Source organism: Fringilla coelebs (genome assembly GCF_963513975.1).
Source record: "Fringilla coelebs genome assembly, chromosome: 1".
Taxonomy (NCBI): Eukaryota; Metazoa; Chordata; class Aves; order Passeriformes; family Fringillidae; genus Fringilla; species Fringilla coelebs.
In genome coordinates this window covers 56,801,075-56,873,163 of record NC_140028.1, presented here as the reverse complement: position 1 = coordinate 56,873,163, position 72,089 = coordinate 56,801,075, and the positions used below count along the sequence as shown (strand labels likewise).

Genomic DNA, 72,089 nt, shown 5'->3' with positions numbered 1-72,089 from the left:
AAATTTTAAAGTTTAATTTTCTTCATTAAATAGATTTTCTCATTTAACAGCTATGAAAAACTGCAATTTTTTCCCGGTGATTAATCAGTTAATGAGCCACCCGCATTTTTCCTCTTTGCATGATGCAGGCCAAAATTATTAATCTTTACTATTTTTTTTCCTTTTTTGGAGCCACAAAATCTCGGAACCAAACTGCAATCAAGATCAAAATCTGAAAATTATGAGTCTTGACTCTGCCTAATATGAGTTTCATTGTCTCATTTACAATTGGAAGCTTCAAGGCTTCACCTTGAATGACTTCCCAGAAAAAAACCTGTAGTGCAAAAACCACCAAAAAAATTCCTGAATGAAAGAAGACCTATGAATAAATATTTTTCATGCAATCCACTTATTTTTTCAATTTTTTTTTAATATGAAGATCACTTCACTTGTATGTGCATATGCATTGTGTACCAGTTCAGATCCTAGTATTCACAAAATTAACCCAATAGGTTCAACAGGTTCTCCCTGCTGGCCAAGCAGGCGTTCCTCTCTTAGAGCCCATGCTGACTCCACCCACATCTTGTCCTTGCCTGGAAGCAATTTGCTCTGTCACATTTCCAGGGGTCAAGATGAGGCTGACTGGCCTGTAATTCGGTGTGTCCTCTTTCTCACCCTTCCTGAGGATAGGAGATAGTCCAGTCTTCCAGCATCTTTCTCAACCACTACTGCTTTTCAAAGATAATTTATTGGCCTTGGCAATGACAACAACCAGCTCCCTCAGCACTTGTGAGTGCATCCCATCAGAGCCCAGAGGCTCATGCATGTCCAGTTTTCTCATATATGCCCAGTTTTCTTATGCATGCCCAGTTTTCTTCCATATGTCCAGCTTCCTTATGGATTCCCTGATCTGATCTGCTTCCAGCAAGTGTACATTTTTGTTGGGCCAGACTTTTGCCCAACAAAATCAGCCCTAAAAGCTGATTTTGCTGGTAAAGTCTGAGGTGAAGTCACCATTCAAGACCATTGCCTCTTCCATATCCTGTGCCACTGGGGCCCCACCCCATTTGAATTCTACTTAGTTTTTGTTTTGTCTGCTATGTACTTATAGAAGCCCTTCTTGCTGCTCTTGTCATCCCTGGCCTGATTAAATTACACTTGGTTCTTGGCTTTCCTGGCTGTATCACCTCATGCTGAGGTAATGTCTCTGTATCCCTCCCAAATTACCTGTCTGTAGTCCCACCCTCTGTAGAATTCCTTTTTGCGCTTGAGTGTTACCAGGAGCTCCTTGTTCACCCATGCAGGCCTCCTAGGATTTTTACCCAATTTCCTGCTCAGTAGGGTGAACCACTCTAGAGGTCAGAGAGAATCACTGAATATTAATTAACCATCAGATTTTGGGGTGATTGAAATTGCTATAAGGACCAGGATCTCTGAATGGGAGACTGCTTCTAATGTATGCAGAAGTTATTGTCCACTTGCCCACCTAGTATCCCTAGAGCAAGATCTTTGCCAATCTCCTTTTCCATCCATGGATTTAATGCTTCTGTTCTGTTGCTTCTTAGTTCATAGAGTACTCCTTTCTTCTCTATTCCCTGCCATTTCAACCCTTTTCAAGTGTAAAGAGTCTCATTTTTTCACTGGGATTAAATACAGTAATGATAATTAAGCATATTTCCAGTACTTGAAAGACTTTAATCATTTCAACTACTTCCATGAAGCACAAATCTCATTGCATCTGTAAATGCAGATTACTGTCAGAAAGTACAGGAGATGGGCTTAACATCACTCAACATTTTCATTCTTAAATTTTTTTTGTGTTTGGTTGGGTTTTTTTTGGTTAAAGTGAACACACAACTTGGTAACACGAGGAGTTTTGGAAAACTAAATACAGTTCTAAAGTGACTATGTGAGTAAAATACACCAATTATTTAGTCATTCAGAAAACAGACTACAAGAGACCTCATGAAGTAGAGCCTAAATTAAAATTCCTACTCACAAAAAATAAGTTAATGGACCAGTATCCCATAATACCCTAACAGAGTTAAAAAATATAAATATTTATGATTTTATTTATTGAGAGAAAAAATTATGCATCAAAATTCTCTTTGCTTCTAGCCATGTTACAATCAACATTATGTTGTTTTGGGCAGAAAACATGCTCTTTGTTTATAAATAACTGGTATTGCTTGCACCTTATTCATCATGCATGCTCCAGTTGTATGTGTTTTCATATAGCAAAAATTTTTGGATGTAAATCTCTAAAGGAGTATCTTTTTATTGTCTCTCGTGAGAAAAATTTCATTTTCCTAACTCACCACAAAGAATTGTCTAAAACCACATGATAGGATTTAAACATTTACAGCCATAGGAAAAAAGAAAACACACTCCATTGTACAGGAATATACTATAATAAAGAGCTATTACCTCATTGGAAACAAGGTAATATTGCTGTTTGCAGCAATATCTACAGCTGTACATAAATGTAATTTCACATACAGGACTTGAGTGCTACGTATTTTTAACGTGCATTGTAAAAGTTATTTGACTTGAGAATAACAAATCTAAAGAAAAAATGAACCTCTTCATCCTTGAAATGGTAGACTTTACTATAAACTCACCTCCAATAGTGTTTGGAATCACACTTACTTGCCCTGATCACTTTAATGATGCGTGTCCTAAACAGTGCACAAAATAATGAGAAAATCTGAAAGCACATCACATTGTTGCATTAATCTACATAAATCAGATTGAATATTAACTGCATGTCAAATATTCCTTCAAAACTTGCTAGGTTATGGTATGGCTATATAAATGCAGTCCAAAGAGGAGCAGTGAAAATTAACATGTATCATGCAGTAAAAGGAAAAGTAGCAGAGTCAGAAAAACTAAGAACTTTTCATTTTCCTATGAGTCTCAGAATGCAAATAATGAAATTGTACATTTCATCTGAATACACAAGATAATTTCCTGACAATGAAACAGAGAAAACAACAGAGAAAACAGAAAACAACCACTTTTGTGGTGTGTTAAAGACATACTGCCTGTACCATTAAGTACAATTCTCCCCTGCAATGTATATTAACTGCAAATATGTTGTGGTTAAGGGCTGTCTAAAGAAAATTACATTAGCATTAGTCTTATCCCTTTATTCCTGCCGCTCAGATTTAGAGGGAAAACAGGATCTTCATGCTTTTTGCTAAATCACTGGTAAATGGCTGTGTTGGGGAAAGGAATGTAAATAAATGTGATACTTTATAACTACATGTTCTCTCTCCTTTTATACAGGTTTTTTTAAAGCAATATAGGAAAATATATTCTTCAAGTACTGTAGGCATTTTTCCTGAATTTTACTTTTTACTCCAGAAAGATCAGAGAGGATGTTTTTGCTGAGGATCAGGGAATTCAATAGGTAAACTATAATATAAACTTGAAGCCTGTATTTTCACACCTTAAGAAAGGTTCCAAATGAGTGGCAGTTTTATTTAAAAATACACTTACAGTACGACAAGATGTATATTTTAGAAAAGGAAGTTAAAATTTTTTGTAGTTATTCCTTATATAAACCCTTTCCTGACACTTCTAGCAAATGTGTCCATTAATTTCAGAATCAAAAAGTCATAGAAGTGCTGAGGTTGGAAGGTACCTCTGCAGAAGGTCTAGTACAGAGGTCTCCAAACACTTTTGATCAGGTACCCTTATCACTAAAATATGCTTGAGCACACATGCCAAATATATGTGCATTCATTCATAAAAGTTCTATGTGCTTTATTGATGCTGTGCAGCCACTATAATAAAGAATTAATAAAAAGTATAAAGTCAGGGTTCCTAATGCATTCTGCAATTGGAACGATTGCAGAAAAATCCCTGGAAAAGATATCCCTGGAAAGATATCCGTGACTGCAGTGATCCTTCCTCTGCTACTCAGAGTTTTAAGGACTTGGAACCTGTGACAGCTAAAGCCATGAGCAGTTGCATCTGTGCACCTAAACTGCAAGCAGCCTGTTGGCTCACCTGTTGAAGCAGTGGTGAGGTTCACATTAAGGCTCAGGAAGATCATGAAAAACCAAGCAATGAGGCAATTTTAGTTCTTCCAGCTTAAGTGAGACAATTGAAGGTTTTACACAGGAATATATAGAGCAAAGAGTTGATCTTAAAACAGACAAAAAGCCAAACTAAAACAAAAAAAACACCCAAATCCAAAATACTCAAAATGAACCTAAAAATCCTTTCACTGCCCACCATCTCATATTTTCTTATTATTCCTACCATCTCCTATCTTTTCTTTGAAATCTCTTTGCTTGGGTCTGGTGTTTGTGTGGATTTGACTGTTAGAAATTCAGACAGGAAATGAAAAACCTAACAAAAGCTAAAGGAAAAATGACACATTCTTCAGGATATGGGAAGAACAACTTTATTTTACTTCACCTCTGCCTGAGTTTTTTATGCTTTGTGGTTTTTTACAAGGGTCATATTGTTTGATAAGAAAATGTTTATTCCTACACACTTCTACACAAGAAAGAAAAACTCAAGGTTAACAGTAGGGAGAGGTCTTCTCTACACTGTATCATGACTATGATTACACAAAGGACTAATACAGGTTTCAAAATAATGCTTGCAATTCACCTCTCCCTGTCCCTTTCCAGGAATTCAGGGGAGAGCAAACACAGAATTTGAACTCACTTATAGATGAAGAGTGATCCTTGAAATGAAGTGCGGTAATGAAAGTCCAGCCATTTTGCAGAGAATGCAAGGCAGCTACTTTCATAGTCTTGCTAAGGACCCTTAATCACAGCGACAGCAACAAGAAACTTTTACTCTGAGACTGGTGCAAGAGCATTTATTAAGCCAGATTATTTTCAGAAAGAGGACAGATGCAGAAGAATGAATGCCTCACACATACAGATTTAAAGGTAAAGATTGATTTCTTTCATAATTTTTCATTTGAGGGAAGTATAAAATGAAGTATTCATGAGGATATTATACCTGTATTAAAAAAAAACCCTGCTAAATAATTACTTACAATTAAATTTAATTTTAAAAAGTGCCTTGCTTCTGCCCAATACCATTTTCTAGATAACTAACTATGGTTTTATTCCCTTCTTGAAAACCATGCTGGTTTATAACTCCTTCAGTTCTCCTCAAAGTAAATAATCCTGAAACTTGAGGAGAAATCAGCTTTTGATTTATACAAACATGACTGCTGAAACTTAAATATATTTTTAAAACCATTAAGATTTTACCTTAAAACCATGCTGTGTTTTGCAGATTAGCCTGTCATGGTCTCAATGACTTATACAAATACAGACATTTTAAATTTTATATGTACACGCACGCAGAGGCAGAAAAGCAAATATGTGTACAGAGGAAAGATATAGAAAGAAGAGAATCAGCAATGGATTAGTCTGATCCTTGTCTAAATTCAGATATAAGTCTTGATTAATTTCCAATAAATATATAAGTTTTCCAAACCTTGCCAGCCAGGTGCTTCTGATAAAATAATATACTACTAGTAACTTCTACTTTGGTCTACCTCAGCTTTTGAATACTTAACTCCCTAAGATTTCCTGAGAATTATCAGTATTTTAGCTTCAGTTTGAAGCCATTCTATTAATTTTTTTTGCATATATATCAGTTTTCCTAGTTTTTTCTTGATTCTCTATTTTCAGCTTGGTGTAAGCATGCTGTAGGTTTTGGAGCCACTTTTAACTGAGAACAGAAAAAACCCACAACTGGAACTCCAAGATCTTATCTAGAGTTATGTCAAAGAATCTGACTACTGCTGGAAAAAAAAAAAGCATTATAATATTTCCAGTATCTAGGGACAAAGACATTGTATAATGATACATTGGTAGTTGTTGTTCTTTTTGATCTGTATTTGTCCACATTTGCTATATCTAAGGTAAGACTTTCAGAGATACATACTTTTTAAAGAATTACAAAAAGTATCCCTACTTTATTTATGCTAATAACATGAATTTGTATTTACAAGTACATTTTTTATTTGAAATGTAAGCAATGACAGAGGCTGTTTGAACAAAAAAAGAAAAAGAGATTTAAAATAACCCCACTGTGACACCATCACTATTATCTTGTGCTGTCCTACCAATCCTGTGCACAATCTGCTATTTCCTCTTGAGCACTAATGTGATATATTTACATTGAGACAATACCATCCTTCCCTAGTGATAGTTCTTGGCGTTTGGTCAGAAATAATTACTTTATTGTATATGGAAAAATGACAGTATGGTTATTTTGATGCTTTAATGCTTTTAGTTTGTAGAGGCAGATAATAGAACCAGCTTCTAAAATTAAAAAAAAACCAAAACAATGTAGCCTATAAATGTGTGAAAGTGACTTAAGAACAAGCACTGTGTTTTTAATCACATTGGTATTTGGTACCATTAGACTAAAAATATGCTGTACTATTACATTCTGGCGAGAGCAAACAGAAAAAGCAAATGTTATCTTAAACAGCATAGAACATAAATAAAATAGAACTTGACTGAAGACAAAATCTGAAGAAACCTGCCCCATCAGCTGCAAAGTTGAACAACTGTTATTGACTGTCATAGTGTTAATTTCTCATAGTACTGAAAAAAAGCCACATCAGCGATTATGTGAAAGAAATGGTCCATATTTCCCATCTCCACCATCTATTACTGTAATTTGCAGCTCCTGTGGTTCAGAATGACATTTGTAATGACTGAACTAAATAAAATTTGTTTTGAGCTTCTAAGTAGTGAACTAATAATTTCTAGACCTTGAACACTCATACCTCATCCACTATATTGATGTTGCATGTGTGACTCGTTAGATAACAGAAATTTTCAGAAAGACATCCACTTTAGGATGAAATGAACTGTATCTTAGAATAGCCCATGCTACTAAATTAAGTTAAATGATTTTCATTATTTGTATCCAAAGTTACATTTGAAGTCTGAGCTGCATTCGTGCAGGCAGGAAAGCTGGAGACTGAAGGAAAGACAAAATGGATGTTTCTATTCAATTAAAATTAACTACCATTATACTTGAAATAGAGAAATACTACCATTATAGTAAATAGATATTAAATAGTAAACGGCTTTTTAAAATACAATCTATTTTTCAGCTAATTGTTGTTAGCAGCTCACATCCAGAAGACCCAGGTTACACAACCCACTCCCTTTCAGCTATGGTAAAAATATTCACCCTCTTTTAGAGACCAGACCCCTATCTGTACTATTAATTATCTCCAAACATAAGTTAGAATTCTTCTGTAATTTAGTATTAACAGTGCTTAATTCACTCCCTTCCCTCACACAAATAAATATATAGAGACAATATTGTCTGGAGAAGTGGCATGGAATACTCTAAGAACCTTGAAATAGGTTACTCAATCTGTGACTCTCAAAGCTGACAAGATTTCCTCCAAATACTTGAAAATACTTACATCTGATTCTCTGACAGAACCAGAGCACTTTAGAGATAACAGAATCTGTAAAAAGTTATGATTCAGTAAACACAATGACTAAAAATTGATTAAACAAAAAACTAGTACATGAAGTTCCAGTCCCTGAATTCTGAATGCTAAAACACGATTTTAAAATTTGGTTTAATTCCCTTATAAATCTATATTTTACCTGCTGCAAATTTCTTCAGCTGCTATAAACACACACATTAATATGTCTGTAACTATTTATCAGTTCTGCATTCCATAGCAATTGATGCAAGAATATAATCTAGATGAGGATAGCTGTCAATTTACAGGGGAACCTAGAAATTAATGTTATATAGATGCTTTGAATGCCATGAGGCCTTCAAAGGTCGCCAGGAATCACCAAAATATCAATCCCAGAAGATCACTGATTCTCAGAAAAGCAGAAAAATGTGTGCCAGAATCAAAGAAGATTTTGCTTATTATCTGGAACACAGTGTTTCCTTTTGGAGTGACTGAATAAAATGTATTTTTCTGATGGTGGCCTCTTCCTTGTAAGTCAAGGTGGTAAGTGAAGAAATGGGCAAAGTTTATTATTGGCATGAAGTTACACCATTTATCCACACTAGAGTGTTTCAAGACCACAAACACATGGCAAACTAATCTTAAAAGTTAGAGCCACAGAGGAGGAAAGAGAAATAATTTCTCAACATGTATCTAACTTTCAATCTAAAAATTACAGTAAGACACCATCTGATCTGTTCAACGCCACAAGTTTTGCCAAGGTTTCATGCAATGCCAAGTGTACTGCACGGTCAAGGCACACCGAGTAACTGGAGAAACTCTTCTACTGCATTCTTTTGTTTCACAGGTGTGGGATTCAATTACATCAATCTAGATTGTGATAATGAGCCCTGATGATAGCCATAGATCTGTTATGTCTTAACATTTCTAAAAACCTTCTGTCACAGCAAGCTGTCTTTTTAAAACCGTGAAAAATACTAAGGATTTTATCCTTTTTTTCCTACCAGAGAAGCCAGCACAAAAGGAATCTGACAATAGATAAGTCATGAAATGCTTAGTGTCAATATGTAAAAAATCCAAAACCTTAGAGGAAACAAATATTTGCCTGAAAATAAATCTGAAAACAACAGCAACAAAACCAACAGGCCAGCAACAAAAAAATTTGGCTGCTATTTGCACTTATCTCTATCAAAACTCTTCATGGCACAGCTCAGGGTCACAAAAAACTCGGTCTGGGAATGCACGAATGCAAAGATTTGTTTGTGTGTATGAGTGTGTGTTCGCACAGTGAGCAAGAGCAGGAGCTAGGTGGGGTAAGCCAGCATGGCCTGTATTAGAGTATTCACACACCAGAATATCATAATTTCATTTTGAACTCTGCAATTCTTGTAAATACAAATCTGCTCACAGATACACTCTACTGAAATAGAAATCAATCATTAAAACATGTTAAAACTTAGGATCAATAGTTCATCTCTGATGTATTTAAACATAATATTTGAAAAGATTTCTACTACTCCTGACTTTCCCATCTTCTAAACTCTACCCCATGACAGACTTTGAGGACAGATGTGTGACTCCAAAATATAATTGTTCATGAAGTTGGCGAGAATTTCAATTTTTATGCTAGTTTGTGAGTTTTATGTATTGAGGCAAAAGTGCTAATTTCTCTCAGGCCACTTGTACTACAGATAAGGTCACTGGGCTAACAGAGCTTCACTGTAGAACATGGGCACACTTCCTAATCCTATAAAGCATCCACCATCCCTGTCACAGTTGAGATCCAGCTGTCTGTCTCTGTCTGACCTTTACAATGGTCAGAATATTCATTAAGACATTTTCTTTAAGTGACATCTGACCATGAGTGTAACAATTTTTCTTTGCCCATATTCCATAACTATTTGGAAGACCCCAAGAAGTCTGGTAATAGGAAAAATAAAAAGATAGTCCACTTCTCGAAATGGTTTGCTGGCACATTTTCATAGCACATTAGTGTGATTTTCACACATTTTTCTCAGGATCCCTGTGATATTTACCACATCTGCTGTGGTCCAGCACTGCTCTCAGCAGCATTTTAGCCACGATTGTTGAGGTCAATTGAAAGGAAGTGTGTTCTGACTTGTCACTCCCCTAAGAAATGTGCAATATCTCAACTTTGTTTCAGGAATTCCCTACTAGACCAGCCTCATGAGTGACACAATTTTTATTGCATCAATACTATCACACCATACCTTGCCTGGCTTCCAGCATGCCATCAGGGTGATGTTAATTTAAAAGCTACTGTTAAATATCTTGTGTATAGGGGATACAATCTGCCCTCATAAGCATGTCAGTTCAAATGTAGTACCTACTAGCCTTAGAATTCATACTTCTTCTGCTTAAACTAGCAGCTTTTAACTAATGCACCTCAAATGCATTAGGTAGTAAAATATTGGTCACATGTTCAGTCAGATTGCACCAGAAGAAAACATTTCTTTCATCTGTGACCATTTTATATGCAGATGAAAAAGAAATGGCTATATTCTCCATCAAATTTACTGTCTTCTTGAGTTACAGTGCTGCCAGATTTTGGTGCATTGCGACTGTAGATGAAAAGAAAAAGTGAAAAAGAAAATTATCCCTTTAGAAACAGAACAAAATTTTAAGGCCTTCTCTGTCGAGAACATAAAACTTTTTCAGTTTTTCCTGATAACCAATATCACTAGCTGGTTTCCAGAAAGTTTTCTGGAAGACATGACTTACTTTACACCCACTAACTGGTGAATTCTTTAAGAGAGTCAACAAAAGGGCTCTGAAGTGACTAGCATGGACCTTGTCCACTTCACAGTAGAGCAAATGCTTCTGAATCCTTGAGCAAGACTCCCTAGGGAAAGAATCTGCAGCAGTGTGTACTTAAGGCATCAGTGCTCTGTGGATGATCTGAAGAGCTCATATGCCCTGCTAAGTTTGCTGGGCAATGGCTCTGTCAAATAATGAGTGTGGGGCAGGGGCAGGGGTAGCTGGTGCATGGAGTGGTGGTGGTGCAAGATGGGACAACTCATTGCTAGCTTAAGATAGTGAGGCCAAGCCTAGGAGGTCCTGTGGGATTTGGAATAGAGCTCATTTTACTCTCATGGGGAATGCCATAGCAGAGAGTAGGGACTGTGGATATTGGACACATATCTCTGCCTCTGGAAGTCCCAAGCTGGCAAAGAGCCAGGTATTGCTGAATTTTCCAAGTGTCGCTGCTGCTAATGTTCCCCACGTATGGAAAGTATTACCCAGCCAAGCACTGATGGCTGAACACAAAAATCTGATGAACAGGAAGTTCCACCTGGACACAAGGAAGAACTTGACTGTTGGTCAAGCACTGGAACAGACTGTCCAGAGAGGTTGTGGAGTCCCTCTCTGGAAATATTCAAGACACATCTGGATCCAATTCTGTGCCATGTGCTCTAGGATGAGCCTGACTAGGAAGATTTGACTGGATGTTGCAACTGCGTCCCCTTCCATCCTTACCCATTCTGAGATTCTGTCATCTGTTCAAGAGAAAGTGCCCAATCAGCTTTCCTATTGGCTACTTTGGCAACCAATTAGACATTTAGAAGTTTTTAATTAGAAATTTTCCATCCTTCACATTTCACTGTTCCTTGTGGTTATAAATTCAGTACGTACAGAAACGTTAATAAAGCCAAGCAGTTCAAGCTTACTTTTTTGTCATTAGCTCCTCTAACACTTCATATCTTACAAAATAGGGATCTGACTTTTAGGGTATTTCCATGTTCATTGAGCTGTAATATTTTAAGACATGGGGTTTATTACTTTACTCCATAAATGATTGCCTAATACCCAAAGAGGCCATACAGAAAGTACCCAAGCTAATATAGTGAGAGTCTACAAACACTTCTTTTTTATTGCCTTAAAAACAGATAGTAAATGGATTTTCTTATATTAGTATCCTGAGATCATCCTCTCTGGACAAAATTAACTGTTGAAAATAATATTTCAGCTGCTCACTTTTTCACTTTTAAACTAAATGTTATTCAAGTTTCACTTTGAGTTAAATAAATGATTGATCTTTCTGAACAGTTTATTGACTGCTTTGATCTTTATGATATTTCACTCAGTGCCACAGGAATATGTATATACTCTTTACCAAATAATATTTTTTAATTCACTCTCCTACCCCCTCTTGATGTGGATACTAACACATAGCCTCAACATTGACTTTGTACAGTGGACTAATCAGGAAAAAAATCTTATACTAATAAATGCTCATCAAGTATGAAGTTTTCCTGTCCAGACTGAAATTTTCCTGAATGCAAAAGACTGAGGAGAATAGTGAAAAATTAATATACAGACTCTGGAAACTAAAATATTGATTGATAAGAGGAGAAGGAGAAGATCTTGAATATCCAAATAACTTGGTGGAGGTGAAGTAGGAAGAAGAAAAAGAACATAAAAACAGTGACTGTAGTTCTAAATATAAGATGTCACAGGAAATTTGAAAGTGGAGAAGAATAAAGCTGTGTATCATGGCACTGTGTATCTCTGGGTAGTAAACAGGGAAACAGAGTCACATGGGATAGGAAATGTGATGATCTGAAGGATCACAGATATTTTATGGGAGGCAGAACAGGAAGAAGACAGTCACTAAACTGGAGGGACAATGAAATTGCATCATGAAATCTTACTTCCATTAGAGACAATAAATTCTGCATCTATTAAATCTATTTTATCACTCTAAGGAAAGCTTGAACAGGCATATCCTTTGGAAAGCAGGAAAGGTAAGAAATGAGTAGCAGTCACACTGCTCATGTAAGATTATTTCTGGTTTTTGATACACAATAACTTCTCTCACCCTCTGATGCCTTTCACCCAATACCATGGCATGAGGTCAGGTCTTTAGGAAGACATTTGCTGATGTAGCAATTGATCACAAAAGCCTTTGTAACCATTTTGTGTACTTATGTTTAGCTAGTTACAGCACACACACCCATCAAGTTGCACAAATTAGCTTTCCTTTAGTTTTCTAAAGTACAACATAAAATATTACATAGTACATTACACATAAAAGTTTAACATAATGTTCATGGAAGTTCCAAGTGCAGAGAAATTAATGGCTTTATCAAACTAGTTAATACAGAAGATACGTTTGTTTTAGAGGAAAATAAAAGCACAGAAATATTTCCATCACTGTTATAAATTTTCATCAGTTTATTAAATCTTTTAATATACCTAGAGATTCCCCAGCAATCTGAAATGAAATGGCCTACCTCTGAGGTGCTATTAGGATAAGAATAACTTACAGAATAAGCTTTACAAGACACGTAGAATCAATCATTTTTACTATTATAACCAAGACAAATTCCCATTAGAAACTATGCTGCACTTACAAGCATCTATTTAAAATTTTTATATACTTGGTGCACCCAACATAGCAGCACTGTGTCTCAAATTACTTTTGTAAATCTAATTGATTTAATAAATTCACACTTAAATTGCTATTCAATTACTTACTCTTCTCTCCAGCAATTTTACAATCTTGAGCATATAGCAGAACGAGAACATAATTAAAGGGCTTATTCATTAAAGAAATTCTTCTGTGCTGGTAGATTACCTGGGTTTTTTCTCAAGATACTGAAGCTATAGCACTTCTCTGAAAAAAGGTTAGCATGGAAAATTGGAACATTACAAATATTTGGTGCTACACAGAAGGAGACATGCCTTATCATGTACTGAATGTAGAGACTATTTATGTACTTCAGATGACCATATAATACAGAAATATTCCTAATGTTTACTAATTATTTATCTGTTGTCAGCTAGATCTGCATACATTTTTCTGATTTTTTAAAAAGTAACTTGGAGTGTCAAAAAGGCATCAGCTTTCATAATAATTACATATATGAATGATTTATGGCTAAAATCAACTTGAAAACTTCATTTCCATGTATGCACATAGAGATGAGAGGCAAAGGGACCCACAGCCAATTATGTGACACAGGCGAATCGCTCTAAATCCAAACAAACTGGGGGACATCCTTGTCACCAACAAGTTTGATGAAAAATCCTTTCCTTAGGATTTTTCCTCCTGAGAAGCTGAGAGGCCTCAGGAACAAAATGCAAACAATGATTATCTGCTGCTGTGGAATGCAACAGGTGGATCTGCGATTGGTCTCATCTGGTTGTTTCTAATTAATGGCCAATCACAGCCCAGCTGTCTCAGACTGTTTCAGTCAGTCTGAACCTTTGTTATTCATTCCTTTTCTATTCTTAGCTAAGCCTTCTGGTGAAATCCTTTCTTCTATTCTTTTAGTATAGCTTTTAATATAATATATATAATAAAATAATTATTCAGCCTTCTGAACATGGAGCCAACTTTCTCATCTCTTCCCTCATCCTGGGACCCCTGCAATCTCTGGCACACATCCTCTTGGCCGAGGTCAAAACACAGTGAAAAATATCAGTATGAAAGTACATAGAGGTACTGAATATTAGTATTTTAAGTTTCTCTCCAGAACTATGGACCCACAATACTCTAGGGCCCTTATGAGGAATTATCTTTTGCTCATAACAAGCTAAAAAAGAAGGAAAGTATAATCTGTTTTGACTGATGAGAAATTTGAAGCAGGGTGCTACTACCTGTCTTCTTCAAGTCTGTACAAAACCGAACATACAGCACAGATCAATTAATCTTTAGGACAGTGCTTTGATCAAGACAACCACATCCTCTTTTTCTATATACATCAAGAAACTGGTTTCAGCTTGAAGCTGCAATAAATCTTGCTAAAGTGAGATGTTACTCCTCTGAGCACAGACAGATTGTCTTTTCCCCACAAGCAAACAAACAGTCTGCTTGCTCTGCATTTCCAACTTCCTACTTAGCATTGCTTAGAGTGGTTTCCCAAAAAGCTCTGCTATCTAGAGTAAAAGTGGAGAGGGAATACTGCCACTACTTGTGCCTGGGGGCAAAGCAAAGTATTCCAAAAAACAGCTTGACTCTGCTGCTAGGCAGTGGATAAGCTAATTCAGCTTTGCCCCCACCTTTGCACTTTTCAAGAAAGTCTGTGTATTATATGTTGTGCTATTATAGATGTTCCCATACAAATAAAGACAGGATACTGCTTTCTGCATTTGGCTTTCTGTATTTTCTTATGGCACATAAAGAATTCAGTTAAATTCAGAAAGACTGAACCACAACAACCCTACATGTGGAATATGAATTTTTCCTCTTAATATACAAAAGTTACACTCATAGATTTCCATATGCCCTGAACTAGAGTACTCAGCCTCTTAAATGTTATCAATAGAAAAAAAATCAACTCAAAAACAATTCTACAAATTTACAATTGTATTCTCTTCAATTTTAATAGTGAAATACAAACTAGTAAAAAATTACAGAAGTTTGTTTAGAGTTCACCACAGACATTGCAACTCTCTAAGATAGCATATATTAATTCTCTAATTAGCATAAATCCTAGCTTGTTTAAGCTAGGAAAAATAAATTTAAAGCAAATTTGACTTTTGCCTAAATAAAACTGCTTAAGAGTATTAAGACCTCTCTGGTTTTGAATCACTTCACAAACTAGACAGACACTTACAAGAAGTCTGGATTTTAGGCTAGAAACAGATTTAATGGTACAGTATCCAATCTGGGATTTTGACCAGAATTATGTGTTTGAATCATACCTGACATCTGCACAAAGCTTTTATATCATAAATCTACTTTGGAAAATGACGGGTTCAGGAGTTTGATATGTTACTATGAGGAAAAGGTTTACTTACTCTGATATTATCAGTTACTTTGACATTTTGAAGTACAACATTTTTTTTTTCACAGACCAAATAAATGAAAATTTTTTATGTTCTTATCTGACTGTTGGACAAATCTTGCAAAAGGATTACCAAAGCTATTAGCAGTGATGGCTCCATTCTACAAAATTGTATCTGGATTTTACCCAAGCATCCCCTTTATGCATCTGAAGAGCTTGCAATGAAATTTGGTCTACCTGTAGATGGGATACTGTCTATCAGAATTTTCTTTTTTTTTTTGAAGTTCTTTATTGATAACACAACAATACAATCGACATACAGCCATATATTTTTTGATAAAACTTCAGAAATGCAGGCAAAAAACCATAAATATGCTGGCACATTTGCATGAAATCTTTCTTCCAGAAAAAAAATTGAAAATATTTTGTATCACAATTTGGTGATTTTTAATTTTTTTTCACTTACCTAAGAAAAATGGGTTTACTATCTGGAATAAAACATGATGTCACCTACATTTACAAATATATTTTTGGCACCCTTTTCTCAAAACCCTTTCAAAAAAAGAAAATGAATTTTGCAAAATGTTAAGGATGAATATCTTGAAAAAAAAAACATTCTGAAAACACTAACTTCTTCATCTCTGACATATTTCATCCTCTTTTCCGACCTTCATAAACAGAAAGTTACTTAGGTATTGTGAAGATGACAAATTCCTGGTTTGAATAAGTTAAAAATGGAGGGAATTATAAAATCCTGAAAGAGCTACCCACAATTTTTCATTTTAAACCAGGGAACTGAAACTTATATATAGAATAAGAATGCAGTTCCTTATCAAAGAGAACCATTTAGCTAGGACTCAAACTGCTAAGTCATTTTAGGTCAAAGCAAAACATTTTAATCATCACTCAACAAATTGATTAGCAGTCAGGAGGGACTGAAAAACTCAGTGATCTTTTTGCCTGAAACACCGTTTAGTAATTGGACTCCCTCTTTTTTTACAAATCTCATCAATCATGAGAACCATGGTGAAATCTCATTTTCATTTCTTCTCACATAAAAAGTATTGCACCATATATTCCATTGAGCTTCTGCCAAGTAAACCTGACCATGTGCAAATATAAATGCACCAGTAGAAAAGAGCAAGATATAAACCCATAGCCAGAGCCTGAATATCCAACAAACCACACTTCAAGCCTCTTTTTAGCCCCTGCTTACCCCACTGAAAAAGGACAGATCACCAAATACAAGGAAAAATACCCACTGCTAAGTTTGAGGTTGATCAAGTGCAAAGCTCAGCCTTTCTGAAGTTAATGATTGCTGCTGCAGTTTTGTCAGCAATATCTGATATTTGATTGTTTCTATGGTAATGGTGGAAATGGTGGTGGTAGAGCAGCATGGAACCTTTTATCTTCCTTCAGGATAACCACTGTTAGCTAATCAGGAGCAGCCCTGCTGCTACTTGTCAATAATCAGAAATGTAGCTGTGACCAAGCTGCCTGAGACACCTGTTAGTGAGGCAATACTTCAAGTTTCCACAACTCTAACAATTTTGTCTTTCATTTTTCTAATCAACAGTTTGTTGTAGGAGTGCTTTGAGTGACACCTGAAAATGTCTGCACTCTCTGAACTCTATCCAAGCTGAATACCACAGGAAGATGATGTCACTACTCTCTCCACAATTCTTTTTAAATTATTGTTATATTAAAATTGATAGATTCTCCATGGTGTTTGATTTCAGCAGCTGTACTTTGGTCTGGAATATTCTAAAATATGAACAATATATTTTTAATATCCACAATAGATTAGATTATTTTCCAACTTTGGTATTTCACAGTTTATATGAAAAAATCACAAATATTCAGAATGTGGAAAAATTCAATTACTGATGTTAATTCAAAGACTCATTTGATTTTTCAGCTTCATTTCCTTTTGTTTAAATTGCAATCGTTGCCACTTTATCAAGGTTTTTATATTCTCAGCGTGATCAATATGCAGAAATGAAATGAACTGTGTATTTTTTACAATTTAAAACCTACAGGTTTGCAGCTTTATCAATACTTCAATTATTTTTATAACTCATTTGATGTAAAGAATTTTTTCAAATCAAAACAATGAAAATAAGGAGACATTTTTGCAAATAAGATTATTTTAACAATCAAGATATTAAAAATTGACTCTCTGCCTAGGAGAACTATCACTGGAAGCTAGCTAGGCAAGACCAAATATAGTAATTTCAGAACCTAGTCTATTTGGATAGTGGAGGATTTCCTGCTAATTCTTAATATAATATTATTCAGGGAGACTTTGATTTCTTAAGGAAAAAAAGTAATTGAAAAATCTAGAAACTCTATTGAAATACAGCAAGCTAAATTTAAGTTTTATTGAATATAACCAGTAGGATTAAAGTTTTAAAGTAAAAATTTTTCCTTTTTTACTTTGGTAGAACATAAATATACACATACATATGGCAGTTACACAAAAAAAACTCTGTTCTTTTATTCTATTCGTCTTTGACTTTTTACAGCAGCACTCACAAAGTAAGCATGGAGATTAAAAAATGTCTCCATCATTAAAGCAATTCTAGCAGTAGCTAAAACTATCTACACATGCAGAAGTTTAATGCTTAAAAAATCACTACCTTGCAGAGACCTGCTGATTATTGCAGTTACTGACAGTACAGTATATCAATACCAAAGCAAGCCAGAAATCTTTCTTTCACTTTTATTAATATTTCACTCATAGTCATCTCTTCTTTGTATTTTTTTTACCTTTGAATTATTTCTCAGCTACAGTTGACAGATTGTGTAAATATAAATCAATATTAACATCCCAATATTAATATCCCTAAAGCACAGAGAACTAAGTGTATTCTCAAAGCTAAGCTTTATTTGTATGGATATTGTTTTAAATCTTTATTCACATATTATATCATCGAGTTACAGTAGATGCAGGAAACAGAATGTTTAAATTATTTAGCACTACTCATCTAATATACTAATGTTAGCTATTAGTAATTACTGATTAAGATCAACTACTGAGTAACAATTAACCAAATATTTTATCTTCTATATGTTTCTCTTAGGTATATTGCATTCATATACAAATTTTGGAAGATTGAAAATTTTGACTTTGCAGTTAATTTTATCAGATAAAAATATGCAACCACCAAAATTGGAGGTAGCACAAAATACAAAGTTGTGCTGAATGAATGCTGTGCTAGAGATAGACCAAGCAGTCTGCACTGATCCTTCAGGCTATTCATGAACTTTCACAGAAATATATGTAAATAGGACCTACATGTTTTTCAGGTTTAATCCAGCACTTTTTTCCTAAATGACCAGCTCATTAACAATTGACAAGGAATGATATTCAAAAGGCAGAAGCTTCCAGGAGCACTTCCCACAATAAGATCATCACGTAGGGGAGGGAAAGGAGATGCACCATTACAGAGCTCACCTAGCAGTTCTCCTCTTTAACTTCTCATAGTTCCAGAAGTTTGGAAACATCTCTGCAATATGGTTATGTCTTTCAAAATTATACACAATATATTATGTCACATTTATGCAGACACTTGTGGCAAATATTTTTGTGACCTCCTTCCAATGCCCCCTTTTTGAGGACTATCATTGTTTTTGTGCTTGGTCAGGAGCCAAAAAGCAGTAGTGAATTTTTAGAGTACCATAATGAAAAGATCTAAAAAAGTAAAAGCACTGCACATAGTCTATTTATTGGCGTAACTTATGTGCATTCCACTCACAAAGATTGAAAATTCTCCAGGGCAGTTATAAAAGGCATAAAATACAGCGTACATCCAAACCTTCCATCCTTATTGACTGTCAGTTTACTAAATGCAGTAAATATAAATCTCTTATCATCATATAATTCACTGCTCTTAAGGCACTGAAAATTTTCTTTAAGGTATTACTAATCAATTTTAATAATTACTTCTCCTAATTCCCAGAGGTGTTTTCAACATCATTAACAGATATGTCAAAAAGACCAACAAAAACCAGGAAGCAGGAGGATTACACAGTATGATTGTCTATCCACAAAGGAGTGTAAGAAATGCATGTTACCACCCTTCTTTGCATAAAATAAAATCACTGAGCAGATCCACATACCTTTAATCTGGGTCAAAAGGCTGTTGCCTGTATTACTTTTATTTTAGCAAATACATCTACATGGGGATTGAATTCAAGCTAAGACATTCCCAGCTTTACATATGACTCTTATTAAACAAGGGCAGATCTCCACAGGTTTAAAATGCCAAATAAGAAATTCTGCTCAGCAAGCCTGAAGTATACCCTGATGATAGCCTTACAGTTCTACCACATTTACTGATGCAAACATTGTAAAATTATTAGTGCCTTTTCTTTTTAGATGTTACAGAACTGACAATTATGTTTCATTTAAGTTTTTCAGGTGTGCTGCAACAATTGTCATAGGAAGAAACAAGAAGAATTCTTATACAATCCTCTGATACACAGAAATAGAAAATAAAATTCAACAGTTAATGTAGCTTTATAAGATTGCAGTACAGAGTTTTTGGTGTACACACCTGCACATTTGAACAGGCAGAATCCATCTAGCTGTTGGTAGATGGATTCATATTCAATCCATAACCTAAGTCACAGCATCACCTTAGTTTTTTCTACCCACTGCAGCTTGATGCATCAACACCAAGATTTTCAAGATAGAAGATTTATTATCCTCTCTATTCAGAGGACATAAATAACTGTCAATTTATTGAATAAAAAAAAAATCTTGACTTTTTGGTGATTCATTTTTCCAGTGAATTGGAAAGAGAAACTGGGGAAAGGAATTGCAATTTCTACATCGGTTCTATACAGAAATAGTTGGAAAAAGCAATTCAAAGAAAAATTTTACACCTAATAGTGCATATACTCTGAAATTACATCCTTATTTTCTTATTTTTTCTCATATTTGTCTCTTAAAAACAGTAAATACTGCTGAAAGGCTTAAATCCATTCAAATCCATAGGAATAGAGCCAAAATCAGCAGATAAGTCTTAAAAATTTTTCTTTGTTTTCCACATTTTTCAATGAGCACTTTTAAACTTTCAAGACAAACTCGTCCTTGTGACTTTATTTCTCCAACCTCAGCCACAGATAATTCCTTTCCAAGCAGTATCTTTGCAATATCTTAGAAAATGAGTTATCTCTGGCCAGATGAGCCTTTGCTTGTACTCCCAAGTCAATTACTTTCTCTTATGTGTATCAGCTGAACTACTTCACAGCTTTTATCGGTCACTATGTGAGCAGGATCTGCTGGGATGTATTATAAATAGTGAAGTATGGGCTTAAACAAGCTACCTTCAAAAGAATCCATGGACCTCGGGCCATTCAATTATAGAGATTTACAGCACTGCATCAATTTTTTTTTTGTTTAAGACTCCACGTTCCTCAGGCAGTAGAATTTTGAGAAATAGGAGTGTAGGACAAGGTACATAAAAACAACCAAATGTTATCACACTGAAAAAAAGCATTTTAGACCAAAGGGAGAGATAATTTTTAAATTTGTTTTATTATTAGGTAGGAGCTGGAAAAGCAAAATGTGCGAAAGGCAAGCTGTTCCATGGAAGCTGTTTAGTTTCATAATATATCTCTGAAGACATCACTGTCCATCAGTCTCCTTGAATGAAAAGTTAAAAAAGGAAAAATGGTCATTGAGTAAGGCTGTGGAACATAAAACCTTGCACATTCTAAAGAACAGGAGCATGGATAAGCTCATAGTGTTCCTTCTGGTACTCCATATTGAGTTACATTTAACTTTCAGTTGTTCAAATATTAAATTTTTATTAGTCTTTTTCTCCTAAATACTTTAAATATATTAACAGCAAATCTGATGCCTGATGCAACTTGATTTGGAACATTTCACAGTTTCACAGAATCACTAGGTTGGAAGAGACCTTTAATATAATAGAAACCAACCCAGCTAAATACAATAAAATTATAGTGAATCTATGCTATAGCTACCTGTCAGAGGATCAACAAGTAGCTTTCCAACTAATTTCCTTTATTAGCCTTAGAAGCTGAACCACCCACCCCACAACACCACATGAAAAATCCCTCATCCAAACAAGAGACCAAATCCCAAATTTAAAAATCCACACGGTAAATATACATGGAATATATCCCAAAGTTTACACTGAGAGTGTGGTGGTGATACCAGTCCATGGAGCAATTTCACCTTACTCATGGAAGGCCACAGAATTTCTATTAACACGGCAGTGCAACATCTCATGTCTTGTCTTGACCAGAACTGAGTTTAGCAATGTGAATATGATTTATGGCAAAGGTCTGACAAATCTATAAAGCTGATAAGTAGCAAACATTACCCTGATAGGTGACTGGGGTTGGAGGAGGCTTTCACAGAATGCAAACTAATAATTGCAAACTGCCTTCACAAAGGGGCAAACAAAGTTTAGGCAGCAGCCAACAAACAGAAATCAAACAATGGAAGTGTGTTTGAAAACATGGAAAAAAAATCCCATGACAGACTCAAACCTGAGAAGAAAGAAATGGTCACCATCAATCATAAAATTCTTAATTTAAAAAAATCAGGACCAATAACTTCCTGCAATTCTCCCCCTGACTCCATCCCTCCTGAGTATGTGTACCAACTTAAAATACTAGGCTGACAGCAGAAAGATGAAAAAAGCATCAGAGAAGTGGAAAACTTGAGTCATTTACATACTACAAATTTAACCATATTTCTACTGAAAGTTTTGTTTTATTACCTAAATATTTCAGTTTGTAAATATCAGCGTCATTGTAACTGAGATAGTAACTACCTATTTGGATTACACAATTAGACTTTATTAAGACTAACCTTATAACATAATCCAAAGTGTGGGTGTGCTTCTTGAATTTGTGCCAATTTCATGTGATCCTCCTAATTTCAAGATATACTCATTATGAACTCCTTTATTTATTTTCTTTCTTTGTCTTAGTCTGATACTGCAACCCGCTCCACAACATTCATCAATCACTCAAAAAGAAAAAGCAACAAAACAGGACCAACTTCAAAGTTCACTATGCTTGAAACAATGCCAACAAACTGTGGCTTACTTAGAGTAGTGAAGCCCAAATTTTAAACAGAGTAACAGTTAATTTTCAATGAAGAACATGACTAAACAGCATTTAACTAATGATTTCCTCTCTAATGTCTATTACTAGGAGAGTAAAACAAAAACCAAGATGGATTTGGTTTGTGAAGAGATGACTTTATTTTTTATTCTGCTCTAATCCCACTTAGATGAAAAGGAAAATCAGAGAACCCAGAAAAATTCAAATGAAGCATTCCTTGCTGTGGCTCAAGAAGTAAAGAAAGTTTGAGATGTCTTCATTGGTTTTAACATAAATATCCATTTATGGTGCACAAACAAAAACCCCCAACATTTTTTCTTTCTTTACTTTTGATGGATATTCTCTTATTAAGCTAATAATTTGGCAAACTGACAGATACTGCCAACCTAACCAGGTGTTTTCTGCTTTATTCCAGTCTTCTGATTTTGAGATGTGAAAAAGAATTTTGCACACTTGCAGAAAAAGTGCATAGCATGACAAATGCATGTCCCTCAAAAAATGGGAAGAGATGGGATTTAAGGCCTTTCCAGGACTCAATTTTTAGGGAAAAATAAAAGCCCATTAAGTGTACTGAATGGTCTCGATACACAGTGAAGTAGCAACTGAAATAACAGAGCTAAACTCTACTGGTATTTTATGGAATCTGTTTATGTTGACGGTAGACAGGGAAAGAATAAAAAGATTTGAAGAACAATCTTAAACACCACAAAATGACAATAGTTGGTAGTGGTTTTTTTTTCTTCTTAATCCTGACAACAGAAGAAACAATTTTACTTCTAGATGTAAGTGCCTGACATTGCAACTAAGACAGAACTATTGCAAACAAAGAAGGAATTATGTTGAAAAAGTGAATCCTCAAATATGGCCAAGTAATTAGAGACAATTTTAAAAGGACAAATTTTATCACAGAGAAATTGCTAGATGGGAAAAGAAGCCAATTAAGAGCAAGCCAAGAAGCTTGTTTTAATTTTTATTGTAAATTTTGTCTTTGCCACTCTCAAGCTTGTTAGACATTCGAAAAACAAAATTTAGACAGAAACCAAAAATCTGTAATTTTTACTGATATGAAGGTAAAATTTCAGCCCCCCTTCCCTCCCCCACCCCCAGCATCACCCTCCTTTAATTAGTATTTTCAACTTTTATGTTGTGATATATTCTGAACGCAAAATACTGAAGTGACAATGGAGATGCCCTATATAATTATTTATTAGGAGCATGGAATTTTTGATGTGGTAGAAAAGGGTTCTTGGGTGAATCAAGAACCCCTTAATAGAATCACTCTTCAAATTAGATTAAAATAAAAATGTCAAATAAATATGCATTCTTGCTATTTAAATAATAAGGAATTAATTTACTGGTCTCTGTTTCCTTTAGCTTGTCCTTACTAAGACTGAATAAACTGGAATTATTATACTAGCCATTTTCTAATGCAATCCTGTTCAAAGCAGAAAACTTCTTGTGTTACTACAATATGATCATAATATTACCACAGACATCGTAGATACAGACCAAGAAAATATATTTTTTTACCTCTGTAACATAGTGTAATGGAATGGCAGTAACAGAATCTCACAGTATTATGCAGCCATCCTTAGCTACACAGAGAGATGGTACTTTTCCCCCTAGGTATTATTACTTTGTTATTGTCACCATATGTTATGTACAAAAAAAAAGAGCAGATGGAACGTTTATTTTTTAATAAAGATGGGTACAGGAATCCTGGTCCACCTCCAGATTATAGCTAAAAGCTGTTGTTCTAAAGGCTCTGAATCTATACCTGACAAAACTATTAAAAGCAAATGCCCAATTAGAAATGCATAATGATAGTTGCTCTGTAAACATAATTAAATAAGTACATATCATTGACATAGTTTAGTTTCACTCAGTCTTCCTGTTTATTGCCTAAATTTTATCAAAATAAACTATTGAAAGAGATTCTATTGACAGACAAATGATATCTTGTTTTAAGCAAAGTAGCACTGCATTAAATCATCCTCAAAAAAGAGATCAATGTAACCTGAAGGAATCTTTCATAGGTGTACTTATTTTGTTGGGACAGAGTTGTTTGTCTCCATAGCAGCTCCTACAAAGCTCTATTTTGAATTACTGGACAAAACAGAGTTGTGACATTACCTGCTTCAGCTATTGCTGAGCAGTACCTGCACAAAACCCCAGCCTTTTCTGCTTCTCCTGTTGCCTTGACAGCAAGGGGACTGGGGATGGGCAAGGGGCTGTGAGGGAACACAGCTGGGACAGCTGAACCCAGGTGGACAAAGAGATATCCCATACCATGCCATTCTCAGCATATGGAGGAAGAAGGGAGGGAGGGCATTCAGAGTAGGAAAACTACATAGCAAAAATCTGGTTTTTCCACTATTTACCTTTCTCGGGTAGACATACTGCCCTAGTGTTCAGCAGCACGTAACAGATGTCTTAGCAAATGAGTACAAGTCAAAATTTCCAAGTCAGCTCTATTGAGTATGATGTGCACAGATGATAGGAACACATTCAGGACAGGCAATACATTTGTCTCGTGTCAGATTTACTGTGTGTGGTCAAACCAACAATGCAGGGTACTGCAGCACAATTTCTGCTTTTACCAAAACCAGGGCACGACTGCACAAGTCTTATGAAGCCGATGTGCATAATGGACCTGCCCTGGATCCTCAGGTTTCCAGTTAGGAAATTTTGTAATCAATTCAAGATTTGTATTTTGAACAAGACCACTACCAAACATCTATGAACAAGAACTCTGAATGGCACTTGAATATAATTTCTGTGGGTGGGGGAGAGAGGAGATATGAACACCTTAACATAAAGCATTAGTATGTTTTTTGCTTGCTTTTTTTTATTGCAGCTTTGTACTACATCTTGAGATAGGTGCTATCACACTGACAAAACCATTAGTTTTGCCAGTTAGTCCTTCATATGTCATCATATATATCTAATGCATACATTAATCCAGCTCAGTTTACCCATTCCACACAGCTGCTGTATGTTTAATACATATGGAAAAGTTAAAAGCGACTTTCCCATCCAGATTATCTTATTGGTTTGTGTAAGCAATTTGATAGAGTTGTCCTAAATACACATTAGCACAACACATGAATGTATTCATACTTAATAATTTTTTTTTTTACATGTTAAAATTTTCTGTCCCGCTGATCCTTGGAGTTTTTTGTGAACAATAGATCTTTGCTGTAACCACATGGAAATGCTACATGGCAGGAAGGGTTAAAAAAACACCCCAAAATGGTATAACTTTTATATATTCCTAGAAGCAATCGAGTTAGTACAGCGTGGTGGAAAGAATGCACAATAAGCAATTTGCAGAGCACATCCAAAGCCAGGGTAATATTTCTATTTCTGATCTTGAAAAGAAAGTACGTAGCCCTATTCTTTCCTCAGATCACCCAGAAGGTAACTTTAATATCTGTGCTATGAGAACTGTAAGGCATTTTTGACAGGTCTCCTGAGCAATTTACCTGAGGACTATTCTAAAGCAGCATAATTTTCCTGTCAACATGTGTTGGTGTCATCAGGGGAGTTATCTCTGGTTTTGCAGTAGGCTGGGGCAAAAGGTAAAAGGACACAATACAGAGAAAAAGTAAAAAAAGTTTAAAGATTAAACTACTACAGCATTCCTCTTGTCTTGTGAGGACAATGCATAGAAAGATAGCACCATATCATATCATATAGCACCATATCATATTTTTTTAATTTACTATGCATGCTTGTCACCCTTTCCCATATGTTTCTCACACCAAAAATTCCTTTTTGGCCAATCTAATAAGGTCTATTTTTCCCCCTCTCAGTAGGAATTGTTGAATCAAACCTCCGAATTCTTCTCAGCCATTTCCTACCATGCTAATGACATGCCTCCTACCATATTTACAAATAGAAATCAATGAATCAGTGATGTTGAGAAGCAAAAAAAAGGGGTAGATCTGCTTAAAAATATGGGTTTTTTTTTTTTTTTTGTAAAACCATTTAAATATTAAGGACTCCAAATAAGAAATAGACTATACAACTACATAATTTCAACAACAAAAACTTTGAGTGAAAGGTTATATTTACCTTGGGATATATTAGAAAAGGCCACCATATCACGGGTGACATTTCTAAATATCAATTTAGCTGATCTTATGAAACAGCTCCTCTTTCTCTGGAGCCAAACTCAACAAATACTCCAGTGCAAGTTCCTTAGCCCAGCAGCACTGTTTAAAAATAAGAAAAATACAAATTCAAATATTTGTCCGCAGTTCAAAGGTAGATAGGAAATACTGCAGCAACATGCTGGACTCTATCAGCCTGCTTTTACTAGTCCAAATCCATAGCTCAGTAATTTATACACAGACCACTCATTTAATTTAAGATATTGAATATCTTAATATATAATAATTATTGTGTAAAAGGTGATCTCTTACCTACATCCAGTAGGTAAGAGATCACAAGTACAGGCAGACAAGAGATTGCATAGTATCTATTTTAGTGTTCATAAACAGCATCTGTAAAGGCTTCTGATTCTATTACTGTGCTGATTTACTGCTTGAAGATGTAAGAAAGTTGAGTTCACTTCAATGTGCCTGGGTTTTGGAACATGCCATGAACTGGATGGCTCACAATTTTGCTATGATTCTACACCACTACAAAATATTCTTGTTTTGCAAGAATTGTGTTTGTTTAACCCGGGAAAGAGAAGCCTTTGGTCTAACCTACTTGTAACCTTCCAGTACCTGAAGGGAGCCTACAAGAAAGATGGAGAGGGACTGTCTGTAAGGAAGTGTAGTGACAGGATAGGAGGGAATACCTTCAGGGTGAAAGAGGGCAGGTTTAGATTAGACATTATGAAGAAATTCTTTACTGTGGCAGTGATGAGGCACTGGAACAGGTTTCCCAGAGAAGTTGTGGAGGTCCCATCCCTGGAAGTGCTCAAAGCCAGGATGGGTGGAGCTCTAAACAAACAAACAGAGCACACTGGTCTATTGGAAATTGTCCCTGCACATGGCAGTGGAGTTGGAATTAAATTGTCTTTAAGGTCCTTTCCACTGTAAACCATCCTATGATTCTCTGATTCTATTATTCCATATATGCTATTGGAAGTGTGTAACATAACTATATCTTTTTAAATTGCTTTGTCATTCATATCAATATTCTAGGTTAAAAAAAATCCTAAATTTTGTTCCCTCTTTGTCTCACCTCTCCTCAGAAAACTTATTTTTACCCTCTATGCAGGAACAATTCTAACCCCAAAGCAGTTTATTTAAAATACAATTTACATTTACAACACAGCACCTAATAACTCTTTCATTTTTATAAAACAGCCTAAAGTAGAATGTGCTTTCAAACCAAAAATGTTTGCAATCATTTTTAAGACAGTGTGATTTTAAAGCATAATTCCATTTTCATCTTCTTGGTTCAAAACAAGAAGCTCCAAATAAGTAAAAAATTCTACTGTGTCTAGTTTTGTATTACCATTTATGTATTTAAACATTTAATAATTTAGAGAATGCAAAGAACAAGTGAAGTCTTGGCTTACAAGATTGAACACCAATATTTTTTAAAACTCCATGTTAAATATTACATTGTTTTAATTATAGATATTTTGGGGATTTTTTTCATCAATTGATTCTATTTTATTTTTTCAGTATGTGAACACATGTTTATAATGGACAAAACACAAATGCATAGTATAAATATACCTATTCAGAAAATTATAAAACATTATATAGAACATATTTTATTATTCCAAAGTGCTGTATGCAAGTTAGGGAATCACGTCCAGTATTTAGAGAAAAATCTTGTTTTACTTACAAAGAAAAAAAAACAGAGGGATTTTATTCCATATGAGGAATAAGAAGAATTTGAAACTATTTCTAGACATTTCTCCTCATAAACTCCAGTTTTCACAACTTCTCCTTGATTGGCGTATGACCTTCAGCATTCCAAAGTGTAAAACTTCTGCTTCATGCACATGATCCTTATTGGTTCTTATGAAATTTAATACAGGCTTATCCTGAAGCATTTGATTTAACATTTCTGTGTGAGTTGCATCCACTGTGCAGTGAAATTAACTTATCTGCATTTAGAAGCTGGTAAGCACCACCACACACTTGAAAAGGTCTTGAAAACCTCTTGTGATTTGTCATCGTGCATTTAGGTCACTAGTAACAAATTCTTTATAAAAAAATTAGAGGCTAAATTGCATTACCTGAAACATTTCAGAAAAATAAGCACTTGGAAGAAAATAATTTTTTCTTCCACTAGAACTAACTAATATACTGGAAAAATTACTACAAATTCAGAAAATATATATTTTCTAACCCTTTGTAACCTAATCACTTAGTAACAGAATAGTAAATTGTAGTCACAATGGTGTCGTTGCATATAATTTCTTTAAAAGTTCTCTATTCCTATTTCAGGGGACTCGTACATTCATCAAAAAAATCCCATAAGCATTCAAGGCTTTTTATTATCTTCACTATCCTTCATCTTTTAGCATGAACACCACAATTTTTTTTACATTATTGAAGATTTTCTTGATGGAAACAAATGGAGCAGTTTATAAGCTACAAGATTTTTGTGCAGCGTTGTGAAAACAGAAAAGAGTAGAGTCAAATCTAGCTTTGTTGGGAAATAGAAAATTTTTAAATGTCTCATTATTTTTCTCTAGGACCTTATATTCTTTCTCTTTATAGGACATTTTCCTAAAATTTTTGAATTTATGGAATCAATATTTTCTAAATCATAAAGATTATTCTTGTATATAAAATGAAATATTTTATTTATTAGACTTAAGAAGTCCCGGTAAGGTCAATGGAAATAAAGTTTACTCTCAGCACAACCATCAGTTTCTGAAACAAACAGAAACATCAATAGCTTTCTTCACCTGATCAATGCAGACAGATTGATTTTTCAGAAGGCAGACTATTATGTATGTCTGACTACCATGACCTTTCAGATTTTACCAACAATATTCTTCATGTAAATTGATCTGCCTTATACCATGGGAGCCAGGGAAGCAGAACTGCCAAAAGCATTCACTTCCACTTAGTTAGCTGGAAATATTACTTACGAAAAAGCACCTTCTTCAATCATGGTGTGCCGTGTGATGAGTTGTAAATGTCTAAGACAATTCAGAATTGCAGATACCTTTACACCTAGTAATCATAAAACCACAAGAGTGTGAATGTAGAGTAATTGATTTAAACTTATCAGTTCTAGGCCATTAGACTTGGTAAAAGGTATTTCCACTCAACTATACAGGAGCCCATTACAGTCATTTCCATTTGAAGGTCAGCCATCACCAGTGTTGACCTTCAGCATGACATAAAAGTTATTAATTGATTACTTTACCAGAACAACGAACAACCACAAAACAATAACAAAAAACCAAAACACACCAAAAAAAAACCAAAAACCAAAAACAAACCACAAAAGCATATCAAACAAAAAAACCCATCCACAAATAAACCCACAAAACCAAAAGACTCACAAATAAACCCACAAAACCAAAAGACTCATAAAAACAAAAACAAAAACAAACCAAGCTCACATTTAATCAATCTGAACAGAAGAAACTTATTATTTTGGTGAATTAGGCTGGGCTGAAACTATCACTGTTCAACAGATTTATATCCTCTTAGCCAAGTTCTAATTCAGATATACTCATTTGATACTAAGTGATGGACAGGGGGCTCTAAGGGCAGAGGCTGGGCTGCCTGGGCTTTGGGCCAATTTAGACAGTATAGCTGAGGGCATGCCCCTGCTCCCCTTCTAGAAAGGACCTTAAATAAAGCTTGGACAAAATGCTCTGCTGGAAACCAAAAGTAAGTGCTGCTCAGCTCCTGGCTTTGCTTCCCTCAGGGAATGGGTGCCCCTCTGACACATTGGGGTAGAGGTTAACATACTGGCTTTGATGCTGACACCGAAATTACAGTAGTGCAACAGAATAGGAATTCTGGATTCCAAATACTTACAGCCATGACAACACTGCCAAAAAAAAGCAGTCTCCACAGACTAATCACTTGCAAATTACAAGGGCCTCTTGCAAACTCTAAAACAGAGAAATGTTTTCTAAGATACCATTTGTAAGGGTTTTACAAGGCAGGGTGTTTAAGGAAGGTGTACAACAGTCTACTAAATATAGTATACTATCTGGCACTAAAGAAATTGCATCTTCCAACATGGTTGCAACTCATTTGTATTACACATTTGTTAATGTGAAAATAAATATCTTTGGTAAGATGTATGGCTGAGAGTAAGGATTTATTATGTTATCTAAGAATTCCTGCTAAATGACTTCATGATTGATATTTTTGCTTGCAGATAATAGGTAAAATAATGTTGAAGACTATTTATTTTCCTTTGCAATTATGTTATGCGTCAACATGTCTTGAAATTGTTTTTCAACATATTCACTTCCCAACTATAATTAAACAATGATACTGGAAATATTAGATGTTATTCCCTTACAAAAAAAAAAAAAAAAAGAAAAAAAAAAAGGAAATTCTTTCACAATGTTTTTGCAATAAGAATGCAGTTTTAGACTATAACAAAATAACATCTTTAGCATCATTAAGTAAAATTCTGGTCAAAGCATCTTAAAAACAAAGAAAAAGAACAAAAACAGAAAAAAAGGAATTTGACTTTAGGTAGAGAAGCAACTTTGTTTATCTTATATGAACTATTATTTTCCTTCATCACAAATTTTCTGGAACAGTGAAAGGCAAAGACATCAATATTCCTAAACTGAGAAAAGCAAAGTATATGGGAAGAGACGAGGTCAGACAAGAGGTGTTCAGATCCATAGATAAGTATTTATGCTGTTAGAGGACTACCTGTCTTCATTGAATCTTGACAAAATTACCTTAAACAATAACAGAATAAAAACTGTTATTTCTGTTCTCTTCTTTGGCACAGGCCTAAATTTTTATGAAATTCTTTAGCGTCAAAGTATTGTGATTTTTTTTTTTAAATAAGGTCTAATGAAGAAATACTATTTCTAATTAGATTTAGATTACTCTTTCCCTATAGTCATAGAGTCATAGAATGGTTTAGGTAGGCAGGAACCTTAAACATCACGTGATTCCAAACCCCTTCTATAGACAGAGACATCATTCACTAGACCAGGTGGCTCAGACCCCCATCCAACCTTGCCTTGAACATTTCTGGAGATGGGACAACCACAATTTCTCTGGGCAGCCTGATCCATGCCTTACCATCCTCATAATAAAGAATTGCTTCCCAATATCTAATCCAAACCTACTCTCTTCCAATTTGAAGCCATTCCGCTTTTGTCTGTCACTACGCATCCCTGTGGAAAGTCCCTTCCTGTCTCCCTTATGGGCCCACCTCAGACACTGGAAGGCTGCAAGCAGACACCCCTGAGCCCACTCTTTTCCAGCTCTGTTCTCTCAGCCATGCCTTGTAGAGGAGGAGCTCCATCCTCCTGATCATGGTGGCCTGGACTTGCTCCAACCGCTCAATGTCTTTCTCCTGTTGAGGACCCCAGAGCTGGATGCAGCACTCCAGAGGGGTCTCACCAGAGCACTGCACAGCAGAGGGGCAGGGTCCTCTCCCTTGCTATGCTGGCCAGGCAGCCCAGGACACATTTGGCTTCCTGGGATGCAGGAGCACATGGCTGGGCCATGTGCAGCCTCTCACCCAGCAGCAGCCCCAAGTCCTTCTCACAGGGCTGTTGTCAATCTGTTCATCCCACAGCCTGTGTGATATTGGAGGTAGCCCTGGCCCAGGCGCAGCCCCTTGCATTTGGTTTTGCTAAATCTCATGAAATTTGCATTGTCCCACTTGAACTGGATATACTGGGATAAATAAGTAAAAGAGGAAGGGAGGAAGGGATAAATAAGTCAGAGAGGAAGGGAGAAGGAGAGGGAGGGAGGGAGGGAGGGAGGGAGGGAGGGAGGGAGGGAAGAAGGAAAAGGAAAGAAAGAAGGAATAAGAAACATTATGAAGGTTTACATAGAGACATACTATTACACAAACTTGGCTAAAAGGGGTAGAAAGTGAGAGCAGATCAGGGACAGCTGAGCCATGATCTCGTTGATGAACACAATAACCCAAGATAGCTGTTCTGGAAGCAATGGGCTATGCATAGCACAGCAAGGTAAAGCACAAGATATTCCAAACATCTACTGCTGACTGTTTAAAGAACTGAAATTTCCAAATGTCAAAAATGTTCAAATCCATGAGCATGCACTTTTGAGACAGATACTGCTTAGGAACGTATCCCTTTGTTCTTTTTCCAAGACTGCTAAAAGACATCCCAAATTGAAGGCTGAATTAGCCTCTCCTTACTTTTTAATTTTTTAAAAATTTTTCTTGAAAAGTAATTTGAATCACAGAATATCCTAAGTTAGAAGGCCCCCACAAAGATCAGTCCAAATCCTTTTCCTGTAACAAGTGAATTTGAAAGTGTGCTACTTCAAAGAAGCTGGAATTTAATCAGAAGTATTTTAAAATATTCAGTAACTGTAGCAAGTACCTTGCCAACTGAGACAAGCTTTCAGATATTTCACACAGGGCCAAAATTTCTATATAACTGAAAAGATTAATCACTGATTAATCAGATTTGACAGGCTGGATTCAAAGGAATGAAACTTGAACAGAGCATTGGCACACTTGGACGCACATTTTCCCCTTTACCAAATGACAACTTAATCATGAGACAAAAGAAAAAAAAAATTCCTGACCTTCTATCAACAGCAATAATGTTAAGAAAATATTTTAGGAATTAATAAAATGGGGGGAAAAAGAGAATTAAAGATTGGAATTTTATCTTATTACAGATTTTGGGAACAATTGGAAAACATATTCAAGTCTGACAATAGAGCAGAAGAAAGTTAAATCAATTTCACAGATATATATTCTGGGGTAGGGTTTACTGTGGTTATTTCATAAGGGAACTATATAAAACATTATATCCCACGAATAGTGTAATTATCTTTTTACAAGGGGGAAAAATAGATCTTAAAATCTGGCAGTACTTTTATTAAGAGAACTAAGAGAAGCCAAAGAGGATAGGAGGAACAACTTGTAGAAATTATAAAAACTATTATTAATCCTTTTTCTAACAAATCAACATCAAGAAACCTCATAGTCTATTGAAAATTAAATAAACAAAATCAAAGATTAAGGAAACTGGAAAGCTACTTGAGTTTCCTCTGAATTCACATGGGAGAAGTATGGAAATAAATAATTCTGTGTCCATATTTTATATATATATGTATGGGTTACATCAGAGGATCCATCTCAAACTGAACATTGTCATAAATCAAGGAGACAAAATGGGTAGTTAAACTTCCTGGGATGAGATATCAGACATTAGAGAATTCAAAACAACCTAGGAAACAGCTAACACAAGGAAAATTTTTAAAACGCTTCAAGAGGATATAAAAAAACCCAGAAAAAACTGATATTGACATTCTTAATTACAACTAAGATGAGGCATGGGCAAATATGATTTATTGAGGAAGAATCAGAAAAATTTTTATTCGAAAATTCTTAGGGTTTACTAACTTATTCCAGTTTTCTGAATGAGTCAATAAACTGACTCTGCTAGATGAGAGGTCGAGGCAGGCTTCTAAATGTCATTTAATAAAGATCCTCTACAATGACTCTTAGAGAAACTTAGCTGACATTAAAAAAAGGCCCTTACATATAGGAATACCTAGTTACTAAATTAGGAAAAAATAAGTGAGAAGGGAAAGAAGAGAGGGATAATTGAGCAGTTTCCATGGTGTTGGAAGATCCTGTCAGTGATGGTGTGAAAAAAGAGGGAACTGAATTAATTTTCTGTTTCAGTATCATGGAAATGTAAAAGTAGATGTAAAGAAAACAGTGTAAATGTTTTACTAACGTGCAGCTAAATTAATGATTTCTCATGGCAGGGCATGGTGGATGTTAAAAATTAACATTTGCTTCAAAATAATTTATAAAAAGTACCAGAAAAGTATTCAGTAAGAAGAATTAGAGTTGAAAAACACTAATCTCATTCTGGAAACTGCTAAGGCATGAGTTGGTAAGAGCCCATGACACTTGTCTGAGACGCTATTCCTGTGCTGCTCTTAGTAAGCATTCTGTACATACCCATTTTTGGTCAATGTCAGAAATAAGATATAGGGCTAGATGAACTTATCTTCTGAAGGCATGTAAATACTCTCATTCTAGTCTGCAAAAATAAAAAAGGGAACTGGCTTTTTTAAAGCAAGCTTTCCCAACTGACTGGAAAAAACAGGGAGGGAGGTGGTGCAATAGAGTTGGGAAACTGCAGAACAATATTAAATATGTATTCTTAATTGAAATAAAAATATTTTTCTAAAAAATAAAGAATAAATATAGAATAGCTAATTATACACATGCATTAAAAAACTTATAGCTTTTCTGGTTTCCATTATCACAATAAAATGTGTAATTTAAAAATATTTATAAGAGCTTTGAAAAATGTATCATTACAATTTCCAGGCTCATTCAAGAAGTTAGAAAATGAGTGATAAAATAATAAAATTAAATGAAAAATTTGAAGCATATTAATGCTCTTAAAGTTATACCACTAGTCAGATGCAAATGAGGGATTAATTTTTAAATCTGTTCTTGAACTTTCAGCTTTTCTTGTCAGGAATTCTGAATTTAAAATCCTTGAAACTGGAAACAAATTGGTGAGAGAAGCACAGTGCTGAGTGTTCTTTCAAAACAGTTTGTAATCCAGTAGTTTTTTCCCTGTCTTTTATTAAATATCAGCATACTTAGCTAGAGGAAACATATCTGTAAAGCTCTATTTTTATTAGTTTTAGCTCTACAATTTAGACAATTTTCTAAGGAATTGAAATGAGCATTTCACCAGAAAGTAATTAGAAAACAAACATATAATAACAACATTACTCCATGTTGTAATTCTGACAAAATATATTGTGTTTTAGAAATCTATTAAGGGAGCAAATCGTGCAGCCTGTACTGTTCTATCATTGCAACAACCAGCCCCAGTGGTTTTTGTTGAAACAAATCTATTTCTCCACTGGATGAACAGTGCTAGATGAATATCAAAGGGTTTAACAATATTACCATAATTACATCTCTTCTTGAGTTTTGTTCTGCTGAAGAACAAATAAATAGAACTCAGTCTAAGAGATCTGTGACACAAAACCAGGACTGAAACACATGGCAATTAAAATATCCCCTGAGCATTTAAATTCCTCTCTTATCATGCAGGCAAATCATAAAACTCCTCCTCTGTACTGTGGTGCCTTCTCAAAATGCGTTTGGCACTCCCCAGGCATTCAAAGTGCGCAGACAGATCACTCTCCACACTCTGAATGTGCTCACTGTTGACAAGGAAGCAGTTTCCAGCTCCTTTTATATTTGGCCCTGCTCACACCCCTAATTCAGCACGGCAGAAGTTGGTAAACAGAGCAGAGCAGCAAAAGCTAACATAAACATGGCAAAACATAAACACAGGAGTGAAGATTTTTCCTGCTCCTGTGGCCCTTAATCCACATTGGGGCCATCCCAAAAGCTGTCAATGCTCCAGCCATATCCACTCTCTCAGGGCTTAGAGCAAGGACTGTCAATATCTGAAGCAGAACTTCCCACATGGTTTCCTTTAGAAAGAATTAATGTGCACAAAATCACTCCGAATTAAAGCAATACCAGTTCAAGCAGGGATGAGGAAAGAATTTGCCTTAAAGCCACAATATGTCTTTTAACCAAAATGTGAAGGTATGTTTATGCAGCTGTAGCAGTTTTCATCTTATCTTGCTCCATTTATTTTTCCTGACTACTTCTTAAATTTGATTTCTCAACTGTACTTGCACAAACTGTTTTAATTAATAACTTGTGATACATTTCTGGGCAGCTCAGAGTAATAAGGCTGTCTCTCATCAAAAGTGTGCTACTGCAGTGGTCTAGCCTTTATTAAAAAATAAATCTGGAAATGAGTACAGTTGTGTTATAAAATCTTCTTTAGAGATGTGCAGAGACACAGGATTTTCCTTTTGGAATTTTTGTTAATTTGATTTTTCTAGACCTTAAAAAAAAAGGGAATGTTTGAAATTTGATTTCTTGCTGAATTAAAAAAATAGATTTAGGGAGCAGCAATTTAGTCTTATAGCTTTTATTAGTTTTGTTTTGGTTTTTTTAGTTAAAGTAAGGAAGATTGTCGTTCACATTGTACCTGTTCCCACACCAAAACTTTGTATCCATAAAAATGAGAGTTTACACAGTGATACTGTTAGGAAGACTTTATAGCTGCAGCAGACGAATTATTTTCTGCATATAAGAAAACCATCATTAAATACCTCATATAATTAGGAAGAAGAAATACCCCTTTCACTTCTAAGGGACGAAAGGAAAGGGTCTAAGGAAGAGGAGACTGGATAATGTTTGATATTTTAAAAATACAAGGAAAACCAACCTCATTGAAGTTGCACCATTAAAAGTAAATTTTGCTGTGAAATGTGAGGGAACATACCCACCTCTGACACTATGATGGGATCACCTTGGCTGAATTCCAGATGCCCACCCAGCTGCTCTCTCACACCTTTCCTCTACAGGACAGGAGTGGAAAGGAAGAGTGAAGGTTTCATGTTTCATGGATTGAGATAAATTTGCCTCACAAAAATAGACTTGACTAGGGAATAATTAAATACATTACCCATTAAAAATAGGGTAAAATGGTCAAAAACAAAAACAAAAAAACTAAAATCATCTTCCTTCCTTCTCACCCTTCCTCTCAGGCTCAACATCACTTCCTTACTCATTTTCTCCACTACCTCTTCTGTCTATGCACGGAAGGGGAATGTCAGGACACAGCTGCTCTCTGCTTCTCTTTCCTCTTCATTCATGTGTTCCCCTGTATCAGAGTGAGGGGTGCCACTCCCATGGGATACAATCCTTCACAAACTGCTCAAGCATAGCTTCTTCCTGCAGGCCACACTTCTTCAAGGACTGGTTGAGGATGGGAGCTTTCTGTGCAGTAAGAGCCACTTGGAGCTGCTTGTGTCTGGGGGATCTCCTAAGCTCTTCTCACAAAGCCCATGGATATACGGATTTTTTTGCTAACAGCATGATAACCAAATATTACAGACAGAAATCAAACTTAGAATAAAAATTATTTCATGCATCCACAAGCTCCACAGTTCAATATTCAAGTCCACTGCAAAACGTATTCCATTAATTTTTCACAGCCAGCTATTTACCATAATCATTAGAGATAATACAAAAGAATGGTGAATATCCCTCAAAGTTGATTTATACATGTGTTTCAAGGTCATATTAACAGATGAAAGAGAAAATATTTTTCCATAAACATCCTGTTTTGGGTATTGATTTATACCATCAACAAGGTGGTTTTTTTTCATGCTATCTCTTCTTAGATGAACCAGTTAGACCCATTTAATATTTTTTACCATGATATCAGTCAAATAATACATCTGTTAATTTAAATGGTATTTTCCATTTCAGGAAGTACAATCAATAAAACTGCCCAGCAACAATGTCTGATCCCAATTGTTTCATCAATTCTGCTCATCTTCTACAACAGAACTTAACCTTTCAAAAACTGCATGGGGAAACATTTTAAACCAACATACTGCCAGCTAACAATAATATTAAGGACTCACGCTTTTTGAAAGACATAGTTAATATTACATTTTATATTCAGAACTTCAATCTATGTGGTTTACCACTATGAGTGGCAAGAGATTGCATAAATTCTGTGTCCTGTGGAGGTATGTATACATATTAAGGAGCAAGATAACTGTCAGCATGAAACTGTTTAGACAAGGATATAAGGATTTAATTTCTGTGTATTGATACCATGTTTTTAATACTACTAAAACCATTACTAAATAAAAAAAATGTTGCCATTGTTTGCTTATATCCTCTACAAGTACAAATCTGCCATATATCAATTAATAACACTGAATATTGTTTTAAATAACTACAATGGATGATCCAAATAATCTCACAAATAGAGGTTTTAGAAAAAATGTAGGATAATAGGCGACTGTATTTTGCTTTGAGATTCACTCTAAAAAAAATTAGCTGTATGTCTTGAGCCTACTTGCTAAATAAAGCCATAATCGTACACATAAAGATGCACAAAGACCTTTAAATAGGTGTAGTGTCAACTTTTGCTGACCTAGACATCTACCCATCACCCACATTACAGCAGCCATTTTATTTTTACTACTTTAACCCTGCTTATAATTTTATTTTATTTGAATTTGAAGCTACGATCCCAGAAATAAAAGGGTCTTGAACCAGAAGTCAAACCAATTGTTTTCAGGTTATTTATAGTATTAGAGAAAATCAGAAATAGTCTCAGAATTTAGCAAGGTTCAACAGTGACATTAGAATGTGTCTACAAAGGAGTAGACAGGTTCCATCTAAATTGAGTTAGGCTGGAATCCTTGAAAAAGGATCTCTTTCCTGTCTTAACACCTGCTTTGCATTTAATAGCAGCAGCAAGGTTAATTTTCTCATTAAGGATTTGCCACAGCACTTTAATCCTGTGGCTCTTTAATTTTACGCAGGTTGCCAATGGGTGTTTGGTGTCACAGAAAACCATTTTTGGAGGGACCACTTGCTCTCTGCAGCCAGAGGCCAGGAGCCCTGGACACACTGAGAAGAATGCTTAGGGTACTGTGGCAGCTCTGGCAAGGAGATCTGCCTGCAAACACTGCTGAAGACTGTGAGACACCTCAGCCTTGGGGATGATGCAGGGCATGGTTCCCAGCCTAAATGGAGGAACACATCATGTGCTCAGTTCACAGCTCTGGAGGGAAAATGCTCCCATCAAGGTCTTGCTGTGTCCCTCTGAGGCTGGGGCAGGCAGGGGCAATATCCTTGCCTGTAGGTGGGATCAAGAAGTTCTGTTGTTAAGCTGAAAGAAGGGGACAACAAGAACCTTGTGAAATTTAGCAGTGACGAAGTCCTACACCTGGGAAGGAAGAGTCCCTTGCAATGACATGGTGATGTTTTTTCCAAAGGAGCTGTTGCTTAGAGACTGGCTGGGCAATCAGTCTGCTGGTGGTGTTGGTCCCCTCTTCACCACTTTTTCTTTTTTTTCCCTTCTTTTCCCTTTTCCCCCTTCCCAGTTATTAATCAGTCTTTATTTCAATTCACGAGTTTGGTTTTTTTTTCACAATTTTTCCTCTCCAATTCTGTCCCCCAAGCTGGGGAGTAAATGCTGGGGAGTAAATGAGTCTGGGTGGGAGCTCAGCTGCCAGCTGGGGTCATGCCATCACAAACCCACTGCTCAGAGTAGGTCATGCAGACCTGGATGGTTTTGAGACCTCACTAGACAGAACCTTGAGTAGCTCAGTCTGACTTCGGAGCTGGTCTTGCTTTGAGCAGGAGGTAGGACTGAAGATCTCATGAGGTCCATTCCAGTCTGACTTGTCCTGTGATTCCATGTTTTGCAGTTGTTGTAAATCAAATGTAAGCGTGCTTTACTAGCAAAGAGAGCTGATACTAACAGAGTTGATCACAGATATCTAACAGTCTATGCAATTAACTGGCTTTTAAAAGAAAACCAAACACATAAACAAGCCAGCACAGACATTTAAGCAAAAGAGATTTGAAATATAGTAATATGCCTAAGCATATGAGCTTCTTTCTGGCCACATCTCCAACCTCAAGTTACTTGCATTACAAATAAATCAAGAAAATACTGATGTGATATGGTATGATGTGATATGTATATGTTATCATAAAATAAATAGCAGTGAAGTTAAAACTAACTGTAACTGTTAAAACTTGTGTGTTATGTAAAATATATTAGAAAGTAGGCTTATATGCATGAGCTTCCATTTGCTATTACTAAGTAATGATGGAAACATTTAACAGCAGACATCAAGTACAAAACTTCTCTCCCAGTCTTTCCCAAGAGAAATTACCTAGTTACTAAACCCTAAATCTAGTTACTTAGAATATTCAACAGCAAATGCACATAAATTAGATTAAATTATTTTTTATTTAGGCAAATTTTAAAAAAGTTACTGTTTCTCACTACACACTTCATAGCATTAGATATGTACATTTACTGCTTGATTGTGGGTTTGGGGGCCTTTTTGCTTTCTCTTTTTTGAACTTTCAGAGTCTCAATGGAAGTGGGAGCCTTCTGGATTACTATTTAGTTTTCAGCATAGAAAACCAGTAAATAAGGGAAATATGCTCAGCTAAGGGTCTTTGAATAAATTATTAAGTCATTTTTAGCAGGACAATAAATGAACAGATCTTTGGAGGCACAAAAAAAATAAGGAATAGGAGCTTTCAGTTCTCCCTCTCCTAAGAAGAGATTTGATGTTAAACAAGACAGGGAAATGATTTGTCTCACAGTTATTTTTTTGCTTTGACCTTCATCAGGACTCTGTAGCTTGCAAAGCTTTCCTAATCTCTTCTGTTCCTCCCTTCCTCTCCACTTTTGCTTCCTAGTCTTGTTATACTTATCATTTCTCCCTTCACCTTTTAAAAACGAACTGAAAATATTTTCTGTTTCTGTACCCTACAGAAATTCTAAGCCACTGAGGTCCAATTGCTCAAGTCTGGGATGCAGTAAGGGCTGCTTTGCCTTTTATAATCTTTGTTTTATGGACACTTTTTGACATTTTGAAATAATAATTTGGGTGTGAATGCTCCTCAAATAATCCAACTCAGTAATACTACTCAACTAAGTAAAAATAAGCTGATTTTTAAACAAAAGCCTACTTTGTGCATTTTAATGATCACAACTCCATTTAGTTAGTGTTGCTTTATTTTTTTTTTCCATCTCCAGAAGTTCCTGAATTTATTTTACCTGCATTTTGAGTTTTCTGGTCTCTTCTTCCAAACTTTGTTTTTCTGCTCCTAGTAGCTCTCTCTTTCCCCATTCAGAGGCATTCTCACACTGCATTCTTTCCATCTGGTAAGGTTGAGAGCAGGAGTAAGAATAACCAAAAAAGAAAAAAAAAGAAAGAGGAAACAACTGATCAAAACCCCCTGGTTTTCACTGGGTGAGGCTAATGGCTTCATCTCAGAGCAGCATCGGCACTTTAGAAATCAGCCCAAGGTGTAAGTTTTCCATGTGTCATAAACTTAAATATTTTAATTTGAAAATAATCAAGACAGTCAATTTTTCATCAAATGTACCTTCAAAAAAGTAAAGCATAGATACTTCTTTGTACAGTATGTGGCAACAAAAGCCTATTATTTTCCTGCTATTTCTGGAAAAATAGTATTAAAATAATAATAAAATATTTTAAATGAAACTGAGACTGATTTTGGCTTGACAGTGCCAAAGTTCACTTTTTTATTCTCCAAAAGATAAAAATCAGTATGTTTTTATTCTGTTTACAATTTAGAAGGATTGCAATAAATGTTTATTAAGCAGAAGAGATTCTAAAGTATACCTTCAGTACTACATACATTTATCCTCATAATCAGAGAAAAGATTTTTAAGTTTTCATGTTAATCTCTTTCTTGTGCTCATGATTAACAGTCTTAACTGAAATATTATCTTTTATGGCCAATGCTGTATCCTTATTTTAGGATAACTTAATGAATTTTCTCATCAAATCCTTATATAGGACAAATTAAATATATCAATAAAAAGACACATTACTAAGTCGCATGGAGTAATTATCAAAGGACTGATTTATTCTTCAGAGACAACTACATAGAGGTTTTTGTCAAGGTGCATTAAATACTTCTCATACTTCAAATGAAAAAATTGTAAAGGGAATTTATGTTAATAACACAAACCAGGTACTTATCAGGTACTAATGGAAATTTATCAGAAGATTATTATCAACAAGTACTTACTGTTAACAAGTTATTATTAACTGGTTCTTAGCAGGAGATTAAAAGAGATTACCATAGATTAAAAACTGTGAAAATAAAACGTTCCACTTCTTTTAATTGAGGTGAAAAAAAAGAAGAGAATTGCTAATATATTTTTAAAAAGATCAAACTTTTAAGAGCTTTTTACAATTTTCAGTTCTTTGAGAACTAAAATCGATGGTTTGATAAAAATGGTGACTGAAAACATTGTGAGACATTTATTGAAGAAACAGGATATCTGTGCCAACAAGGCTTTAGAAGGAACTATGGAGGTGTGGTTTTTCAGTTCTCTTGGTTACTTTTATTCTAAAATCAATTTCTGGCAAATAATGAAAAAGTACTGAATATAGAGCAAAGAGAATGAGCTGTTACAGCATAAAAGGAACATCATTCTGATCCTGTGAATAGTGACAATTTTATTCTCTAGCTAAATCAAATGGAAACTTGTCTGTTCCCACCTTATTTCTGAGTAAATAAAAACAGTTAGAAACAAAATAAAGTTGAAGAAGCTCATTCAGATTATCAGAAGACCCTAAAAGTGATTGTTTCACTCTTCTCTGTATTGGTGCTGCCTCGCCTCGAGCACTGTCTGCAGTTTTGGGCACAGGTTATCAAAATATTTGAGTGGGTCCAGAGTGATAGACTACAAATTGCTAACTCCAACACACAACACATGCTCTCATGTTCCCAATGAAGTCTTTAAAATCTATCCACTGAATTTCTGTACAATAGTTGGAAATTAAGGAATCACATACAACAGCAAATATTATTTCTTCCCCACCAAAGTTATGCCAGTTGTTTGAGTACTTTCTACTGGACTACAATCACAAGCCCCATATTCTTTCCTAAATAAATAAGCAGGCATATTTATTATTACAAGTATCCCTGAAAGTTCCAGAACAATTCCCGTTCCAGAACATGAGAAACCCTATCTTCTTGCAAAGCACCTGCCAAAATACACAGCTGAAATTCTATGCCTGAAAGTTCACTTTTTCACAGCGTTGACACTAATCAATACAAATTCATTTTTGTCAGACATCAAATAGAGAGAAATCACAAAACCATCCAGGGTTGAATTTCATCAAGAAATTAAGCAGAAGAGGACTATCACATGAAGATCTGATGTCAAAGATAAATTTATTTACCTATGTCTGTAAAATTTCAATTCATTGCAGCCAAGATGCTATTATGATAAATTTACATATTTATGAGTCTTGATTTCAGTTGGGATAGGTGTTCATTTTCTTCCTAGTAGTGGGTGCAGTGCTATGTTCTGAATGTATGAGAATAATGTTGATAATAAAGGGAAATTATCACTGTTACTGAGCAGTGCTTACATGAAGTCAAGGCATTTTCAGCTTCTTATACTGCCCTGCAAGCAAGGAGGCTCAGGCTGCACAAGAAGCTGGGAGTGGACAGCTAATCCAAAGCAACCACAGGGATATTCCATTCTATACAATGCCCTTGGGTGAAACTCCAAATTCTGATTTATAAAGAAAAGTGAAAGCTTAAGAAAAACTTTGTGATATGAAAAAACCTTGAGATCTTTAATTTTCCCTTAAAATGGGAATATTTTCTCTCCATAAAATATCTGTGCAGACTGGCACTGAATTTTACTTTTTAATAGGAAGACCAGAATAATGATGGAAGCATAGAATGAGGTCAAGGTAGTGTCAATGAAGTGGATAATTGCAAAGGTGAATGGTGGAAATGAAGTACAGTGTACTGACCTTTTGAAACTGGATAATTACATCTTAGAGCTAACTTACACCATTTTATGAATAACATGAAAGGCAGACCCCTGAAAAAACCAGACACAGAAAAAGGAACTCCACCTTGTACAGTTCATAAGCAGGAAAATCTTAATGCTCCTGTTTAGTTTAAGGCAATATAACAGTGGCTGAGGTTCCAAAGTTTTTATTGAAACAAGATTTTTCTCCTTCCCCTTAGTTAAGCAAATGTAGATTAGGATGAAGGGCAACAATTAAGGTGCAACAAATGCAGAAAGAAAGATGATGAAGATGAAATCAAGCAGTCAACATGATTTCAGACAGTAAACAGAAGAAATTCCAAGCACCCTTCAGCTTTTTTTTCTTTAATGCAAAGATTTGTTAGCTTTCTGTAAAACTTGGAAAAGGTCAGAAAGTGTATTTAGAGAACTATGATCTTCAGCTTTTTAAAAGAAGTTTTTAAAATAGAGTTGGACAGAACACAAGCATTATGTTAAAAAAACCTTGTAGTTTTGATCTGATCTGACTTGACAATGATGTCAGAAATAAAAAACTGCCAATCCAACCAGAAATTCTCCCTGTAAAAATTTTCCTCTACAAAACTGTCATTTTCTTTACCAAAAGAAAATGTGAAATATTATCTACATATCTCAAAGAAAAGCTGATTTGACTGAGAATAGTTTTGGTTTTTTTTTTCAATTTCCAATCTGAATCTTACACAACCACAGCAAATCAATAGCTTCTAATGCTATCTGTCTTTATACTCAGAGCCTACAGGCAAGCTGAATGAGGCCTGCAGACTTGTGACCCAGAGAGGGAAGAATTCCTGTTTAAAATAGCGACCTTGGGCAGCCTCACTCAAGTACAAATGTAAAACATCTGCTTCAGTTTGTGCAGATCAAAAATTAAAATTTAAAATCAATATGATTTTTTGCCCTCAAAATGACAATGCAGGGTTTTTTTTCATGTTGCAAAGCAAGATAAATGAACACGTATTTTCAGGATTCTTGATATCCTCTCTATTGTGCATGGAGGTAATTTCCATTCATCTATGCTACAAATTATTCTACAGAATTTAAGCAAGAGGTATATTACACTGAAAATTTAATAAGCCACAGGTTGATTATGAATTAAGAACCATGACACCCTCCTAATAAAGAAAACCTATTGAAATAACCATAAATCTTCATAAAGTCACAAGTGAATTTGATTTCTTCCCCATAGTTACTCAGAAAACTCAGAGCAAGAAGCAAATTTTTCTTTTCTGTAACTCAGATACAAATATCGTCTCTCAAAAAATGTCATATCCCACAGTCTTTTCAGAGCCAAGAACTCAAAAATTGTGCAGCTTTACCAACCATCTTTCAAATTATTGCACATTGATAAGAAATGCAAGGACAGATAATCTGCCCTTTCACAGTGGTAATTTATGAGATGTCATCAGCTTCCAAAGTATGGAATGTGCTTCAGCTGCTAGAAGGAATGGCAAACATGCAGCTTCCTTAAATATGGCATCTAGGTAGATTGGATCAAATGAGCTGAAAGCAAGCTCTGCTTAAAGATCAAGCAAACATCAAGAAAAAGCATCACATTCCTTCACTGAATTCATTGTGAAACATCATTGCAATTTGTAACATAGTTGTACACGGTCTGAAGATATTTTATCAGCGGTGTAAAAGTAATGGCATCAAATGCTTAAAGAGAGTCTCTCAGCACAAGTGGGAGAAAAATCTTCTGTGTAGTAGGATCAGGAAAAAACTCATACATCCAGAAGCATCTTCAAAGAGATACACAAGAGAAAAAAATAGTTACATTGATGAATCTGGTTCTAGTACATCATTTCCAGTTTTAGTTCAGCTGTATCTACAGAACTTGGACCATGGTTCGACTCCACTGCTCACCTCCCTTTGAGAAAGGTGTAAGAGGAAGATGGATTTCACAAAGCAAGACAATCATGTGCAACTGGATAGAAAACAATTCCAAGAATCTTTGTTACTTGCAAAGTAAACTCTATTTTTTGGGGGTATAGGGGAGGAAGTCTGTTGGTTTTTTTTGTTTGTTTTTAAAAATTATTTTCTATCTTTTTTTTTATTTTGAGATTTCTACAGCTAGAAGTCTGTAAGAACATGAGGAAAATTGCCAAAGCTCCTAAGATCTTAAAGAAAACTCATCAAGTTTCCTGCTTCCAAGATCAGGACTGATGTATGCAGGTGTGATGTTTGTTGGCAAGCAAAATTATTACTTAGCATGTGTGACACTGGGCAGTTTTGCAATGATTATTTCCAGTATGTCTGACATTTTCTAGAATTCTTTTCTTTTTTCACCTAAAAGGTGCAATCAAAGACTACCAGAACCCATAGCACTCCTTCCACAGGAAAGGGAAGACAAATGTTAGCTACCATTTTTATTTGACAAATGCTTCAATACAGAAAAAAAAATTTATTCTTTTTTTTTCCCTATTGTATGCAAGTCTGCCAAGAACACCATTTAGTCCATCAGCCACTATACTGAAAGCTTGATAAATTTTATTGTCCCTCACAATATCTTGAGACACCAAGCCCTGCAAGAAATAGAACTTTTTAATGACTGCTTATATTGATAGCAAAGCCTAGCACCAGCATATTTAGTAATCAAATATTTCTTCCTCCTGGTTCTACTGAAATTCTTAAGTCTGCTGCAAGCTGATATCATTGCATTATGCTGACATTAAATGGAAAGTTGCTGATTTACTAGTATTTTTTTTTCCTTTCCCCTGTCTACACACAGAGAAAACTCTTTTGTGTGTATGACTAGTTTAGAAGTGATTTATGCAGGAATAGAAGTTGTCCTTAGATATATAAAAATATTTAATCACGAAACTTTACAACAATCAGAAATAATATATGAAGAGAGGCGTGAATAAGTTCAAGAATAGAAACATGGTCAGGTGGAGAAAATTACCTTTGATCTTACAGATCTTTCTTTCCATCTGAATCTGGCACTGCTTCCATCAGTTTCTTGTGAGTTCAATTTCAAATGGACTGTGCATTACATTAAAATTAACACCTCCTGTTCAAGAGAATCTACTATTCTTTCAAGGAAAACAAATTTTCTATCAACGTCTATCACAGAAAATTATATGTCTATCTAAAATTCTACTTTCACCAATTATTTGTAAATAATTGAACACTTCAGAGGAACTACCTTTACCTTTCTAAACATTTGAGATCAATAAAGAGAATACCAATACATCATGCACTCATTTCTACTTTAAATGCATTAAGGATTTTTGCATTTGTATCTCATTTAAAACAAGAAATACATTTTTCGTGTGGAGAAACTAAACAAGATGACTAAACAAATACTGGAAGTTTCTTTCAGTGTCACCAAATGGATAAGGGAGAAAGACCAGAGTGGGCCATCTAGGCCAACATCCTTGCTCAAGCAGGGTATGTTAACCTTCCTCATTGTAATCCCAATTCATAATAACATTGAGCCTAGAGCAATGTCCAAACAATCAGTGCCTACCAAGCTGCACAGTGCTTTATTTAGCTTTATTTGGCTTTATTTGGCTTTATTTAGCCAACATTTTCATGCGTCAAAAACAATTTTGAAAATTATGTAGGAAAAATTTAAAACTAGAATGGACTGTTATAATGAAGATATAAAAACACATGCTATAAATAAAGAATCTGATATCTGATTTATAAGATGTAAGGACAATTTTGTCAAGTAGACATTCTTGTAGGCTTGCCAGAAAAGCATGAATGCTTGCATGAGTATTTAAAAGCAAATAAGAGTGTGATTATTTTTTCTGATACATTTTGTGCTGTTCTATTCTCAGTGCTCTACTGATATATAAACCAAAGGTTAAACCATTTGTAGGCTGTCTTGGAAACTAAGGGACTTTCACCCATTGTTTAAAACAAGCAAATACAAAAATGCTGGGTTTTTTAATTAAAGCCAGGCAATGTATTAAACATATCCACATGCCCTGATCAGCCAAATCACTAATGAACATGAAAAATGAACCATATACTTATTATCTTGCAGAGCTAAATTAAACAATCTGTAGTTCAAAGTGTAAAACCTCCATACATATAGTCTATCACATCAGTCCATACAAATACCTGTTAGTTTTGCTATGAGTAAAGTGTGTTTCAGCTGAGAGAAACACAGAAAAAAAAAATCCTTCATTTTTCACTGCAAAATGTACACTTGATGTACTTGATGAAAAGTAATGCATCTTCTATATGCAAATTTAATTTGTGAAAACAGTAAAAATAATAAAAACTAAACATCAACATCTTAACCTACCTTTCAAGTTAAAACAGAGTATAAGCCTCATCTCAGTATTTATTATTGATGCAGCTTTGTCTCATATTTGCTAATATAAATATATCAATATTTTACCACCATTTCTGGTTGGGAAGTCCTCATATTGTCCAAAAGATAAAAGGTCATATATTTGCCTACCTCAAAATAAAATATTTGAGTAAGAACCATTCCTCAATTTTGTCAATTATATTGATATTGACTGAATTTCTAAGTAGCCTAGCTAAAATCCCTGTGAGTACATTCTCCAGGTTGAAGTTGAACGTGCTCAGTTTTAAGCCTTGTCCTGACTTTCCAGGCATCCTCTCAGACATCGCTGAGGAGCTCATGGGAACCCTCTCAGATACTTGTGAGTATCTGCTGCTGCATGAGGAGCCATTGAAGTAAGCACCCCTTCGCCACCAGAATCTTGTTTGCTGCACCTTAGACAGAAAAAATGTCCCTGAAAGAAAAATGGAAACCTGGATTTCTTAATTAGGAAAAAAAGATATGAAATCTATAATCTTCTCCTCCAAAATTTTGAAAAATTTGCCATAATAACTTTGCCTTTATAAGTGCCTTTTTTTTTTCTTTTTTTTTTTTTTGTCTTTTGGTTTAAGATTATCTCTCAGTTATAAATATCCTACCTATCAAGATACTGGGAATTTTCCAGAATTTCCCTGAAATTCTCCTCTCTTCCCCCATAAGATGAATGTGGTGAGAGCTATTTACCCACCAAAGAAAAATTAATTACAATTAAATTACCAATAATAAGTTTTCCATCAAATCATTCTTCCTTTAAAACATTTACTGTTGTTTAGAAACAAATACTCATGTTCTCTTATTTTCTATATACCCAAGCCATAGATAATTCCATGCAGACCTTATACCTGTATTATAATATTGGCAACAGTGGAGGGACTTTATTTTCCATCTCTGCCTGGGACTAAGACCCTCACCTCTAGCTCACACCCTCAGTACAGACCGCTTGGCTGCCCCAGGCACCCCAATTTTAGTCCCATTCCAACAGCACCTCTAAGCATTCTCTTTTACTCAACCCTAAGAGAAACATTTGTCTCTGTCTGGAGCAAAGAACCTCACCTCCAGAATTTCTGTCTGCATCTCTCACAACTTCTCCTGCTCTGTATTTCTCATTTTATCTGCTGTTCAGCTATAGTCCCCTCCTACTTCTATGGCTTTCTGTATTCCAAAAGTAATGCTCATGGTAAAAAATGTACCAACATCTACATCAAATGTAACTTAGCTGCACCAAAAAGATGCTTCAGTAGCTTACTTCAGTAATTTGACTCTACAAATTTAGTAAATGTCCTCTTTCACTATGGTCTTTCAGACCACCCAGAACCAGTTTTTTATTTGGGCTCCTTTCTAGTCTATTTCATACTAACAACTTCCAAAAGTTTCCTCAGTTTCTGGAAATTGCCTATGAGTCAAACACTTTTCACTCTTTCCTGTATAAATCTGACGAGAGCGGTTTTCAGAGTAATTCCGGACTGCAGAAGCAAAAGTTGAAGCATTGGTTCCAACATCATTTAATTAATATTTACTCATAACTTTAATGTTAGGCATCCTTTAAGCAGCCTTTGACTTGAAGGCTATTATTTTTTAATAATGAAAAACCAGTCAGATTCAAGTGGTTTCTGTACTTCCCATAATTAGAAACAGAGACTGAATCTAAAGTCATTTGAATGCACTGGGCATCTTTTTGCAGCATACCTTCTACTGCAGACTCTTCAAATTATCTTGTACTTCTTGTTGTTGCGTTTAGCAAAATATTGGTGCTTAGATAATCATGATCCTACATAAAAATGGCATGTACAAGATGCTGCTTGCTATATTTCTAAATGGAAATTATATTTGAGTTGGGACTAACACAACTAAATTATCAAACTACTTTTCCTTTTTTGACTAAAAATGAACATAGTAATAAGAGGTCTAACCAAGATTAATCTATACAAACATTATACAGTGGTTTAGGTGAATTTAAAATGTTCTCTAATCTCATTCAACAAAATAATTCACATTTCAGCTAATCCCTTGGAGAATACTGCTCAAAATTTATAAGGGACACATGCCAACCAAAACTCCCAGAGTTTGACGAGCCATCACTCATGTGGAGAGTGAGAATTCCAACGTACAAACAAATGACTATTTCCTTTTGCTACTATGCACGGTGAGGTCAAATTTTTAATCCAGGGAATAAACAAGTAAAAATTCCCATATTAACTAATAATCAACTGATCTAATAACTGTTCCTCAAGTCAATTAAAAATAAATTAAAAGTAAAAGAATAAAAAAACACTTTAATATTTATGTTTCACTAACAAACAAGGTAAAACTTGAGCTCTTGTAATTTACAATGAAGGGCTAGATTTGTTTACTTTACAAGCAGTAGCCTGCTTTTCTTACAGTTGATTTGATTATGAAACAACACAGAAGGGGTGGCAGTGGTAATAGAATAAACAAACTACATTAAAAATTCTAAGTAAATGGCAAAGATTGTTTTAGGCATAGAATTGCATTAATATTTTTCCTAATGTAATTTGAAATCTCAAAGGTCAGATGATTTTGGGCATTCTTAAGCCCAAAAAAATACAAAGCAAAGCAGGAACTTTCACCCCTTAATTTCCCTCACTGACATCTTAGTTTCATGATAGGGAGAGGATGGGGGAAGGACTCCTCACTCTGTGCTGAAAAGTTCAATTCCAGACATTCTGGTTTATATTTTAAAACAAGGTGAAATAGGCCCCTGCTGAGAATCTTTTTTTTTTTTTAATGACACCTGAAATTTCTTATTAAACTCTGTTGACTTCCTTTTTCATCCAGGTATTGTTGCCACGCTGAAGACTCCTGGTTTAAGAGGTTTTATGATCTCCATTTAGCTTACTTCTGTTACTAGTGTTCTTATCAGGGGGAGGGGACCATGTATGTATGTGGATTTTTGGTTGTTTTTCCTCGTCAACCCTAATACAACAAGCTTCTTCCCAGAATAGGGAATACAGACTAAGCCCTGGGAGACCTGACACTGACTAATGCAAAACCTCTTTTTAACAGCAAGATAAAAAATAGATTTGTATGCCTGTGAGTAGAAATACATGTACAGACCTTAATGGAAGCAAAAATGAGCTCCTATTCTATGGAAAGAAATGACCAGACCAATTAAATTTTCATTCTTAACTTTCCGAGCAATAACAATTTATATATCATTTACAGAAGATAATTTTTATATTTGGTATTTTTACAAATAAACAGCCTAGAAATTAATTTGCAGTCCAAACTATAAAAGCTTGCCTTCTGTTACTTCAAATAGTTATCTACTGCTGTGTGTTTATGTAGTAATTATTAGTAGTTAATTTAGGAACTAGAATACACCATAAGCCATTCTAATAAGTACTGTAAAAGGAAGATGACAGCCCTTCCTCAAAAAATACAGGGATTGGTCATAAGAAGATGAATGCAGACATGTAGAAAATCATCTGTGGAAGAAAGAGTAAATAGTGCAATGGGCAATATATGTATTTATTTTTTTATTTGTTGGCTTGTGAATTTTATTTGCTGTACAGAAGGTGAATAACTCTTTTGCTTACAACCAATTTCTTAGCCAGCTTTCCATCCTCACTTTATATTGTTGAATTCAGAAAAACATATAGCTAAATAAAGAACTGTATGGAAACATAAAAATCAATAATGGTCAGCGTGATTAGGAAGCATTCAGAGCAAGTTCTTATTGTGCTCAGTCTCAAGAAGTTCCTAAACTGTAAGGGTATTGCATGTTGCAGATCAGAGCACTCTTCAACCCAATTTTAATTGATAACACAAAACTATCAAATTAATAATAACAAAGATATAATAGGAATGCTAATTGATGGATTGGGAAATAAGATACTAACTAAACTTACAGTACATTTTCTAATGTAACTGCTAATGAATCATAACAAAAATACATCAAAATAACAGCAACAGTCAAAGCCTCTACATTTAACTTCGTTCACTTATCTTACAGATAAGGAGCGTTGACTTTTCAGATTAATGGTCAAGGGATTCTGGGAATAGGATGTTTTCTGTAACTGTAGGTCTCTACAAATAAATACATGTCTGGAATTTACTAATTACTGGATTACTGGAATACTAAATAGTGTGAAACCACACTAGAAATTGCAACCATTACTTTCCTGTAGGAAAAGCATCCATTCCAACATATTTGATTAAAATTTGGAAGTGTGATTTGATATAATGTGAAATATTCAAGAAAATCAAAATGGCATCAAGGTTCCTTGATGAGTACCAGATATGAGAGCAATGTTACTTAAAGCAGACATAACTTGCACTATATTACCTCAGATTCCAAAAGCTGCCATGTTCTCACTCTCATGCAGCGAGCTTTCTCCTTAAACATTAACAAACTATGCTAAAAAGGTTAGCTTAAACCAGTATTCAAGCTTGTTTTCTTTTCTGATCTGTAAGTTCAACGGGATTCAAGAAATAGAGATGACTTGTTCAAGGAAATTTAAAAGTGTTGTGCTGCTTAGAGTTCAAATAAATATAGCATAGGACGTTTCTCCATACAGCTCTCCTTTCAGAGTAAGAACCTTAAATATACAGCTTTAGTTGTTTGAAATCTAGATAAGCAATTACATAAAATAATTTCTGTAGAGCAGTGGTCTGGTGGAAAGCTCCTGTAGCAATGGCTCTACTGCTTACAGTTTACATGTCCTCTGTTTTAGCTGAGCCACACCCAAAGTAGAACATCATACTGATACTCTGAAGTTTCAAGTGTCCCTGAAGAATCTTTTGTGACAATTCCTAATCACCTGTTACCACTCAGTTTAGGAACTGATCAAAGGTTCATTGACACCAGCAGATTTCTCATTGACTCCAAGGTATCACTCATGCTGTTACTTGAAGAAATATGCAGTATTTCACCAATGTGAAAGTTTTGTTTCAAAATGGATGAAAATTATCTAAGGCTGTTTTTCCAATCAAGCCTCCTCCCAAATTAGATTGTTAATTTTAAAGTGGCACATTGCTATCCTTATCCAGGTAAGAGTAGAAAAAAAGAACTGAATCACTAAAAGCAAAATGCTTATATCTTTATTTAAATACCTTTAATGTCATCAATTTTCAACATTCTACCTGTCGTTACATTTAATTCTTCGGTGGTTTGTTACTGTTTTCAAGTAAATTCAGCCCTAGTAGATTTTATGCGGATGAATGTCAAGTAAGCCCACTAGCAGAAATATTTACTTTAACAACTAAATGAATGCTAAAATGTAATACCAAAAGGTAAATTCAGGACAGTTAAACATATGTTAAAAATTAGATATTAAAAAGCCTTTTTTTTTTTTTAACTATAAACTACAAAGAATTAATTTCTGATGTAGAGAGCCATATGGTGAACTGACCACATTAATATATTATTAAGAAGCAACTTTGTCATAATTTTGGGCCTTTCAATCTGAACTATGAAAAATTCTTCTAATGAAAGATGCAATCATAGAATCATACAGCAACCTGAATTCGAAGGAACCTTGAAGATCATCTAGATCCAACCCCCCTGCTCTGGGAAGGAGCACCGTGACTAATTCCTAGGACCAAGATTTCTTCATGTACACGAACACACACATACACACACATTTGTGAGTGTGTGCATTTGCACATTCCTCCCTTATCTTTTTCATTTCACCACCAAGCTGTACTTCCTGCCAGTGGCAGAACAGGCTAAACAAACCTCCTCAAATGGAGCCATTTAGGCATGTTGTTCCTTTCACAGAAAATCTGTGTGCAGAAATACGTTTCAGTATGCACGCACATGTTTCTTCTGAACATGCTTTGTCACAGAAATAGCTTTTCATCTCTCACTTGTCCTTAAATAAAAAATAACCAGTAAATAATCCTTGTCTTGCTTGGTGTTTTCAATGCAAATTGTGTAATGAAGACAGAGAAAATATTGGCAAGTATGATTCAATGGAGTTTAAATATCTTGTCAGAAGCCAGTATGAGCAAAAAAGTCAATATTGTAGGCTTATCCTGCACTGTAGGCTTATCCTGCACTTTCCAAATTAGATTTGTGGGAAAATAAACATCAAATGGAACCTTAATTTTATGCAGCATGACAAATTATACTTTATGCTGGACACTAAGAACATTAAGTATGTCATTTCCAGAGATAAAACTAAATATGAACGGGGACCTGATATATGAAAAGATCAGAAAGAACAGTTAACTCATTGCAAGAATTGCTGCTCAAGCAACAGTACAAAATTCTTTCCTTACTCTCTGACCATCTGTCAGTTATTGTAATTTACACAGGAACACTCAAAATTCTAGACCTAGTCTAAAAATAATGAGAGTTTATTACAGGAAAATCAACTGCACCAAGATTCCATTCTATGAAGTCATTTGCATTCTCAAATAATTCAGATGTTGTTTACAAAAAATTGCCTAATGATATTTTAAGTCTCAGCCTTGAGGCTTCTGATATCAAACTTTATAAAAACTCCTTTAGCACACTAAAATAGACTACTGCCTATTCTCTATAAAAGCACTATAGAATTTTTTTTGTATGGAATTTTGTTCCTATGATAGCCCCGCAAAGTACTCAACATTTCTGAGCATCTCAGGTAAGAAATCAAACAGAGGAATTCACAGGAGCCAGTACAGCCATTCAGGTTTATATCTGATAATTATTATGCTTTCTGCAGGATTCAGGGAACAGTCAGAAGGCATTTTTGAGTGAGGTGAAGGGTATGTGACAGAATGGACGATCTTACTACATGTATCTAAATTTGCTGTAAGATTATAGGAGTATCACTTTTCTATTTCATATATGTACTAAGTGAATGACAGAAGCAATTTCAGGTAAACAGCTGTGTAACACCTTCACACTATAAGGTAACTTCAGAATAAAGATTTCTGGAGAAGGTAGAAATCAACCAGAGTCTTTAACAAGATCTACCTGTTGACAGCCTGAGCCTCCAAATAGGCCGTTCCATTTTAAAGAGCATTTAAATGTTTACAGTGATAGGAGAAGACTTGATTTATCCAGAAGCTCCACTCACATCAGTGGAGCTTCCCTCACCTGGGAACAACAGGTAGGAAACCAGACACAATCACTTAAAGAAAATAATGCTCCTAGGTAACAATACATAGATTGTTGTAATATAGTGTAAAACATATATATACTGAGAGAGAGAGAATGTTTTAAAAAATGTTTAAAGATGGGTTTTTTTGGCTCTATGGCAAAATCAATAGCTGTGACTTGCTTTCAATTGTAAATGAAAAGGAGGAAGAACAGAAATGTCTCTGCCAAATGCAAAATGCTCATTTAGCTCGTGTTCCTTTTTATCTAGGTATACTTTTTTATCACTGATGTTCCAAAAAGATTTATCTACCAATTAGTGCATTTTTTGCCTCATATCCCACAAACTGGAATAGGAATTTCCCTCATTAACTACAAAAGCACTAAATAATGTAGAGTAAGAGTATATTCTGTACTTTAGCTAACTGAAAATTCTTTTAAACAACACAGAGTCGCACTGCCTATAGTGGCATTTCTAAGTCTACAGTGCACACCAGTGGACTTTAGTAGTATATGCATTTTTCCACTTTTTTCAGGATAGTTTTGTAAATATTCCATCTTATTTAACTCTTAAATGACCAGAAAAGCACATCCTTCAGGATTTATAAGGATGGACATAAAATTTTGAGGAAGATTTGCAGCAAGTATAAACAAGAATGTTTTATTGCACATAAGATAAAATGATCATTCTATAACCTAAAAGTTCAACAGGCTTGCTCGCTCCAATTCTGTGTTTACAAACATCACAGCAACACACCAAGGATTTGCTTTGTTTTCCAGAGTCCAAAGACCAAACTAATCATTTGTGTTTCTCAGACTGGTGGTTAATTGAGCTGTAAACTAAACTGTATCTGGAAAAATTGAATACTTGATTCCTGGGGACATTCAACAAGCAAAATTACAGATGTAAAAATTTTCATGTTCTTCAGAGAACTTAAAGATTCCTCCTCTTTCCAACAAAGTTTACTTTAAACCCAAGTATATCTAATGTCAATACTCTTTATTTACTCAACAGCCTTACAAACAATTTTTGTCTTTCTGTAGATACTCATGAAAATAGAACAATTAGTGTAATTTTATACTGAATTATTTCTTTCCTGTTTTTAAAATAACAAAGTGTTTTATGTCTTTTAATGGGCAAACAGAATTCTTAGAACAAAAATAAATATCAGTAACAGCCCCAAATGCAACTTTCTGTTGTATACCTATTAAAATGGTGTCTAATTTATGACCCTGAACAGATCAAGATCAAGGCTACTGTCACACAAAGCTGCCTATAATGCTTATGGTTACTATGATCATAAATTGCCACTTTACTCCTTTTTTAAATTAACTCAATATGTTGAAAACTTATTTACAAGTTCCAAATTGTGGCTGAATGGATAATATGTTAAAATGATGATCATCAAGATCACCAAGGCATTCCATATATAGTTTATTCCAAGCTGAGTAAATACTTGTCTTTTAATGAAAGTAACTGAAGAAAGTTATTAGTTACTGGGAGCACTAATTATCAAATCTTGGCAGCTGTGAAGTTTCTAACATACCCCAAAATCTCTCCAACTTCCAAAAGGCTAGAAGAGCTATCCATTCCTAAAAATGGTTTCATTTGCAGTGGCGCTGTCACTTGCAAACCAAGCACTTTTTTTTTTCACATTCACAGTGGGAATGTTAGGCAATCTACCAAAGGAAATAGCAGATTAATTTAGTCAAGGACATGAAAATAATCCAGATGTAATGATTGATCTGCTTTTAATATAGAAATTCCTTTGTGATTTAACATTGGAAATTTATATTAGAATCAGATTCCATGCTTAGCCTAGTAGATGTCTGCACTTTCCTTTATTTCACTTTCAAATTTTTCACTGTCAAAAATCTTGTCTGTTGTTCCAGCATCCATTTCTCAACAGTAATATATAGTGAGTAATATTCACATCTGTGTTGTCAACACACAAGGTTTGGTTTATTTCATTAGAGCTTCTACTTACACAACCCCCCTCCACTGATATAAATAATTTCATTCAAATTAATCAGACTCATCCAGGTCAGTGTTTTTCTGCAATTTAAAAATGAGATTTATGTCATAAAAGTCAGAACCTGAAAAGAATGCTCAAAATATCACCGCCTGTCTCCTGTTAGCAATTAAAGCAACTGAAGAAAGCAGCAACACATATATGTAGACAGGCAAATGCATAAATATTGTTATCTATCTCCAATGAATTCTCAGAAAATTTTTACTTCCTCTTGTTCTATTCCTGATGACAGTGCCATAAAGTATTTCATGAAGATAAAATTTCTTAACGAAAACTATTAACTAAACCTGGACTTCCTCTGTTTTGCACAAGTATAACAAGCTAAAATCCTACTTAATGAGCAAGCAGAAAATAAAGAACTAAAATCTGAAGGAACTCAAATATGACAGATAGGTATTAGTTTGCTGCTGCATTGCATATGCATCACCTATTAACTAGAACTTGAGATTTAATAGACTGCTTACAGTTCTTTCCAGAACATGAAATAAAACTAAATTCCCCCCATTATTCCAAATCTGAGATGTTAAATTAATAGGACATTTTTAATATAGTATCTATGTTTAGTTATATAAACACACATTTTGAGTTTTTTTGGATCAAATCTCTATCCATTGTCCTGAAAGCTAAAACCCGTAAAGTGCAGTGCAAATATTTCTTATTCTGCTAGTCCTGAGCACAGATTGAAATGAACGTGTATTTCCTAACACCAATTCCACACAACCCGGCAATGTTCCTAAATTACTCCTTCAAGGCTGATCTTTGTAAAAGTACATTGCTTTCAGGCATCAGACCTCCACCATGAGTGCCCTGCTGAGCTACATCAGTCTCCTGGCACATCTGCCTGTTCTCCTGAGTATTAGGGCAAAACCAAGGCCTGACAGGTTTGGTTGACTCCTTTGTTTACCTATCAGAGCTGCCTCCCATGGGAGCCTTCCCAGCAGTTTTCTGACTAAGCCAATATCCTGCTCTCCTTAGGTTCAGGGTCTGTTCTCTGCTACTCACTTTTCTTCTTTCAGGGTGACCAACTGCTATTTCAAAGCTATCAGAGATGAGGAAATTATTCATCATCACATACCCAACTAGTTTCCTTCATATTAGTCAACAGCACATCCATCTATTCATCACCACTTTTTTCCTGAAACCACTGAAATGTCTGCGACTGCAGCAGCTATTCTAACTTTCTAGCAGCTGTAGTCACCCACGAGAACTGGGATTTACAACTCCGAGATCTGAATTCTTTAAACATTTCTTTTGTTTCCTCATTAGGTGGTCTGTAACAAACTCCTACCACAATGGCACCCTCACTGGCCTGTCCTCTGATCCTGGATTCACAAGTCTGATTATCCCTCATCCTTCTGGAGACCTCAAAAGAAATGAGCTGCTTTTAGATCTGAGGGCAACTTCCATCGCCTCAGCCCTTCCTTGCCAGTGTTTCCAGAAGTCCCTCACAGTCCAGTTGCATGGACTTGGCACAGAATTTGAATTGTTCCAACAATACTGTAGTTCTGTAACCACATACAGCTCTAATTCTCCCTGCTTCTTTCCTAGGATTGTGTGCATTTCTTTACCAACATTTGAGGTGGGTGTCCCTTCACATTGTTTTATCATTCCTGAAGTCTTTCATGCTCCTATCAACCCATGCCCTGAGTCTTCCAGCCGACCACCTCTTCTTTATTTCACTGTGGTCTGTAATCTCTCACTGCTTCCTTTCCTAGTTCAGGTCCCCCATGACCTCAACCCCAGAGCTATGGGATCATTCCCAATATGCCCCTAGCTGGTGCCCATCGGGATGAGTAGCAGCAGAGCAGTCTAAGGACTGGACAGACCTTGGCAATCTCTCTGCAATTTTCTGGATCCTAGCCCACAGGCTAGGACACATAACCCTCAAAGCAGCAAGTGGGGAACACAGGGGTTTCTGTCCTCTCAGGAACAAGCCTCCTACTATTGCCACTTGCTGCCTCCTGCTGATGTTAATGCATGGTGTGTGTAAAAGCTGGCTCTGATGCCTCACAAGATATCGCTTTTTTCTCTTACTTCACTACCAGCTGTTTGAACCTTTTGAACTGCAGATCTGGAGAAAGAGCCATCCTCCAATTGCTGGAGAACATACTTTTTCAGCCCTTCTACTGTGGGATTCTATTCACTGTGAAACTCACAGCCTCTGGCTGCCCCTCCCATGTGGTTCAGACTTTTTTATCTCTGGGTCCTGTTAATCTCCTCCTTGCCTTCTCTGATCCTGCCCAGCCTTACTTCCTTGACCAGGTAGATGGGGACAACACATTTTTTCAGGCAACTTCTACACCTCTACTGCTCTATTTCTCCAGCCTCACAGGAAGGGTGGCAAGGCTTTCCTGAACATCCCCTTACCCCACATGAGCCCTTTCTCTCTGAACACAAGCCCCACCGAACCCAGATCACTCAGTGCTGTACATCAGGACACCAGCCTCACCACACATGGGGATGGGGCACCAGAGCCTGCCTTCTCTGGATCATTCCTTCCTGGAAGCCTGTGGAGCCATCCCAGTGCCACTCTCACAGCTCCTGAGCATCAGTGCTGCCATGGCAGCATCCACACACCTCACCAGGTCCCTCCCACCTGGTTACATGGAATAATCATTGATAAAGGGTGGATTTATCACATTCATAAACCCTGGATGCAATTTTACTCTTAGCTACAGCACAGGAAATCAGAAGTCTAAATTTTCTTTCTTACTCCATGTGATAACAATGTACTGCTAACATACCTGTTTCAGGCTTTCCAGCTTGGTTTGTCTCAGTTCTTCATATTTCCATTTCCAAAGAAATAATTCATTTTCCATCTTTTCCATTTCTTTCTCCAGAAATACATTCATTCTAAAAAAGTATTTTAAAATTTAGCATCGTACAATTTTGAAGCTGACAGAACAAAAATTACTTTGAATTTTCTTCTCATAGCTTGAGTTATGCTGCATTTGTCAATGTTACATATTGACTTTTCTAAAACCTTTATTATCATTGCTAATTAGTCCAAAACATTCATCAAAAATAATAGTTAAAGAGAAAACAGAAATCCAGTAGCACAGAATTGAAACTTTAAATGAAATAAAATTTTGGGATAAGCTGAAGAAAATTTAACTTCAGTTAGTGGTTCAGGCCGCCTAATTTATCACAAGTTTCTTCACATTAGTGAAGATCCTCAAAGAAAATATATTACATCACTTGTATTTCATACAAACAGCAGATTAAACACATGTATACAGGGGGAAGTATACATTGTAAAGACCAGAAACCAAAGATGATTGATGTTAAATTTTAAAAAACATTATTAAAAGATGTATACTTGTTTCAAAAAAAATTGCTCCTGGAAGAAAATGCTAGAAGAACTTTAGGAAAATGTATTATTTAGTGTAGAAGTACCATGCCTGTACAATGAGAAAAATATTAAATTGTTGAAAAGAAAATTCTAATACTTGGTAATTAAATAAACTGTGTGCCACAGTAGTCCTCTGAAGGAGGCCAACAGAACTTCCAACCTTTTTAACAAAGATGTTATTGTTGGGCTTACTAGAACTATATTTTGAGAATATTTGGTCTAAATATTCACATATTAAAGCAAAGTGTATTGATGGAATTTGTCTGGGGCATTTCTAACATGCAGGCTGCAGGCTTGCACAGAGATAACAAGACTTGCCACTGACTGGGCTGACTCAGGTCCTGGAAGCAATGTCAGCTACTTTAATGAAGCAATCCACTACAGTGAAATATCTTCCTCTCTCTTCTTTTATACCTAAACTTAAGGCTCTCGAATCAGGGATCTCCTTTTTCTGCCTAGATTTAGTATATGGCACAGCTTATCTTAGCAAAGACCTAGAAATCCCATAACATTACAATAATAAAATAAACACCATTATTCACAAAGCAAAATGGAGCAATATGTATTTCATGCATTTCAACTCAACCGTTTTGCTTTCAAAGTAAGGGGATATTTCATTGGAATGATATTGTGACTTCATTGGAGAACTAAGAGAATTCTTAGTGGGACATTTAATACAGTAGAAAGTGAGAGCATGAAAGATGACATTCTAATACTTTGAATAACTGTCCATTGACTGCACTGAATGCAGTGAAAGTCCTCAGAAACTGGTCTATTCTGAAATGTAAAAGAGGAATGTACAGTATGTTCTGCTTATTTAGAAGACACAAGTTTTGTTTTGGGTTACAGTATTTAAGTGAGGTCAGTTCCCTCTGACACGACTAATTGAAAGAAATTATTCTGATTACATAAAGTTTACTATTTAAATAAAGAAATCAAAGAGTGGAAGAAAGAATATAGCAGACATCAGAAGCAACTTACTTACTAGAATCAAGTTCAGAGCATTTTTCATGGATGTTGTAACGAGACATTTTAACTCACTCTAATTAAATCACAGAATTACAGAAAATGGTTGAGGTTGAGAGTGACCCCAAGGAGGACATCTGGTGCAAACCTCCTGCTCAAGCAGGGTTGCCTAGAACTGATTGCCCAGGACCATGTCCAGATGCCTTTTGAATGTCTCCAAGGATGCAGACTCAGCGACCTTCCTGGGAAACTGGTGCTGGTGTTCAGTGACCCTTGCAGGCAGGAAAAGGATTTTTTGTTGCTCAGTCAGAGCCTTTTGTATCCATTGTCTGTGTTACCCATCCATTCTTAAGGAGTTACTCTTTGGTATTACTAACTAGCAGTCAACTAGTTTGTGGGCTTTTGGTTTTATGGGGATTAAACACTTTTAAGTTCAAAACAGAACAAAGTAGTATTTTAAAACTAGAAGACAGATGAGAACACTGATCCAAAAGATGACAAAAGACAGCTATTTTAAGCAAATGATTATGCAAAATGCTGACCCACTCATAAGGTTTGTAATTTCCATTCATGCTAATGGACCTCAAATGTGTAATTGAGGTGAGCCATTAGTACCTAGTAGAGGATGTTGGTGCGTAATTTTACACTGTAAACCCAAGCGAAGATATTTTTTGAATGTCAGAACATGAATTTTTGTCTCTTTACTTTTATTATTTCTTTTAGACCTTCTTTCTTTTTTGTCCTTTGCAAAGCTTGCTCTGTGTGCATAAGCTTATGTCAACATTACTGATGATAGCTCTAAGCAGAATGCAAAAAGCAGAAGTCTTCTCAGGGTGAAAAAGCAAAATATCTTAAGGAGAGAGTTAGGAAACCAAGAAGGTTACTGGTTAGGTAACTTAGTTAGAGGGAAATTAAAACACTGGATTTGCATAAGCTAACTTGACTCTAGAAAAATGCAGTCAGAGTTCAGGGTGCTGCATGTAAACCAGGAAACTGCTGAGAAGTCCTCTGCTGTATGAGTAAGATCATACTGACTGCTAAAGTAACCTCTGGCCTTGGGGTTCAAGCTGTCTATTATCTGTTTGCTTTTGATGCAACACAGCTGTGTGTTCTTGGCTCGAGTTCACTGAGAAAATTGCTAAGTTGTGAGAAAGAAGCTGTGAGAAAATACTTAAGCTAGAGCCACACAAGATAAGGGGACTAAAAATGCAAACGGGGTGAGATTGTTGAGATAGTCATTACTAGCAACTCCAGAATACAGGAGTAAAAATACTGACATGAGCAAGAATAAAACCTAAGAGAGAAAAATGGAAATCTGAAGTTGGAAATATGGCAAAATCAGTCAATTCTACGAAGTGGGGGAGACCAAACCCTTCTGAGATTGCAGGTGACAGCCTGCTCAACACAGATTCATCAGCTATCTCAAGAGACTGGTGACTATTATAACACTTATCCTAGTAACATTATTCCTAGCTATTTACTGTCTGCATTGCCACATATACTGCCTTCATACTTAGAAGTTGCATATATTCTGCTTACATAACATCTCTGCATGCAGGAAATGTTGCCCTCCTGGAAAGGGAGTTGTTATACCAATCCCTGCTGCTATGTGGAAATCGCTGCTTGGTGAACATTTTTGCTGCCTGAGGTTGGCATTGCCATATGTTGCATGTTATAAAAATGCCCCAGTTCTTACTGTGTGCCAGTAAGTTTATTGTCTTACACCACAGTATAAAATAAATGAATATGAAATTATTTATAAATGAAAAAAAATGAAAAAATAAATGCATGAAAAAATGATAAAATCAAAGAATCTGTCTCTGTGAAATACAGCTAAAAATTGGTAAGAGAGGCATGTGAACAAACTGACAAACCAGAACCTATTAAAGTTTTTCCTGAGAAGTTACTAAAAGTGAGTTGAAAATTTTTCCATTTTCTAAATGGAAGTTATTATATATGCATGCACACTTGATTGCTGATGAAGGCCCCTAAATATTTCAACCCCAGGAAAATAGGTATGTGAGGCATCAGTCTCCTAACTCACACATACATTTGTTTTCACAGGCAAATGAAATACCTTTCAAGGAGAGGGAGCATGGCCATCTTCTGCTATATGATTCAACTAGAGAATTCTTGCATGCTTTCTACAACTATCTAATTCATATAACAAAGCACATTAAATATCAGTTAGAAATTGAAAGGTTTTTTTATCTCAGACTTGTACTAGGTACATGACAGTTATGAAGTACACTGACAGGCAGGAAATGTGAAATAAACTGACAGGAAGGAAATTCTTCAGTGCAGTTTAGCATTGGAGACTCTCTGAACTGAAAGTGTTGAATATGTTTGCAATAGACAGTGAATTTTCTTCCTTTTAATTTTCTCATTAACTTCAACTAATTTTGAAATTACCATCACCTGTAATTACAGCCTGAAGTCTGCTACTACATCATCTTACATCACATGCTGCATGTTTCCTTGAAAAGCCTTTCTTGTGAGATTCAAGCATTCTCAATTTTCCCCATTTATACAACATTAAACTCCTTTTAGGCCACCAAAATACACATTTAGTATTTATATCAGGCAAATTTTATATGCTACATAAGTGTACAATAATCTGTAACTCCCTCTTTGTTACAGGCTTTTAACACAGACTTTGCTACAAGTGAAGAGGCAAACAGCATTTAGCAGCTGATTCATATATTTTTAATTCAAAACCAGCCTTTGTCATTCTGCAGTTGGACTCTTTCAAAGGCTGCTGGTAGAGTATAGGAAAATTTTTTACTATGCACAAAGCACTCCAATAACTGGGTATAACATACCTTAGATATCACTGCATCAATACCAACTTACATATTTGAATGGAACACCCCTTATTTAAATGACAGACAAGACAAAGAAAACAATAAACACACTTTGCTGAACTGTTTATCTAAATTCTTACTAAAGCCTTGCAAATAGCAATGAATAAAGTTTAGAACATATGAGCTCCAAAATCCAAATGTCACCATATCTATTTTAGAAACTGTCTTCAACCCTTCAATGAGAATTACAAAAGTAGGATATATTTTGCACTTACTCTCTTTCCTTCTGTAGGATTTTCCTCATCTCAGCCAAATGCAAATTTAAGACTGATACATGTATTAAATCATTCTCTGTTGTCTTAGCTGTAGTGCCCAAACTTATTTTAGGTTCCTCCAAATAGATGCTGGGAAGTCCATTGGGGAAGAAATTGGGAGGCTTTGGTGTGATTTTTTTATTGTCATTGCTTTGGTCTTTGTTTACTTCCTGAGAAAACAAAAATATGACACCTGAGAAAAGCATAAGTGAAGGAAAAAGTCTAACATAGCTCCAGCAGGGCCTACCAAGGCTCTTCTAGATATTTAAGGAACATAGGAGAAAAAAAGTAAATAGGTAACATCTTAGACAGTTGGACTGTATATGGGTAGAAGGTGCAAAAATGTCAGTATATTTGAATAACCGTATTTTGTGATTTCTCACAGCTTCTGTTGTGACAAGCTTCATATCCAAAATATTTCAAATGTGTCTTTACTAAGGAAATAGACTTCAATTTCTCTTTTGTTGCGTATAACTCTGGTGAAGACAGAATCTTGGAACTAATAAAACCAACAATGCAATTTATCCATACAAATAATGTATTGAGAAACTTTACATTATGAACTCAAACTTTTTATGTAAAGTGGATTGAAGCAGGCTTATACAAGTTTTTCATGAGGAAAAAAGCATATAGGTATCTATTTTGAAGATACATGTTTTGCATACTAAACATAAGAAAAACTAATACAAAAATCAGAAAAAAATTAAAAGTAAAATACACATTTTTGAGAAAGACTGAATGTCTCTTATAAACAAGTTTCTCTTAGAAATGTATTTGCTTTACCATAGCTGAGGAATTTTGTTTAAAAACTAATCTCTTTTTAGCAGTTTACTGACAATCCTCTTTCACATCACTCTGAGTTTTTAGAATAATGCTCAAAATTTACATCAGAAAATAGAAATCACTATAAACCACTGAAAAAATAAAAATTTTTCCTATTCACATATAAGGTTTCATTTTTTAAGTAGAAAAAATTTTATACTAAGGAAAAATAGTTAAAGTATATTTTGTGGCATTTCCTTCCAATGGCACATTTGTCTGCCCGAAAATATGAAAAGCATGCTTTTTTGGCAAAATTTATTCTTGCCACAAACATTACCTATTTGGGTTTTTTTTTTCAGATTTCACAGGAATATAATATCATAATATGCATTAGAGTGTAAAATTTTCAAACAGAATACACACAGATCTAAGATCTTGTCAATTCCCTTGAATTGAAGTAAAAATTTTCCTACCTTCAACAATGCTGGGAAAAAACATTTTTCTGCAATGTGTTAAAAAAATTATCTATATCTACAAAGACTGTCATCTATCAGAAAACAAGTAAAGTTTTTACATGGTACTGTCTTTGAAGACTATACAGTGCATTCCAAGGCACAGAATTAAAGATAGTTAAACATGAACAAATGCTTTGATTTTTGATGAATGTAACTGGATCTTTTGTGTAAAGCTAGGAGCTGTTTAACCAGTGCTGATACTTGATTTTTTAAATTCTTTATCATGATTTAATTGCACTCCTTATCAAATAAGAAGTCTTGCAAATTTGCAAAAGAATTGCCTACCTTTTCCCATGCTTTTGAAGTACAGAGAGAAATTATTTTAGACTTTAGGTTCTTTAGAAGCCAAGAATCTAATATGCTTTTTTAGAGGGGAGAATGAATAAGTATACAAAACATGATTAATTCAGACAAGAGAGGTAACCTATTACTGTAAAACTGAGAGATAATCAAAACAATATGTAAACTATTGGATATAACAGTCTGCCTCTGTTCCTTAAATGTCTAGTCATATTGCAAGGCTATGAATTGTTTTCTGTATTTTTCCAGATTAGAAATATTTAGAGGGGGGGGGGGGGGGGTCAGGGGAGCAAAGGGTTTTGCTAGTGAATGGGCCATGCAGCCTTTTGGTCAAAATTCTTGAAAAATCCCATTTCAACATACACAGCCATACTTTTTCACTTCTTCACGAACCGCAAAAAATATTTCCCATCCTTTACCTTCTCTGTGTCTTCTGCCCCAGGAATTTTGATTATTTTGGTTAGGTCTTTCGGAGGTTCTGGTTCCAGAAAGGTTAACATGCTTTGGTTTTTTTTAATACAGGATATTTCAGAGCAACAGCATTCTGTTTTCCAAGCAGTTCCATTTTCTAAGGTCTCCTTCTCACTTACTAAATCCTGATTTGTTTTCTTAAGCACACTTAGCTCTTTTATGACACTGTCTAATTTGATTCTCAATTGTCTTGCTTCGTCTCGTGCTTTATTTCTTTCTCCTCTCACTTTGCTCCATTTCTCCCTCCAGTTAGCGGTGCAATCCGACCACCAACGCATGGTCTTCTCCATTTGGGCAGCTCTGGCTTTGACTTCCTCCAGTTCCTGAATTTTTACTGCTTCAAAAATTTCCCAGTCACTGCTGAAACTTCTATGCATATGTGCATAATGAGGTGAATTTGGGTAGAAACTTTGAGATGGACAATTTGAATGAAACAGATGGTCACCTGGTTGCCAACATCTATCAAATTTATCAGGTTGTGTTGGTTGGCTCCCAAAAACCTCTATCTCTTCCATTTGTTTCTGAATGGAGTCTAAATTCATGTTTTGATTCATCATCTAATTTCACTCCTAAAAAAGACAAAGACAGACAATAATTTAGCTTTTAATTAATTATATCTATGAATAACCTTCAACAGTTGGGGTTTTTACTGCTGTAATAGTGAGTTAATGATGCTGCTCATGTTTTAGAAATGTGCTTTATCAACAAGAAATAGCTATTCAAATATCTTTTATTTAATACTTTTTGAGTACAGCATAAACAGACATACCTATTATTTGGCTAGGATTTGCTTGCAAAGGAAGAGTCATTAAATAATCATAGTGCTCTCAAAAATGTTTGAGTCTAAAGAAAATAGACAAAAGCTTTCTTCATTCAAGAAAAGATTGAATTGAATCAATAAATATTTTAAATATCTAGTAAGAGGAAGTTATTTGTCTAAACTAAAATCACAAATTACTTGCCTTCTTTCCCAAACTGTGGAAATTCATACTAGACAAAACATGCCTTATAATTTTTATTCCTAAGGAAAAAAATATCAACCATGACCTTTGTATTTCCTTTTTTTTTAAGAGAAAAATCAAGTATTTTTTACATGGGGACTTAATTTTGCTGTCTGCATTCCAGAAGATTTCCAGGTAGTATATTCTTATATTATTCTTGAAAGTGTAGCACTATCCTTATTACTGTACTGTACAGCCTTCCTCATAGTGGTATGACTCAGCTAGTAAATCTTGTTGCATTCTTTTTCATTATTTATCTTTTGATTATTTATTACTTACTTGGCCTAGAAGAAAAACAGTTTCTCAGAAATTGCTTCCCTACCCCAGTGCTGAGAAAATGCTGATGTGGACAGTCTGTAGAGACTAGCCACTTATATGTCCTTTTTTTTTTTTCATCTCAGTTATGTAAACCAGAGCAACTAAACAAATAAAATTCAGACAAATAAACAAACTTTAAAATCTTGCTACTTCAATAGTAGAATAAGTTGTTCCAAGTAAAAAAACAATTGCTTTTATATTGTGATATCCATTTGTAAAAAAAATGTTTATATGTTACAGCAATTAGTGCTAACACCTGCATTTGAAATGCAGAAGGCCAATGCTGCTAACAAAACACTGAAGAGTAGATAGTTTTGGCATTATGATTCAGTTATGTCTCATTTTAACTGAGTAGAAGCTTTTGCATGTTTCATTCCAGTTTTCCAGCTGTTTTCAAGTTTCCCATGATTTTCAGGACATTTATTTGCCGTTTGTTAGAAGCTTATGGAGAGCTGTTGTAGTGGAGTACGGATATGAGAGGAGGAAAAGGACAATGAAGGGCTCCCAGTTCCCTTCATTATCCCTGTCTGGTGTAGTACCATCGAGCCCCACAACAACACTACACAGATGCAGCAGAGCTGCTGCCAAAGCTTCATCAAGGTTGAGCCTTTCTTGTTTTTTTGGTCTACTTCCAGCAATTTAATTTGAATAAGCCTTATCCAAAATACAAAGATATTGCCACCCACAAACTTGTATGAGGCCCAGTAGAGCCAAAGTAACAAAATATTAAACTCTTGCAGTCAGTTGCTATTTAATTTCTGGGTTGTAGTAATTCCTTTGTTTCCTAAAGCTTAAATTAAAAAAAAAAAATCAAAACCACAGTAAAATTTAGATACATAATAATATATATAAAACATATTACATAATGTAATAAATACATAATGAAATAGTTGAAACTTTTGGCTTTTAAAAAAGTACAATAAATTTTCTTACTTTTTTTTTGTGCCTGCCCCAAACTAGTATATATCTACGGAAGTATTTGTTACACCTTTCATAATCAGTAGTTTTTTTCAGGGGATTTTGCTAGCTTCTTTGCATATTCATTAAAAGTAGGGAGAACTTGGAGGCTGCACAGTTTACAAATCTCAAAAGATGGAGAAACAAGAATGGTAATATTTTCCTTTGACTGAAAATTTGAAAGACCTGAGAGTTATTTATGAACCAGAATAGCCTGTTGCTGATGTTTCATTACAGGTTTGAGGTGATTTTGTCATTTGACATTCAGTAATGTTTCCAAAGTGGAGAAATGTTAAGATCACAGACCACTGGATACCAAAAAGAAAACATTGGTAATGAATTCTTGCTCCCCTCCATTGTGATGGCTCAAGTGTTCTTGAGGCTGGGACACTGGCAGTCAGATCAAACTTACAGCTGTAACAATTGAAGTAGGCTTGTACAACAACCTGGTGGTCTCTTAGGCTTCTAATCATTTTCTGGTAGGCTGAACTTTGCCTGCACTTTTCAGCATGGATAGATGATTCCAACTCTGTACCTAAAATTAAAAAATTTAAGATATAAAAGTAGTCATTCCTCCTCCGGAAAACAGAAGAGCTGTTTCACTCCAAGCTGGTAAAAGAAGATACTTCTATTTGTATTGACTTCCCTATCTCATTTTCAGAAAATCTAATCAAAACAGGTTTTTTAGATACCCTCTTTAAGATTGCAAGAGGTAGAATAAAAAATCATTTTTTCATTACAAGAGACAGATCTCAACACAACCCATTTCAGTGGATGGCTGACTCAGGATAAAACAAAAAAAAACAATAGAAATATTGCTGGATAAGTGAAATAGGTAACAAGAATTTTATTAAAATTGGATGGATCATGAAAGTTTGTGCTTGTACCTATTTTTAAAAAAGTGGACTAAACTATTAGCCTGAAAGGAAGCAAAGATTTAAAAATTAGAAAAACGGGTTGATTTTTGTAAAAGTTCTGATACTGTCAAAAATCTCGCAGTTCCAGAGGGATGATTAGGATGGACTTATTTTATCTTATTTAGCTTATTTTATCTTATTTACAGTTCATATCAATCTACTCTTTCATGTTCTCAAAAATACTGATGAAATTACAATCAAAACGAGACCAACAGTCCAACTGAAGACTGTTTTAGTATTGAATCTGTTGATATTGAATCTTTAATAATCTCTATAGTTATAATGGTATTTAAAAAATAATAATTCTTTTCTCTGGTATATGACCACCTCATAGAAAACATCATATATGTACATTGATCTCTGAAAACTATCATCTATAAAATAAGCATGAACAAAATATATGAAGCAACATTCATTGTGTCATGTGAGTGAGGTGTGATGACAGAGTGAGAACAGAGTGATGATATTTCTCAGAGGAAAAAAAGCAAACATTTGGTGAACATGACAAAGAACATAGGTCTGAAAGATATTTAATTATACTGCAACCTTTCCTATTTACTTAATGATCCTGAACACCAGTAAGAAAGAGAAGAGCTCTCGATTTATTTTTGCCACCTGTTGTTTTAGATACACAGCAGTATATTCACCCTTGGTGGCACCGTTAAACAAAATCACCAGGAGAGAAAAGAATTATTACACTCTCCTCATGTTAATACCTGCTCACTAAACTCAGCTTTTTCAGTCAGTTCAGTAGCTAGGGCAGGGCTTGAGGATACAATTTCAACATCCTTTTTCTAACTGCATTACTTAATCTTTAGTTACATGTCTCTTAATTCTTAAGACCTCAGCCAAACCTTTTTAAAGTATTCTGTCTTTAGAGAAAATGTCTGCTTTAGATTAAAACAGTTAATTTTCTTTTGTCTAGTCTATAAATTAAATAGGACAAAATGAATCATAGAACTGAACATTTTCTTTGCAAGTGCTACTGGAAAGCCAGAACTTTCCATGGTATTGCTGCAGTTCACCCATCAGCAGACCCTGACAAAGAGAGAAGGCTTTAAGAAAATGGGTGGGGGTGATGTGGCCATTATGAGAAGAACATAGGAAGTGATTTAACTCACTCCCTGAAAACTTGGCTGTTTACTAAGGGCTGCTAACTACCAAGCTGTGAACTCAAGAAAAGGAGATCAAATTTTGTGTGCCTGTTCCTGTTGTAAAGTTGGCTTTAATTAATAACCCTTAGGGGTCCCACCCAGTGGCTAGATGAAAAAATATTGCCAAGTAAATGATTAAAATGTATGGTGAAAAATACATCACACTGGAAAGCAATTAATGATATAGCTCAGTCTAAAAACATACCCATAAAAAATTGCATCTAGTTTCCAAACTCTAAACATCCTGGCAACATGCAGCCAGGAGGTTGATAATTTGTTTAGAAAAAATATAGCACAAAACTCTGAGGCAGTACCTGGTTACAGGAGTAGCTTAGACACACAGGGACATAGGATTTATTTCAACAGACAATAAGAGAGGATGACAAAAAAGAGAACTGGTGAAAGTTCTGGTGAAACAAATTGAATATTTGTGTAATTTTTTTAAACAATGGTACAGCACATCACCAACATTCTACCAACTTCATGGAAGGTAAACTAATCTGGGAAACTTCTCATGTGTGTTACAACAAACACCTGAAGGGTGGAAAGAAATCCTTACAGGAGGAGAAATAGTGGTGCTCAAAATATATCCCCTGCCTAAGCTCTCACTGGTCTCACAAATGCCTTAAGCCAGTGGTTTGGAACTTCTCCCTTGTTCGGAGAAATATAATCTTAGCATCGATAACATTTTAATAATAAAGTAGGACAAGCTTGGTTTAGGTCAAATCTTGTACAATGGATTTTCCAGCTACTGCATCAGCCTCAAAATAGTGGGACAGTAGATCGATGGAATAAACTACTAAACCAGCAAATACACAAGAATGGATCTATTAGTAGTGCAGGGGAATCATGTCTGTGAGAACTTGTAACACAAGTGACAAACTCCCACAAGGAGAGCCACAGATAAGGAATTCATATCAGTAGCTGCCCAAAATCCTGTTAAAATAGAAATAAACCACTTCTGAAGTCCAGATAATGAGGTTGCA

At 35.2% G+C, this 72,089-nt stretch overlaps 1 protein-coding gene across 1 annotated transcript; it reads right to left on the bottom strand.

The window, feature by feature from the left end:
* Positions 1–32,869: 32,869 nt before the first annotated feature.
* Positions 32,870–67,313, bottom strand: CCDC102B (coiled-coil domain containing 102B; the record flags this gene model as incomplete). Its single annotated transcript, XM_084209387.1, has 6 exons — positions 32,870–32,959; positions 36,774–36,845; positions 41,099–41,203; positions 60,017–60,125; positions 64,670–64,878; positions 66,705–67,313. The coding sequence occupies 6 exons, from the start codon at positions 67,311–67,313 to the stop codon at positions 32,870–32,872; spliced, it is 1,194 nt and encodes a 397-aa protein (XP_084065513.1).
* Between the last annotated feature and the right edge of the window lie 4,776 nt (positions 67,314–72,089).